This window comes from Python bivittatus, unplaced genomic scaffold (assembly GCF_059951505.1).
Source record: "Python bivittatus isolate LINGU-HERP-01145 unplaced genomic scaffold, Pbiv_v1 ctg000530_np1212, whole genome shotgun sequence".
NCBI lineage: Eukaryota > Metazoa > Chordata > Lepidosauria > Squamata > Pythonidae > Python > Python bivittatus.
The window spans coordinates 8,351,110-8,403,943 of NW_028277085.1; the positions used below are offsets into that span (position 1 = coordinate 8,351,110).

The 52,834-nt window shown below is 41.6% G+C and overlaps 3 protein-coding genes across 9 annotated transcripts; 2 read left to right on the forward strand and 1 right to left on the reverse strand.

The window, feature by feature from the left end:
* Positions 1 to 10,405: 10,405 nt before the first annotated feature.
* SLC24A5 (solute carrier family 24 member 5) lies at positions 10,406 to 23,417 on the forward strand. 3 transcript variants are annotated; one of them, XM_088148559.1, is made up of 9 exons: positions 10,406 to 11,521; positions 13,734 to 13,913; positions 15,524 to 15,607; positions 15,689 to 15,792; positions 16,362 to 16,462; positions 19,937 to 20,214; positions 20,816 to 21,022; positions 22,465 to 22,566; positions 22,985 to 23,417. In XM_088148559.1, exons 1-9 carry the CDS (start codon positions 11,377 to 11,379, stop codon positions 23,305 to 23,307), a joined length of 1,524 nt encoding a protein of 507 aa, XP_088004685.1. In that variant the 5' UTR covers positions 10,406 to 11,376; the 3' UTR covers positions 23,308 to 23,417. The 3 variants fall into 3 exon arrangements, with proteins under 3 accessions (XP_088004685.1, XP_088004688.1, XP_088004686.1); XM_088148562.1 differs by having other exon boundaries at positions 19,937 to 20,154; XM_088148560.1 differs by having other exon boundaries at positions 13,799 to 13,913.
* Positions 23,418 to 23,610: 193 nt separating this feature from the next.
* Positions 23,611 to 38,710, reverse strand: MYEF2 (myelin expression factor 2). Its single transcript, XM_088148563.1, has 17 exons — positions 38,440 to 38,710; positions 35,711 to 35,940; positions 34,473 to 34,525; positions 33,248 to 33,255; positions 33,059 to 33,152; positions 32,030 to 32,221; positions 31,402 to 31,555; positions 29,900 to 29,949; positions 29,760 to 29,823; positions 29,499 to 29,600; positions 29,007 to 29,057; positions 28,858 to 28,929; positions 28,695 to 28,781; positions 28,265 to 28,363; positions 26,171 to 26,391; positions 26,036 to 26,087; positions 23,611 to 24,174 (listed from the first exon to the last, which is right to left on the reverse strand). The coding sequence occupies exons 1-17, from the start codon at positions 38,616 to 38,618 to the stop codon at positions 24,011 to 24,013; spliced, it is 1,872 nt and encodes a 623-aa protein (XP_088004689.1). The 5' UTR covers positions 38,619 to 38,710; the 3' UTR covers positions 23,611 to 24,010.
* A 5,424-nt stretch (positions 38,711 to 44,134) lies between these two features.
* CTXN2 (cortexin 2) lies at positions 44,135 to 50,413 on the forward strand. 5 transcript variants are annotated; one of them, XM_088148566.1, is made up of 5 exons: positions 44,135 to 44,636; positions 45,146 to 45,205; positions 48,364 to 48,414; positions 49,287 to 49,333; positions 49,561 to 50,413. In XM_088148566.1, the coding sequence occupies exon 5, from the start codon at positions 49,603 to 49,605 to the stop codon at positions 49,846 to 49,848; it is 246 nt and encodes an 81-aa protein (XP_088004692.1). In that variant the 5' UTR covers positions 44,135 to 44,636; positions 45,146 to 45,205; positions 48,364 to 48,414; positions 49,287 to 49,333; positions 49,561 to 49,602; the 3' UTR covers positions 49,849 to 50,413. The 5 variants fall into 5 exon arrangements, with proteins under 5 accessions (XP_088004692.1, XP_088004690.1, XP_088004691.1 ...); XM_088148564.1 differs by lacking the exon at positions 49,287 to 49,333 and having other exon boundaries at positions 44,143 to 44,636; positions 49,561 to 50,037; XM_088148568.1 differs by lacking the exons at positions 44,135 to 44,636; positions 45,146 to 45,205 and adding an exon at positions 44,645 to 45,017.
* The last annotated feature ends 2,421 nt before the right edge of the window (positions 50,414 to 52,834 follow it).

A 52,834-nucleotide genomic window follows, 5' to 3' on the forward strand; every position in this document is an offset into this window, starting at 1 on the left:
CCAGGGCATTTCCGTTAGTCACTCCAACAGCCGAACCCACCTCACAGAGTGGTTTTTATGGAGAAAAATAGGAGTGAGCACTAATCATGCTGCCTTGTCAGGATAGAAATCTAACAAATAAATAAATAATAGCAGCCACACCAGAGGGAGAGAAGAAACAAAGAGCTACTTCATCCCCTCCACCTAGAGATCAACTGCCTTTGGTCTTCTCTTAATCAATCCATCAATTAATTAATTACTGGTGCTTATATGCCCTTGGGGGGCAGCTGTGTTCCCCCAATTGTTTTTATCCTAGCTGGTCATGGGAGAAAAACTTGTTTTTCCTTCCTCTTCATCTGTTTTCCCTATGCATCATGGTTTTTTTAGATTATAAAGCTAAGGTCAAGGAGTGTCTTATACAGATATTTATAAGCTCCCCCGGGAGACCTTTTGAGGGAGAGGGGACAAAAATGTGGTAAAATGAATAAATGCATTTATGCAGACAGAATAAATGACTCAGCATCCCATTAAGAGCTAATGCAGTCAGTCGATCATTGTGACCAGTAAACTGTGATTTGGGTTTGAGTATGTTGGGTGACTGCAGCAAATTGGGGTTTATTCAATAAATCTAATTAAGCAAACAATTATTTAGCATGGGCTACACTCCCACCAAAGAGATCCAAGAATTCAAAATGACAGCCACGACCGTGTGATTGAAGCCCCCTCTTTTTTTTACATGCATTGCAGGGCACCTTAAAAAGATGCAGGACTTTGATCATGCAGTTGTACTTGCTACCTTGACCTTCTTTACCCCTACCCACAGATGCCCCTGGTAAAGCAACTGCTGTATTCTAGACCATATCCATTCACACTGGGTAATCATCAAGCTCTCCAAATGCCCAGCCCAGAAGCCGAAGTTGTGTGGCATCTCAGCTAAAAACATTTGATGTTAGTTCTCATGAATGCTGGGGCCAAATCTTGCCCAACAATTTCTTAGCCTCTAGAACAGTGCTGTCCAAACTTGGCCACTTTAAGATGAGTGGACTTCAACTCCCAGAATTCCCCAGCCAGCATGGCTGGCTGGGGAATTCTGGGAGTTGAAGTCCACTCATCTTAAAGTGGCCAGGTTTGGACAACACTGCTCTAGAAGATTCAATCTCCAATCAGGAGACTTGTTAATTTATTCTTAGTGTTGTAGATCTTATTTTGATTAATTGGTTGATGGGTTAGGTGCCATCAAGTCATTGTCACCTCTTAACCATCACATAGATATACCCTTCATGTCTTCCAACAGTGAGTGCCCCCATCACCTCTGTAATTCAATCCATCCATCTTACTGCTGGTCATCCTCTCTTTCTCTTTTCTTCCCAGCATTGTAGACTTCTCCAGAGAGCTAGGTCTTTGCATAATGTGAACAAAACATTTTACCCTGGTCATTCGTCCTCAAGTGAGAACTCTATGTTGATTTGTTTGATGATCCATTGGTTTGCTTTCTTGGCTGTCCACGGTATTCTCAGGAGTCTTCTCCAACTCCAAAGTTCAAAAGCATCAATATTCTTTTTATTTTTATAGAAGACATGACATAAGAATTATTTAATGACTTAAAAGACATCCTGCAATTATAGTCTGGGTACGACATATTTTTTAAAAAATCCTGACTAACGTAAGAATATCAGAAGAGTAGTTTTGCATAGGTAGTTTCCTTTTTCTTATCTGAAAGCTGCAGCTGTGATGGAGGACAACAAAGGGAAAAAGAAAGGCAGCCACAAAAAACGGTGACTGTGATTTGTGTAATACATCAAACGCCAGCTCACTCCTGAAGATTAAAACATAACTAGGCATATGCCTACCTTCGAACAGAATCATACGAGATGTTCAGGTCCCATATGAAAGATAGACCCACCTCTGGAGAATAAGGTGAAAATTATTGCTCAGAACACACACATACTCACACCCTGAGCACACATGAAAATGATCTCCCAACCATCACTTCAAAAATGACAGCTTTTTATATACAAGGGATTGTTTTGTAGTAATTAAAATGTCAATCTGTTACCGCATAAAAAGGGGCAGGGCTTCAATTGTGTGGCTGCAACCATCACTTTGATTTTTTTCTATCCTCCCTGTGGATACCTCTGCGATATAGAGAAAGACATTCCTCTTAGGAATCCAACTTCCAAAACCAGTTTTCAAATGTCTGAAAATCTCCCTCTTACTATATTCTACTTTTCCCCAGATTTTCCTCTCCTAATGTATTGATTTAAAACATTGACATCTGCTTAGTACCTATGAAAATCCCAAAGCAATAATGTAAAAGCAGTGTTAGGAAATCAAACTATCCATTGAAAAGGCTGGCATCTGTGGGAGTTATGGTTGGAAAGGACAACATAGAAGTTTTTTTAAGAGGAGGAGGAGGAGGAGGAGTCATCAACTCATTGTGACTCTTAGAGACCACATAGATTTTTTTTAAGACTGTATCTAAAATAGGTGTGTTGGACTGAGCCACAAAGGAATCCCATTCCACAGGACCATTGACTCCACAAAACTGGAAAGCCATTTCTGTCCTGTCTACTATCTGTGGCCGTTCACTGTCCAAGACATTGATAATGGGCCTCCTCCAAAGTTACTAGAAATCCAGGAGGCTGATCTGACCATCAATGTTTTTTTTAACACAGCATCACAGAAGCAACTGGGGTGCTTAAGGCCCTCAAAAATGGCCTAGCAGAAGCACAAACCAAATCAAAGCGCAGCTGCTCTCTTTGTGGTTTTAAATCATGATATATTAGTGGCAAATCTGTTTGCCGGCCAAGATTCAACCAATGGCCCACAGCCAGAAAAAGAAGGGGGGGGTCCACAGAGTGCTCCATCTGTTGCTAAATTTAGCCCCTGCTTCATGTTTTTGCATCAGCTCTCAGATAGCACTTGCTATAACAAAATCACACTAGTGTTAACCACAAGCATGTTGTCTAAATAAAAGCATCACAGGTCTAATTTCAAGGGGAGGGGGTTGCAAAAGACTGATCTGAGTGGAATACATGAAGAGTGGGTGAATTCAGCCACTGTTCATTTGACAAATGGGAGTGTTCCCAAAAAGTGGTCCTTTAGATCAGCAGGTCTATAAGTGTGGACCACATACCCCTGAGGTCCCCAAGACACTTTCAGGAGGTCCATGAGGTTAAAGCTATTTTCATAATAATTCTAAGACATTATTTGCCTTTTTCACTCTCATTTGCAAATATGACAGTATTTGTTGCCAATGATAACATTCTAGCTTTCAAGCGAAAATTAGAATTTTGGAAAACTTGTATCTGCCACTATGAGCTTGACAGCTTCCTACTATTTAAAGACTTTTCTGATGAAATTGGTGGTGATATCAACTAATGTAATTTTTTTAATATTGTATAATGATATGTGTCTACATTTGGAAAATCTGCATAACTCAATGAATTAATATTTTCCATATCACTAACGCATGATGTTACAAAATCATGCATGGCTAAAAGATCCATTAAAAGTGCAAGATAGAGTAATGGATTTTAACAGAACAGTATGAAAATTTCAGATTCCACATTGCAACTAACTTCTAAGAAACTACCATTTGTTGAATTTTGGTGTAGTATCAAACAAGAATATCCACAATTACCTGAAAAGACTGTAAATATTCCTCCATTTTCCATCTACATCTGTGTGCGACTGAATTTTCTTCATATTTTGTTGTTGTTCAGTTGTTAAGTCGTGTCCGACTCTTCGTGACCCCATGAACCATATTGCACCAGGCCTTCCTGTCCTTCACTGCCTCCCTGACTTTGCTCAGTTTCATGCTCATTGCTTCAGTGATGCTCTCTAACCATCTCGTCCTCTGCCGTCCCCTTCTCCTTTTGCCTTCAATCTTTCCCAGCATCAGGGTCTTTTCCAAAGAGTCCTCTCTTCGCATTAGGTGACCAAAGTATCTGAGCATGAGCTTCATTATCAATCCCTCCAATGAGCAATCAGGGTTGATTTCCTTTAAGATTGATTTCTTCATATACTTTAACCAAAACAACATATCACAACAGACTGAAGGTGATGGGGAGGGACGGAGAGAAGGTTGGGAGATGAACTGTTAGGTGCAGATGGACTGTTATCTGGATCTCAGGAATGTCCAAGGCGGTACCAGCATGAGACCCGGAGAGAGTTGTGGACATGTACAACTGAGAAACAAGACAGAAGTGGGGAGTGAAGGGGAATGAGGTAAAAATAAGTTTTGGCGCACGTGGGATTCAGTTCCAGCTAATTTGCTTTAGAGCTGTGCACTTCTTTCCAATAAATGAACTTTTCTTTGAACTTGCATTGGTTTCAATGGGAGTTGCTTTCATTGGGAACTGAGTACCGCAGTTCTTACATGCAGAAGCAGATATAGAGAATTCAGCAGCCTTCTATTAAGCCAGGCATTAAAGAGATTTGCAAAAATGTAAAACAATGCCACTCTTCTCCCTAATCTTGTTTGTTTTGGAATATATCGTTGGTTTTGGTAAAAAAAAAAAAATCATTTATTATAATGGGTTTATTATTGTTATTTTTAAATGAATTAATAAGTATTTTAAAAATTTCTAATACAGTAAGTATCAGTAGATACAACCCACATAAATAAAAGTTTTTTGGGGTCCTCAATAATGTTTAAGAATGGAAAGGGATCCTGAGGCCAAAATGTTTGAGAGCTCCTGCTTTAGATGAAGGATGACCTGGCCATTTTCTACAAGGTGACAGAGAAGACAATATTCCCCGATTGAACTAGCCCAAAAATTTGTAACATAGTGCCCCCAGGTGCCAGATCCTTTATGAGTCCTTAGATGGAAGGTATACAATGCAGACTTTTGAAAAATAATCATCAAAGTACTGCAATTGTGTCAAACACATGAGATCTCGGGTGTCAAAATCTCATAAGATTTGGGGCAATTCAATTTTGTTTTTAAATTGCCTGAACAGTTACCAACCCCTGAGCATAAGGTTCACAACACCATAATAGCAAGGTCCTGAGACATTATCTTGCCAATCTTTGCATTATTGTGATATTGGAAATGGAGAAGGAAGGAAGGAAGGAAGGAAGGAAGGAAGGAAGGAAGGAAGGAAGGAAGGAAGGAAGGAAGGAAGGAAGGAAGGAAGGAAGGAAGGAAGGGGCTGCATAAAGAGCAGTCTTTCCCAATTTGCTGCCCTCCAGATGTGCTGGAACCATACTTTCCAGAATATCCATCTGAGACATCTGAGGGCTGCAGTCTCAACACTTTAGAAAAATACCAGGATAGGACACATTCCTGATTTTGCTTGTTTTAAGAACAAAAAGAGATCTTCTGCCCTTCCACGCCCCCTTGTGGCTGTGCCCATGGTTGTCAGCCTCTAATAAAACTATTTCGTCTAGAGTCCATCTTCACTTGCTGTTCACAGCAGCGCTTGAATGGACTGGCAATTCCAACGTTATCCTCTGTGCATATGACACCAATCCTACCTTATATCGAACCTCTAATTTAAATGGTCTTATCTCATTGCGCGGTGTTTCTTCCTTAAGTGAAGGGAGGCCCATGGTGTGAAAATCTGATGGGTTGGAAGACATCTAATTTTTAAGCAAGATCTAACTGCCCTCCAGTTGACTCTGGATGGAGGGCAGCTCCATTTCTTTCTTCAGCCCTGCCCACCTTGTGGCCTTCCATACATTCCTCCTCAAGAAGTTTGACCTTGGAAAGTAATCAAAGTGATTACTTGGAAAGTTATGCGGCAGCCCCCGCTCTTTGGAACATTCTGCCCCCGGAGATGCGATTGGCCCCCTCACTCCTGGCCTTCTGTAGGGCTTTGAAGACCTGGTTCTGCCACTTGGCCTGGGATGGGGAGGGAATACTTCAAGCATGGGGATGGCTAGCCCCATAGAGACCTCCTGTCTTCAGCCTCAGATTTTTCATCTTCTTGGACTCTCCCTCCCCTTTTTTAGTAATGCTTTTAACTGATGTTTTATGTATTTATATATATTTATGTTTTTAATGTTTGTTGTGAGTCGCCCAAAGTTCCCCCATCAGGGGGAGATGGGTGGGTGAGAAATTTAATGAATAAATAAATAAATAAATCAGGTGGCGGTGGTGGTGGTGGTGGTGGTGGTGGTGGTCTTCTTCTTCTTCTTCTTCTTCTTCTTCTTCTTCTTCTTCTTCTTCTTCTTCTTCTTCTTCTTCTCCTTCTCCTCCTCCTCCTCCTCCTCCTCCTCCTCCTCTCCCACTGTTTCATCCTGGCTTTTAAAAGCTATTCTCAAATCTTAAAGCTCTACTTCTGGTGGTTGGCAGAAGACAACAGCAACAAAAAATCCCTGCCTTTAACCATCAAGCCAGGACAGCAATAAACATGACAAGGGAAACATTTTAGTTTAGTTAATGTGAACGACCCTCCACTTTCTCTTTCCCATCCAACTGCTTTGCACCTGTCAAAAGAACACAGGCAGAAGGGGGATGGACCGCTAGCTCCATGACTGACTCCTAATGGAGTTTGGTCAGGCCACGATTGAAATAGAAATTCAACTCTTCTTGGCTTTTTTTTTAAAGTCCTTTGTGAATTGATAAGGAGCTGGCACCAACTGATAGCAGTGGCCTAATTTGCATAGAAATAGGCTCACAGCTCCAACAGTTGACAGTAATTTTAGAGAACAGATTCCTGCTGGAAAAAAAAATGGAAACAGGGTTCTTCTTCCTCTCCAAGAGAAAAGGAAATGAAGGCTTTAAACCTACGAATTCAGAAGAGTGAGGCCAAGTCTGAATTCACATTCTAAGACACCTTTGAAGGCAAGCCTCCCTCTCTTCCACTAAGGCAACCTATGCACGTGCATCAAAGTGCAACTTTGCAATAAAACAGGATTGGCCACCACAAGATCCTCAGTGTTGCACCTTTCAGAAATGATATCACAGTCCAGATCTGGGGACTGACAGGCTTCACTAGAAACAAGCTGGAGGTGATGATGATGAATCATGATGGTGGAATCCCAGGGTAGTTATTCCAACAGCCTTGACTGTTCACAGAATCTCCGTTGTCTCAGCAGACTTACAAACAATATATTTTTGAGCAGTCTTCCATCTCTACCTAGTGGATAAAATCGTCAGATCTCCTCCTCTGAGCCTGAAGCCTTCACTCTGTCTCAGAGGGGAAATGTGACAATCTGACAGTCCCACCCCACCCCACCCCACTCCCTGGCATTGCCAAGAACCTGAGAAGCAGACACAGACTGGCTGGGTCAAATATTTCAAGTGCAAATGGCTTCAGTGAGTGGCTAATTCCCAGGGGCTCTATCCATAATTAGTTTAAAATACCAGCTCCATGTGAAAATGGCATAGAACCATCCATCTTGTTTCATTTACATACTAACGGAAGGGCTGGCTTTGACAAGTGATCATGTTCTTGGATATTTAGAGAATGGCAGAATAATATTAGATGTCTTTGTATGCTACCCTATAATTGATGTTCTGCTTTGTTAGCAGTAAAATCCATACAGGTTTTTGAATGGAAGTTTTTTTAATCCAAAAAACATGTAAATTTAAATGGGTAAAACCATCAGGAACAATATACCGAAGAGGCAGAATTGAGGGTGACAACAAACATGTTAAGATTTTTTTAAAAATTGGAATAGATAAAAGCTGACTTAAGGGGGGGGGGGACGTTTAGCTTGCTTTGTTTTTGATAGTCATTCTGGAAGATCCAAATGAAGGATAATCCAAATTATCCTTTAAGGATAATGTTTAGCTTGCTTCCATGTACCTGCCAGCCTAAAGTCCATAACTGGCTCCACCTTAATGTCTTTTGGAAGAAACCACAACTCTCGATTCACAAAAGACCCACACAATGCCTTTGACAATTTCTCTCACTGAACTCCAGAACTAATGCTGGATTTTTCCCACAAGAACTAAGTAGAACTCACATATTACCACCTCTAGGAGAACGAGAACCTGCACGTTCCTCAACCTGATGTCCTCTAGATGATGGCTTCAGTTCCCAGGATCCTAAGGAATGCCTGGTGAGAATTCTGGGATTTCTCTCTCCTTAATCATGGTTTGTAGAATCAATGGCAATCAGCTATGTGCAAACTGCAGCTTACTACCCACAGCAGTGGGGTTCACATGTCACACAAGCATGTAGTTCACATGGCACACATATAGTTTGTTGACACATATGTCAACAATTGGCTTAGTTTGAAGCATGAATCAGGACAGAGAGTTTCACTCAATACATGGCAACCCATGGTTTGTTTTTTCCCATGAAGTCATCATTAATCAAATTCAAAAATCAGTTGATCCTGATTTCCTCCCTCCCCTCCATTCATTAATCATTGTCCTCCACTTCAATGTTAGAGTCAGATTCAATTAACTCCAGTGCTATCTGACTTCAGAGTAGCATGCCACTTGTTGGGAGTCTAAGATGTAGGAAAGGTGTATGTGGGCCAGGAGATGGAGGTTGGGGACACCAGGATGGGGTACAAGGGGATGGTGGGGGAAAACTGGGATGAGATACGAGATGGTGGTGAGAGAGAAAGTGTTGGGAGATAGATGCAGTAGTGAGATTAAAGTGCTTGTATCAGCAGATCCCACAGGCTTGTGGGATCCAGAAAGAGGCAGCAGAAATTGGACACTCAGTAACCAGAAGACATATGGGAGATGTAGCTGGTGCATGAATTTGTGGAGTCCTTCAGTGACAAGAAAGGAGGAGGAGGTGGCGGCCTAAGGGACCCAGTTTCCCTTGGTGGCCACTATCTTCACTATACTGTGGACTGGAGGATATTGCTCAGCAAAGTCCAGATCAGTAGAGCTCTGTGCTCATCTTGGGGTTTTCATTAGATTACCATTATTGATTTTGTCCCCCAACATTTAGGGATGCTGCTGCAGTGTGCATGGCTAAAGCAATCACTCTACCTAAAGACGAAAAGCTGCGCTCACACGCCAAGGCTGGTATTATGGACAAACCTGGATACAGCAATGTTAAAGGGCAACAAGAGAAGCTGATTTGCAGCTCATTTGAATCAAAACCTTCTGGGCTGTGGTGGGAATTTGGAGCTGGCCAACAGAAGGCAGATAGGAGGCCAGCACCCCAAGAGGGGACCTTGTGGCATATCCCAACCAGTTGGGATGTCCTTGGGGAAGCTCCCAAAATTAAAGTACATGAGCCAGCACACAAATGTGTGCAAGACTGACAACAAGAGCCTTTTGCCCATAGAGGCTGGCAGACCAACTGTGATTTTTTCTGCTCTCTGGGGTTAAGTGAAGTCCTGGGAAGACTACTGTAACACACTTTTCTTTGGACTCCTCTTGAAGGCTGTTTGGAGGCTGAAGACAGTACAGAACAGCAAGATTTGCTTCCTTACTAGGAGGATCTTCGAGGTGCATCTAACTTGGGACTTACTTCATCTACACGGGCCACCCCTTTGCTCCTGGACCCCTAAACACGTCAGGGACAGCTGGCCCTCCCTGGTGTCCTCCAGAGGTTTTGGGCCATGATATTTGAGAATGCTGAAAGTCATACTCCTGATGCATGGAGGATGTGAAGTTAGGGTTGGTTAATGTCAGGCATGTATGTCAAAAATCCAGTTCCTGCTTTAGCACTGAGGTGGGGAGAGGTGATGACAAAATTTCTCCATTTCATCCTGCATGGGGAGATCTGGCCTGGAGGATTATTGGGGGGGTGGGAGAGCATGGCCTTCCCATCTGACCCACAGACATAGCACCCAATTGCCAACTTTGTCTGTGGGAGTTGGAATTAAAGAAGCAAATGGTGATTCCCCCACCCAGCTTCTTATTCGGTGCGACTAATACGCCCAGATATCTCCATGCAGATAATAAGCCAGACCTTAATAGACCATTACTTACAATCTCAAAATACAAGTGTGCATAATTGACTTGCAACTATTTATAAAAGCTAGCAAGCTAATTCAATAGAACCGTAACTCAGCTTTTTCCCTTTCAAGAGCCAGTCATTATTCCTAGACAGATAAAGTCTGTGTCCTGAAACAGGCGAGTGTATTAGCATTTAATCCTTAATTACATGCATAGCTGCAGTGTTGAAAAAGGGCATCTGAACAAGCCATCGAGGGAGTAGCTAAGGGTTGCTGCTGTCTACAGGCTGCCAGGTTTTTTTCTTTTTTCTTTAATCATCATTTTATTCCAGTTTACCAATATAAAAGACGAAGACAAGCTAAAGAAAATATAAAAACTAAAGAAAAGAAAAAGGGAAGTGCAACGAGATAGAAAAAAGAGAACAGAGCAAAGATGATTCTCCCTCCCTCTGGAGAAGTATTAATAATGTCAGTAACTTAACACCTTCTCTGGTATTTCAAAAAGAAAAAGAAAAAAGATTTCTTCTTCTCATAATCTCATCTCTTATCAATAATCGAAGCATAAAACCTCACCATTTATTTTATTTATTTATTTATGCATCACATTGATATAGCCGCCCACCTCACACAAAGCCATTAAAATAAAAGAACAAGTGAATAGAAACAAGCATTATAAAAAGATAAAAAGTTACTATTAGAATAAAAACATGATCACACATTTTTAAAAATAGATTTTAGAATATATATAGCATTCTGTCCTAATCAGCAAAAATCCATTAAGAGTTAGCTATTTTTTTTCCCCTTGGGTAACATGAGGCTCCCTTTCCTTCCCTCCTGGCCATCAAAGTAGGAAAAGTAGAGTTTGGGGAGGCAGAGGCCATTCCCTCCCCCCTTTTCAGGGGTGCCGCCATCTTGACTTTTTTGACCATACCCTGCGGACATTTCTGCCTTCCCCTTTGAACCAACCCGATCGCCCTGGAGTTCCAGGCCCTGCACCCCGAGCCTGTCTTCAATTCTCCACGCGGCTTGGGATCTTCTCAACTGCTTTCCCGTTCCTTCCAAGTCCGCGTTCGGACGAGGCAAACGGCAGGGTCGCCGAACGCTAAAACATCTCCAGAGCTCAGGACCGAGAGAACTCGAGGAATCGTTGAGCCGCAAGTCACGATGCAAACCGCGGCCAACGGCGCACGGATGCCAACATGCCCCCCATAGAAGCTCTTGAAGCCAGCCCCGAAAAGGACACAGCGTCGGCACCAGGGGACTCTCCTCCAGCCGCCGAATTTTCCTCTTCCCCGACGAAGAGCGCTGAAGAACCCGACGGCTGGCGGAGTTTGCCGGTGCCGCACTTCTCTGCCGTCCAGCCGGGCGAGAAAAACACCCGCCTAGCCGGCTGATCCGGCGCCGCCGCCAAAGACTTTCTTTCCTCGGCTTTAAGCTGCCTGCCTCCCTCCCTCCCTCCTTCCCTCCCAGGCCCCAGGCCCGACCGGGCCTTCCCAGCAGACTCACATGATGCCCCCGCAGCCCCCAAGCCCGTCTCCGCCCTGCCCAGTGCGCCGCTCCAGCCTTGCAAGATGCAGCCTGCCGAGCATCAGCCGAGAAGCCGCCGGGCGCCCTGCGTGGTCGCGCTGGGGCTGGCGCTGCTCTGGGGGACTGACGGCCTTCCAGGGGGGCTCCCTGCGCCGGGCGCGAGCGCTCAGCACCTCCGCGAGGATCCCGGTAGGGCCGGGCGGGTTCCCCTTCGGCTCTTCAAGCCGCCCCTCCGTGTCCTGCGCGCGCTATCCCGGGAAACGGGGACCTTCTGGAAGTGGGGGGGGGGGGTCCGTCCGCGCGAGTCTTCTGGACTCTCTCCTTGTGAGTAAGTTGTGTTCAATGCAGCCAGGTTACTCTCAGATATGTCCATGCAGGCACACGAAATGAATTGGGATGATGAGGATGAAGAGGATAAGGCATAGATTATGGTTTAAATCAATGGGATCGCCACAACTAGTAGCACTGATACTGAGCATGTTTTAAGGTATAAGATGTTCTACTGTATCCAGATTGTATTCAGAGCTTTCATTCCAGAGCATGATTTGACTGGCTGGTGAGCGTTGGGGATCGTTCCCAGGTTGGGGATCCTCTTGAAATACACGTACTTGGTTTCTGCAGAAGAGGCTCTACCTGGAGAAGTTCAGTCTTGTTGGGGGTGCCACGAAGGGCTTTTAGGCTGCTCCCCACGTTCTGCTAATGGGTGGGAAATAACTAGGAAAAGAACCAGAATTGCTAGGGATGAGGGGGTTACTGACAGAGGTCTGGGCATCCTTTCCTTCCAAGAGCAGAAAAGATTTTGGAGACAGCTGCATGTCAGCCTTGCGAAGTAGTCCAGACAAGAAGCACACCCAGAAGTACTAGCTCTATCTGTATTGTAAGGTTATATTAACAGAATCTTGCAGGTCTGAAAGTACATCTCTTCCCCTCACCTTTACTGTCCAAGAAACTAGAGAGGGACTCTTCTGAGACGTTTGCCATGTCCCCATTCCTTCTGCGGGCTCAGCTACTGCTTATCTGACCATTCCTAGTCTGTGGCTCTTCCTTCTGACTCCCAAGGTCATTCCTACATACCGTTCCGCTGCAAGAATCAAGCCATCCTCTAGATGAGTGTTTCTCAACCTTGGCAACTTGAAGATGCATGGACTTCAACTCCCAGAATTCCCCAGCCAGGTTGAGAAACGCTGATCTAGATGGCAGGAAAGTGCCAACGTCTTTATGCCTTCTTGCTGGCATCTCCTGGTGGTCTGGAGGTTTGCAATGCAGATCTGGCTGCCCTAATTTAGGAGGTGGGTGGGTACTGTAAATGATTGCAAAAGGAGGTGTGAGATTGGTGTTGAGAGAGGCCCCAAGTTGGTCCACCTCCCTCTCTTTCCCTTCACCGCATCCAAAGCAAAGAGTTCAGGGGATGTGAGGTCCTGCCGGACAAGACTTTAGCTGCATCTGGCCATGAAACCTCAGCCTTTGCAATACCACGAGCTTCTTAACAGTAAATGAATATGTGGGTTCCCAAATAAAACTAAATAAGAAATAAATGATAAAGCAGCTGTGATTGGCAGAAAGGTCTGAAACGCCAACCTCACTTTGGGCTAGGATCCCCTGGGGGGTTGGAGTTTGCACTTAAAAACCCTTCCACTAACCCAGTGTTTCTCAACCTTGGCAACTTTAAGATGCGTGGACTTCTTTGCTGGCTGGGGAATGCTGGGCGTTGAAGTCCACGCATCTTAAAGTTGCCAAGGTTGAGAAACACTGCATTAACCCATTCTTAAAGGAACTGCAATTATCTAATTGTCCTAATTGCTGGAGTTCACATACCACACTAATCCCCAAATATGCTGACTGGGGTCCCAGGACGGGGAAACAACCCAGCAGCTTCGAATCACGCACTACAGAGTTGGCCTTTTTTTTTACAATCTTTCTGCTGCATTGATAGAGGGACCCCGCTCTTTCATTTGCAAGCCCCTCCTCTCTGTTGTCAGCTTGCTCTGGCCCCGGGTCCTACTTCTCCTGCCGGAATTAGATGAGAAGACTTCAACTGGGATAAATTGAGTTAGGGTCAGCCAACGCACTTCGTTTTTTGAGGCGAAGAATTGGCTCTTTCTGCCAGAAGGAAGGGAGACCATCCTGGTAACTTCTGCGGGGCCCCCCAGTGTTTCAGAGTAAATCTATGTATAGGGTTTGTTTTTAGTGGATTTTAATGGATTGAGTAGTTAATTATTTATAGGGTATTTTAATTGTTTATAGGGTTTTGATTTTTAATTGTGAGCCGCCCAGAGTCACCCAGTGGGGGAGATGGGTGGCATACAAATGTAATAAATAAATAAATAAATAAATAAAATCTATTAAAGCAGCTGAGATGCGCCCTTTGTGGAATTAGGGCTTCCTGACCCTTGCTTTACAGAGAACGAAACCCGCTGTATTCTCTCTCCGTCGTCGGAATTCCCAGAAGGGTTTTTCACCCCGCAGGAACGAGAAGAAGGTGGCGTTGTGATCTATTTCATCATCATTTTTTACATGTTCCTGGCGGTGTCCATTGTCTGTGATGATTACTTTCTCCCCGCCTTGGAGATGATCAGCCACAGTAAGTCCCCGGTGTGTCTGCATGGGCTGTCGACAATAGGCTCTCTTGTCTCCTTCACAACACCAAATCGCTGTTCGAGATGATTCCGCTCACAATGCGACTGCAGTTTAGAAAAAGTTAGGCAGCGTTTTGGGGCTTATTCTAAGAGAAAGGATCCGAAGCAAGGAGCATTATGGCTAGCAAAGAATTCGAGGATTATCTCTTGTGCACCATCAGAAGTGAACAAATGGCGTTCTTTGTGGAGCCAAAGTGCTGGGAGCGTATTCATCTCCTCTGCAGATAAAAAAGGCTTTGGGAAAGCTGCTGTGAAATATGATCCAGACAGATGTGATCTTTCATTATTTCAATTTATATGGCTGCCCATTTCAACTACATGACTGGACAGCTTACTACACTTGAAAACGATATAAAAGAACCATATAAAACCATGCTTAAATCATGGTTAACTGAGTCCCCCCAACTGACCAGGTTCGCATACACAATGACCGATACATTAATCACATGGCGTCAATTCTCACAATCTGCTAGGCTAAAATATGGTTGACTCTAAGAATTAAAATTCCAGTCTGCTTTTCTTCACTACCCAATGGATTTCTAGGGTAAGTTGCCATTTCTGGCTATGAGAACCGGCCAGCTGTGGAAACTTGGTTTACTCTAAACCATAGTTGGTTTAACCACAACTGATTGAAGACTGAGCTGGATCTGTGCAACATATTCATCCATATGTTTACAGGTCACAGTGAGTGAATTCACACAACACGCTGAGCCAAACCCAAATCAGTGCTATTATGGCTTCCTGCAATGTGTGAACTTGGCCACTTGATTGAGAGGAATACTTTCACTCCCGTTCTGTTGTATGAATATCACAACACTAGTGTGAAACTAAATCAGATTATACATCTTCTCTGGTTTTCAGCAGCAGGTCTCTGAAAGCACAAGCAATGATCTTTCTTACCCATGACCTGACCCTTTCAGCCTCTGCAAAATCCAGGGTTGGCATCAGAGGCCTTCCATACAAAATGTGTGCCCTACCCCAAATGAGAGTCCCATTCTAAACAAATATGAATTCTTTACTGCAGATGGACATCAAATCAAATCTGCATCTATAATCAAGATAATTACATACTATAAAACTACCCTGCTGCTTGAGGTTTGAAACCCATCGCCAATGGCATCTGAGCAAGAGGTCAAAAAAGTCAAGATGGCACCTTCACAGGAAAAGGGCAGGTGCTTTGACTGCACATTGCTATCGTGGCTTTTTTTACACACACTCCACCAAGATCCCTGCCCATCTCCCTTCCTGTTGCTTTATATGACTGAGTCCACTTTGAGCCAAACTATGGTTTTTCAACAATAGTTTATTGACTATGGTTTCCCCTCCCGCCAGTGAAGGGCCTTTAGGCAGAATGAATTATAATTTCATTCATGGCTCTATTTTTAGTCCTATTACACTGATGTCTTGTAAGTTGCTTGGAGTCACTAGAAATGGATAGGATATATGTTGAAGTAATAAAAATAAATAGAGAAATGAAAATATTATACCTAGATTTATACCCATCCCTGATAAATGCATGCATCTTTTCTCCTTTCCCCATTGATCCTTCCTGTAGGCCTTGGCCTCTCTCAGGACGTTGCGGGAGCAACTTTCATGGCAGCTGGTAGTTCTGCTCCTGAATTAGTCACCGCCTTTCTTGGTAAGTCGCACTTTAAACAGAGTTGCTTTCAGTCTTTGCAAGAGCAAAAGTGGGTTCTATCAAGCTCTGCTTCGTTTTTAGGTGTTTTTGTCACAAAGGGAGATATCGGGGTCAGCACCATCCTTGGCTCTGCCATCTACAACCTTCTCGGCATCTGTGCGGCTTGTGGGCTCTTGTCTAGCATGGTACGTGCTCTCAGTTATGATTCTGTTAAACCTTCCACTTACTGCCAAGGCAAATTAATTTGGGACCAATTCAGTGTATTAGCCAGATAGGATGTAATCAACTGGGGGTACCAAAAAACCTTTAGCATCGTAGTTATTGAGATCTTGGTACTTTTAGAAGGTTGACAGCTAGAGAACATAAACTCTAATCCAAGTCGCATCCAGTGGTTTTACTGCAGACGGAAATATGTTAGGCTAAGTAGAATGAAGTTGCTTATTAGGTATATCGACATTTTTAGGGCATTTTCAGACGGAATTTGGGACACGTCAACCAAAGCATGCTTGATGGAAGTCATGGGGATCAATGGCTATTAGTTGTGATGGAATCGTATTTCCTCTAAAAGCCTTCTGTTGGGAAACTGGTGGGCTTCCTTGTGGACTTGGTTGGCCCCTGGGAGACTGCTGCACTAGATGGGCCTGGGGCCCAATCCAGCAGGGCACCTCTGATGTTCTTGAAGCATCATTTGTTATGAACACTTGAAAAAGCTCACAAAATCAGAATGTCTCGTTGTCCAAATTGTATTCTCTAGGTTTCAAATCTCTCTTGCTGGCCATTGTTTAGAGATTGCTTGGCTTACATTATTAGTGCCGGAGCAGTTCTCGCCATGATTGCTGACAACCAAGTTTACTGGTAAGTGTTCCGTGAAAGTACTGCCTTCCTTTATTTTATTCAGATAAAACTGGACAGAAAGCAATGGCTGCTAATATATGCACTGTGGATCATTTAAACCAGGGTTCCTCAACCTTGGCGACTTGAAGATGTGTGGACTGCAAGAAAGTCCATCACTCTGTCCGTCTCTCCATCCATCCATCCATCTGTCCATCCGGCCGGCCAGCTGTCCGTCCGTCACTCTGTCCATCTGTCTGTCTGTCCGTCCGTCACTCTGTCTGTCCGTCCATCTGTCTGTCCATCTCTGTCCGTCCTTCTGTCTGTCCATCCATCTGCCCGTCCGTCTGTCTGTCCATCTGTCCTTCTGTCCGTCCATCTGTCCTTCTGTCCGTCCATCTGTCCATTCCTCTGTCTGTCCGTCACTCCGCCCGTCCATCCGTTTGAGTGTCCATCCATCCCTCTGTCTATCTGTCCTTCCGTCTATTGCCTAAGACAGCAGTCAGACAGACGGATGCTTCTTCCATCATTTTCTCTCCTTGAGTAGCCACCAAGTGTTTTTTTGCCTATGAAGTTTTGGAGTACTGGGAATAGGTCCAAAGATTGAGCTATATGGAATTCCCTGCTTTCAAAGAAAAACAATTATTTGTTTTGGTGTCTGTCAACAAAGAATCAAACAAAGCTTCAGAGCATTTTTTTTCATTCCAGTAGGGAGATCTACTTTATCTCAGAATAAAACAAATGAAGAAACAAAGCAAAGAAACTTAACTTATTAAAAATAGATCCTATTCACCTCTTTAGACAAACAGTGTGAAGTTTGGAGGAGGACAGACCTCCAAACCACTGCCTTGTAACTGATTAAATCCTTAAAACTTTAAGAAAAGTGAAATACATACATCATTTTTACTGAATATTTTAATTACAGTAATAAAAAGATAATACAAACTAAACTCAGAGAAAGGAAAATAGAAAGAGAGAGTAAAAAGTGCAAAGAAAAAAAAAGGAAAAGGAAAAAGGGAAATAAAAAAATATATACGAAGAAGTGACATCTAATCTTCATCACAAGTATAAACAAGTTTGGTAGCTCTTCACCCCCTATAAAGTTACAAACAGATATTCTTCTTCCCATAAACCATCCTTTATCTATAAGCAAATTCATAAGACATCAACCTTTCAATCCTGGTGTCAGCAAAAACTCCATAAAGGAAGGAATATAAAGTTGGTTTATTTGATCAAGGTTAAAATAAGACATTTTTGATGCCGGGGCTAGATTCACAATTAATTTAGTTCATGATTTCTTAAATAGGTCACTGTTCATGCAGCATATTACACCATAAGGAATGCTTTCAAACCACAGTGGTTGGGTTCACATGTTAGGCCAGAATCATATCCAGTATGTTGTGGCTTAGTATGACTAAGTATAACTTATATAACTTAGTATGACTAAGTATAACTAACCAGGTTAATGAAGGAGTCATTAGTCTTAATATTATAAGAAACTAATATTGACCATTTCTAGCAATCTCCAACATAGCTTACAAGAATAAGACTTTAATGAAATCCTTAAATATTTCCCATAATATCATATCAGAACTCCTCTCAAATATTCTAAAGTGTGCCTTTAGGTGTAAGTAACCAATCAATGCACTTATTAAACCAACCATGCACCCTAAAGATAATGTGGAAAAGCAAAAAGATAGCGACAAGTTGTCTAAATCAGGGTTCCTCAACCTTGGCGACTTGAAGATGTGTGGACTTCAACTCCCAGAATTCCCCAGCCAGCAAGACAGACAGATGGACAGACGGACGGGTGGATGGACTGACGGACAGACAGATAGGCCTTTCAAGAAAGAAACTCTATCACTGGAAGAAGGCCAAAAACACCCAGGAAACCAGAAAGGGAAGCAAAAGGGTGCCGTTTTTATCTTTAAAAGGGCAAGTGTGATTATGTATGAAATGGACAATAGTTTGGAAGAAAAAGGGGGTGAGAAATGTCTTTCCATCACTCCTAATAACAGAAGCTGGCCTCATCTATCAAGGCTGTAGGTATAGCTCCTGACACCATGAAGCTTTGGCTTACTATTGTAAAATACAACAGGTCTCATAGGTACTTTGGTCATGATTTTGTATTTCGGGTGACCCCACCGCTGTGTTTTATAATCATACATATCATTTAGTCTGCTGTGTGAGCTTATTGAACTATGGTTTACTCGTGAAACCATGTTTAAGCTAACCATGAAGTTGTGAATCCAGCCCATCCCCATCTTTTTCACCCATCCTTGATCCCAGTTCTTTTCAGCCATGTTTTGAAAGTGTTGTTCTAGAAGGGAGGATTGTAGCAAATTGCATATTCCATACATGTCCATTAATCTCATTGAATAAAATCACCTGTTAAATCATCTGTCACTTCTAGCTCCCATTTGGAAACAAGATAAGAGGAAAAGGGTCTCCTCAATTTCTGCAAGGAATACTTTTCAAGCATTATTTGGCCACCTGTGTTCATTTGGGACACAACAAAAATGCTCCGGTGTGCCAGAATTCTTTGAATGAGTAGTCCAGTATGTGGAATATGATCTCTAGATCATACGGACAGCTAGCTCCCAAGAAGGTAGTGTCCTGGCATACCAAATCATAATGCTACGCAGAGAGGTTGCCAGCTCCTTATTCAGATAGGTATTTTAGCGAGAGAAGATACAGAGTCTTCAGTCTTTCATCCCACTCCTCTGCAGTTGATTGCAGTGGCAGATTGAGGGCCTGAGTCATCTTGAATGGTTTTTGTGTGGGAGGAGCTCATTGCAACAAAGAATAATTCTCCAACCACAGGTGCAACCTGTGTATCTCTTGCATCTGGCTGGTGCTGGTGGACCTTGGGGATGGAGTGAGAACACAGAGCAAATGGTATAGTGAAATGTCCCCATTTTTTATGCAGACTAGATAGAACCTGATATACTTCGACTTCTTCTGGTCAATCACATCTCTTTAGTCCTCATGCACAAAGCCTACAGTCGGAAACAGTTGGAGCTATTATAAAGGCAGACACAGAAAATATTGTTCAATCATAAAGTATGCGTATTGGCATGAAATTCAAACTGTACAATCTGCGGGAACAGCTGGAAAATACATGTGTTCTGAACTCAAGACAACTGCTGAGTGCAGTGGGCAATGTTGAGAAAGATACGTTGACTTGCTTCATACAACAGTTCTGTCAAGGTTTGTTGTTGGATAAGCTGCAACTGGCTAGGTTGGCATACCACATCAAACCAAAATGGAAGGGTTCATACAACCTGCTAAGCCCCAAACCAATTGCTCTTTCTTTTGATGTAACAGTGTATAAACCCTGGTCTCATCGCCAATGGAAAACATCATTCTGGACACTGACTTTCCAAAATCATTTGTTCTGTAGAAAGATACAAAATGCAGTGTCTCAAAAAAAGAAAAAGAAAAAAAAACCCTGTGAACCTTAATGGACGTTGACATGAAGTTTTTACTTTGTCTTAGGTACGAATGTGCTTCACTCCTGTTAATATACGGAGTTTATATTTTAGTACTCTGCTTTGACATCAAAATCAACCAATATTTCATGAACAAGTTTAGTTCGTGCTGCACCTGTTTCTTGGTGACTATGGAAGAGGCTGAAGACCAGCCACTGTCTGGATGGAGAGAGGAGACTGAACCACTTGTTCGGCGACAATCAAGAGCAGACAGCGACATTTTTTGTGAGTCTGATTACACTCAACTTTCAGCAAGCTTACATGGACTTGATACAATTTCTGAAGGTATGTTTACCAAGAGCCCCTTTAGAAAGTGTTGCAAGAGCTGCTAAGATGGATGGATGGATGGATGGATGGATGGATGGGTAGATAGATTTGGAATCATAAACCCCAAATTACAAGGCAAGTAGTATCTCTTTTATTCATCTTTATATGTTTCAAATGCCTGAAATAGTTTAGATGCAAAGGTATCTAAATGTCTGATAACAAATAGGTCAAGACTGCCATGACTAGTATGCAGAGAAAGGTTGTGTTAAGTGTACATTTCCCCCATTCACACATTGGCTCCTGAGATACCTGTGGGGCAAGCCAAGGACAAATACCTACTTTTTGCTTATAGTTACACTGTTGTTTAATTTCCAAGACGCCTTAACTTTACTGTAAGACGTCAGGAATCACTGCAAATTTTCAGATTTTTATATATAGAGAAAAATGTACTGGAATAATGAAGCCCTATAAATTTATAATAGAGATAACTTTGTAAAGAACTAAAATAGCTGCATTATCATCAAAATTCTGTGTCTGTGTGTATACACATATACATACACACACACATACATATGCACATCAGGATCTCATTTCTTAAATGGTTCTTGTCATCTGACAGACCTTCCAAGTGTGTTCACCGTGCCTGAAGCAGATTTGAAGAGAGTTCTGTGGGTAATCGCCCTTCCCATCATTACTGTACTTTATTTGACGACTCCAGACTGCAGAAAACCGTTTTGGAAAAAGTGGTTCATGCTGTCCTTCTTCATGTCAGCAGTGTGGATTTCTGCTTTTACATACATTCTTGTATGGATGGTAACCATAGTGGGTAGGTTTACATCCTAGTTGTATTAGCCTGCCTTCTACAGCCAACACAGCAAAAGCATCTTAAAACACAGGACTTGATTTCAGTGATGCTTTCGCAGAGATCACACTTGAAGTTGCAGATTAGAGGTTAAGAGTTAATGCCCGATATTCACACAGCACTGTTTGAGGGTTGGGTACTTGTCTAGAGCACCCAAGGGTATGTTTCTTAAAAAGAATCACTTGGGTGTCATGGCAGGCCAGTCTGCCCGTTCCAAAGTATATGACTGTTTTGAATCTGGCAGCTCCCCTTAGCTCCTGGGGAAGGTAACCCACACCTCGAGTTTGAAAGGTTTTACTTGAGCATCTGATGCAAACCACTACAGGAACAGACTCTTAAGATAAAAGGTAAAACCATTCTAATGAAGGGATTATGTGAAAGGAAAACAAACCTAGCACCCATGGAGACTGACAAGTAGTATGTTCCATTAAGAGTTAATCTGGATAGGAAATGTTTTAAGCAAGGAAACAAGAAATGGGCTTACACGTGTAAAATAAAAAACACTATGGCTTAGATTGGTGCATGAACTCTGTGTTCCTCCAGCCCAGTATTTGCTATACTGGCAGCCTTCTGCACATCAGATGCCATGCGCCGCTGGGCTATAGTTCTTGGCTCAAAGATTCCACATTTGCCTGCAACTATGTACCTACAAGGAGCCTATCCAAAGTTCAAAGCCACCTTTAGATTGTTTCTCATCTATCATTATGCAAGTGAAATAAACAGGAAACAAGTGATGGAAAATAAATGTAGAGTTTGCCTTAAGTAGTAAGCCACTATTGGCTCTATTTAATTCATTTTTAAGCATAGGAAACACAAGTAAAAACTTGTACCTCACATTAAAATACATTTTACAGCAGTAAAGACTGCATTTCACCACTTTCTACAAACTAAATGTCTACCTTATTTTTCATCTGAATTTAGAGTTTTTAGAGCAAGGATTATCAGCAGATTCCACACCCCTCCTTCTATGGGAATGCAAGTGGGCTTTTTCCCCCGCAAGAGTAGATTATTGAGAGAGGTTAGTGCCTCATATGACTTCAAACAGCTCATGTGATAAAGATGCCAAAGTAACTGAAGGGATTAGGCTGGTTATAGCTACTCCAAAGAAGGGCTGCGATTGTCAAGAATAGCAGGCTTCTTTGGTATTCGAAGGAAAGGTTACATAGCCTTCCATTGTATTCAGTGACCAAGTTTTTCAAAACTAAAAAAGCTTCCTCTGTTCTGTTCATGCAGTTGAGAGGTTGCCTGTTTTCTGAATAAAATTATAGCTTAGTTCATTAGCCACTAGGCCACCATATACTAATCAGGTTATTTTGATCTTGAAATGTGACCCCCTGAAATATCACTGTGATTCCTTCCTAATTCATTCTTGAGGAAATGAGACATTTGCTTTTTTCTGGTTACAGGGGAAACCCTGCACATTCCTGAAACTATAATGGGCCTTACGCTATTAGCAGCTGGAACGAGCATCCCAGATACAATTGCCAGCGTCCTTGTGGCTAAAAGAGGTAAGCCCTTTGTGTCTGTAAAGCCGAAACCACTGCAAAGCTGGTAGCCTATGATGAAATGTGATGTCTTTTCCAGTTTTTGGCATCTAGACACCGCAACTTATGCTGGGTTTAAATTCACTAGATTAACAAGCCAACTACATTCAGAATTGCAAGTCCAATTTTTACCTAAAAATTGCTGGCTCCTGTTCTACTTGGGAAGTGAGTGTTAAGTGACTGTTAAGAGACAAAATACTAATTTCACTCTATTTTGGATGAGTCCAGCAATGTCATTCTTAACATTGATTTGAAGGTATTTTCAAACTTGTTAAGATCACATTATGGTCTTGTGGACAAGGTATAGCAGGTGGCTTTTAAGCATAAAATACTGCAGTAAATTTCTTTAAGACTGACATGTTTAATGTGTTTTATCTTGCAGGGAGAGCAGATATGGCGATGTCGAACATTGTAGGATCCAATGTATTTGATTTGTTGTGTTTGGGATTACCTTGGTTTATAAAAACCGCCTTTGTTGACCCATCAGGTCCCGTCCTAGTGAACAGCAGCGGACTGACTTACACTGCCATTTCTCTCATTTGTTCCATTGCTTTTATTTTTCTGGCTGTTCATCTGAATGGTTGGAAATTAGACAAAAAGCTAGGAGTCATTTGCCTTCTGATGTACTTAGCCTTTGCCACGTTATCAATTCTGTATGAACTTGGAGTCATAGGGAACAATCCTATAAAGAACTGTGGCAAATAGTGGGTTTGGCTTTTGGTTTTGTAAAAAAAATACAATAATGAAAAGGTATATATAAGGAATGAAAGGGTCAGTCTCTTCGTTTAGTCAAGAAATAAAAAATCCAAAATCTCCATGGGCTGTAAAACTTCTTTAGAGAAAAATCCACATCATGACATTAAAAAAATCAAGGTAATGCTGAACACGATCAGGAATTAATAAGGGCAGCAACAACTACAAAAGCTTGTAAAACAAATGGATGGGAAGAGAAATGGAAAACCCGCAGGCTTTACAATTGCAAGACAGGCAAAGCTGACAAAAAACAAATTCCACTATACAGACTTTTATTAAACAGAGAAAATGGCTTGTTTTATTAAAAACAGTAGAACCATTCATTTAAACTGAATGACTAGAAACACTTAGCATGATTTTAAAGAGGCATTAAACAGCCACAGCTTCTGTCTACAAGAGAAGATGAGGCGGTTTAGGCCACTGAACAAGTCAGGAAGTTCTCTTAAAAATCAAAATGTAGTAAGAATTAACAAATTCACACAGTATATTAAACACTATACTGTTAAAGGCTGGGGGGGGGGTCTTTTAAAAGTATTGTTTCTTCAACTCAAGTAAAGCATACAGTGTTACTAAAAATGACTTACTGGGAAAGGGGAGAGAGGAAGGAGCTACAGTAAACTGTCTAAAGGAATGTTCCTCAACATGTACTTATAAATTATGCAATGCGATCCAAACGTACGTCAATTTCTCTGCCACTGATTTTTATGCCGTTCATTATTCTACAGGCTTTTTCTGCTGATTCTGGTGAGTCAAATCTGACCGTTCCACAGCCTTTCGATTTTCCATTCTCCATTTTTATTTCTGCAAACATTACATGACCTGAAAAGTTAAAGTTCAGTTTAGCCAACTACGTGCAGATAGAAATAGAAATCCCATAATCACCATCATTTAAAAAATCAGGTTTACGCGCTCTGGGAAAGCTAGGGTTATCAAACCAAATCATGCAGACAAGATTAAATGATCAAGCAGCTTCTTTTTTGCCATAGCATGTGACAGTGTAGTCACACTGAAGGATGCACCGATTTCTGCATCACCTGAAATGCCACTGTATTCCTGCCTGCTTCACCTTTCATCTCAGCCACATGCCACCTCCTTTAGCTATCCCTTCCCTTTTGATTCACTCCCCCACATTTCCTGCTCTGAAGATCATCTTCCCTACTTCCATCACTTCAAAGCAAGTATTTTTTCCTCAGTTAATTATTATCTAATTAATAATAGATAGATCTTGTTTGTACCCTTGGATTTTTTAAAATTCTCTCCTGACCCCAGAAGTAAAATGGAACTGAAACATTTTAGTTCACTTTGAGGCTCTAATGTTTCATTTGCCCGGGTACTTCCAAGTAATGAAACCTATGGCTTTGCTGAGTAATGTTAAATACTTTTGCATATTAAGAGTCAATACTTAGGCACTGCTTATAAATAGAACAAGACCAAGGTAAGATAAGCCCTCTTGGTGCACTTCTAGTTGAGCTAGGAGCCCCCAGTCTCATTGAGAGAGAAAAACAGAAGCCACTTTAAAAAAAAGCTTAATGCCTAAAATTATATATAAATACCACTATAAGAAGAACAGATACATTAAAAACCTTGCTTTTTGAGGTTTTAGAATAAACACAAGAACATACTTTTCTAGTAAAATGTTACCAAACACTAACACATTTAAAGCTATTCATGTTTATGTACCAAAACAAGTTTTAGCTATGCGTTACGACATATTGAAGATAGCAGGCATGAAAGTGAAGAAATAAATTACATCTTAAATCTTTTGGCAGAAATTGCTAAATTACTTTTCTCTTTGTACAAATTACTCAAACCAAACAAAAAACCCAACCTTTTCAGGAAAGATTAAGAGAGATACCATACTCCCTTTAAAAGTCAATAAAAACAGATTTTTGTTTTGAAGCTGGATTCAATTTGAAATTAAATACATTTAAACTTATTTGTTGACCAGAATGTAAAAAAGGCTATGCCACAAAAAGAATTTTACCACCAGATGTCTATTTTGTAAGAATGTCAAGAGCTAAGTTATTGCACTCTTTAGAGGTACCTAAAAGGAAGATCTTACTTATCAAGTCTCCATTTTTCCATGTCATCCAACAGCTATGTTTACATACATCACCAAGCTAAGAATGTTTTAAACCTAATTTAGGAATATGCCATTAACAGCATAATTTGCACATCACACTAAGCAAAAAAAAAACCAGATTAGAAGTATCCATGAACCAAAGTTACCATTATTTCAAGTACTATAGATTATTGCAATTTAACTAAACCCAATCAGTGTCTGAATCATGGTTTGAAAACCTCAGTCTGGGCAATCACATCTGGATCAACAAACCATAATTTAGGGCACCATACTACCCTATGAAATCACAGTGGTAGTCCAGAACCTGAGAACTGTCAATACATCTGACACATAATTCATGGCCTAGTGAGCGAGTTTGTGCTGAAATGAACTCAAGCTTCTCTGAAGGGGCAGCTCTTCTCAATCGAGCACTGCAAGGGAACACAACATCCCAAGATGCCTGCACATGTGCCCACATCTTCTGCAACATGCGATCAAGGCAGACATAAAGGGGTTCCAGAGAAGAGAAGAGAGGAATGGGTCGGAAAGCCACTGATGCACACATTTGTTGTGGCTGGTTAATTCTGAGAGGCAGCGTTATTTGTGCCTAATACTTACCACACTGGCTGAATTTTTCCTTAAGCTTCTGCCAGGTCAAGTCAAAAGGAAGCTGAAATGAAGATAAGCATATCGTAACCTTAAGGAGGAAAAGCAAGAGAATATGCTGCTAATTGGTTTCATTCATATGCTTACATTTCTAACAAATATCTGGTTGCCTTTGGTGCCTACTCTGTCTCTCACACCACTTCCCATTGGGCCAGGCACAAATCCTCGATCCATATCGATATTTCTGTCCAGGCCAGTTCCCATGGTTGGTCCCATTCGATCAAAACTGGTGCTCATCCGATCCATTCCCATCCCCATTCCCATTCCCATTCCTCCGGTCATGCTGTTCATCCCACTTATTCCACTACCTGCAAATACAGAGAAAAACAGAGAGAGAGAGAGAGTGAGTGTGTGTGTTTTAGGAATCCCAGAAAAAAAATCAAGTGAAATTTCACTTCATATGTAAGCAAGATTGTTTTCACTTCATATATAAACAAGCTTGTTTTATGCAAAGGGAAATGCAGAGGAATTTCAGCAGAGGAGGCTAAGTAGTTCTTGTTAATTATACTGATTAATGAATTGTCCTTCTAGTAACCTCTTAGTAATTTATGGCTGCATCAGTGGGTGGTCCGGTGAACTGGAAGCTGCCAACACTGCAAGGCTGAATTTCAACCCAGTCTATTTTGAGGCCGTTTCTACTAGTCCATAATTAAGGGTAATTTGTGTGGGCAACTGTTGTCAATGCCCTGTGGCTAGTGAAAGCCACTTCTTTGTTGTAAACTCATTAAATCATGCAGTAATCTACTGATTCCAAAAAGAGGCTCGCTCCATGCGATATTATTAGTTCTGTTATAGCAGCCTTCCAAATATTCTAATTATTCTGCAGTTGGAGGCCAGACATCACAGATTCACATAGCATGCTAAGCATGCATACTATATTTAGACCTTTCTGTGTGCTTACTATTTGCTCAATAGAGGGAAGGACTGTTCCTCAGTGAAACTGCACACCCTTCACATGGTAAAGATCTCAGATTCAATTTCTAACATCTGGCTAAATATAAAGCCAGCTTCCTTTGTACTTATTATGAAAAAGCATTAATCAGAAACCTAATTTTCCCAAAATAAGCATAATGGTTCTCATGAGCATGGAACTGTCAATACATAAAACCCTCAAAGAGCAAGAACTGGAATATTTCCAGGATGGGTGAAGCCATACAATCACACTTGCAGCACAAAGCATTAATGCACAGCCATTTCATTTTTCAAACAGCAATGCATGACAACTCAATGAATCTTCCTTTTACAAATTTAAACCCCCTGTGTAAGTTAGAGGCATCTGAAATATCATACAGCTAGAACTGTTCCTACAATTTTACTCAAATCAATTATTTCTATAGTTGCACTAGAAATACATGATTCTAAGGAATAAAACTTATTCACAGAAAGCTTCATTTCTAAAATCCTCTAAAAGCTAAAAGTAGAAGCAGCCACAAGATATATACATCATAGATCTTAATAAACTCCAATTATAACTAAGCTACATACTCTAGGAAATCCTTTTTTTTTTTTTTTTTTTTTGGCTGGGGAGAGGGGAGCAACAGCTGATATTTTCCTAGATCCACCTTAAGTGCCAAGAAGCCTTTCTATAACCTGGATTTATTCTTTGTTGGAACAGATCAACCTACTCATTCCAGATCCTACTGGGCCCATATTAGAAGCTCCCATGCCTCCTGCAAAACCACCAACCATTGCACCACCTAAATGAGGACAGAAAAAAATGAAGTTACATAAATCCATTTCACTTAAAGCTAGGGAGTTCTTCCAAACCTCTGTAGGGTTTTTTTTTAAATTACCCATATACTTCTTCTGAGTGTACTACTCAAATATATCTACATTTTTAAAAATTAAAAAAATACTACAAGAGAAGATTCATTACAATTATTCTGGCATATAAATTAAGTGAAATAGTCAGTAATGCTGTTAAGTAGCAAAAGCACCTCCTAAGATTAAAACGTTCATGTTTCTGCCTTAGTATTATTGTCTCAAAAATATAGTACAAATAAGATCCTGCATCGTTTCACTCTCTGGAGTGAAGGCACAATATTTTTTTAGAAAACCGTACTGAGAAGAGAGATAAAAGAAAGACATTGAGTATGAAGTGGCATAATGCTCATTGGTGAAAATGACTTGCTTGCTCCATGCTGGATATTAGATTCTGGGGGAATTTGCCCAGGGCCATACCCATTCTTCCAAAGGAGTCTCCAAATCCACGGTTCAAAGCCATATCGCTTCGACCAAAGTCTCTATCAATAGTTCCTCCCATTCCACCACGGAACATTTCTGCAAGGAAAACACAGCATACGGATCTTTGATACCTGGGCTGTGTATGAATCGTTATTCAGATGTTCAGATAGTACAAATCACTCTTCAGAAGTGGTAACTTGGAGAATGAAAAACTAATTGTGAATGAGAAGCCTCTCAAAGATTAGGCAGCACTGTAAAAGGATTGCTGAAGCTTACTTTTCACAAAAGATTTTTTTTAATTAAACAAAAGGCAGTCCCCTTCTACATCATTTATTATAACCTCCTAAGCCACAATAGCCCAATTAAAAAATTTACTTTGCAGAATGGGCTAGCCTGATTACCACATGTAAAATAAAGCTAAGCTTACCTCCCATACCAGCAGCCATGCCCGTTCCAATGCCACCACTCATTCCACTGCCAATGTTCCCTCTGAAATCATCTACGCTTCCCATTCCTAGAAGAATTTTATTTTTAACAATATTGCCAGATAGCTTAATGTTTTGTATTTTAATGAATAAACATTTGCCTACCTCCCAATCGGTTGACTCCGCCAAATCCTCCCATATTTGCCATGCCTTTCATGCCACCGAATCCACCAACACCTGAACCATGAGTGAAGAGCTTTTTATGAATGCCATAACATTTGCATAGAAATAAAGTAAGAGGTGAACATACTTACCTCCACTCATTCTATTCATTCCTCCAAAGCCTGGTCCATCCACTCCCATTCCTTAAAACATATGAAAGGAACCAATGCAGAATTACAGCTTTTTTTTTTTTTATTTTGCATAGTTCTATAGAAATCTATAATACAGCAAACAAATTACTGATATATACTCACTCATCCACCCCATCTTTCTCTCTCTTTCTCTTCCCCCCGCAAATAAATATAAACACACACACACACACACACACCAGCAATAAAGTAGCTGTTAAACTACACTGATATTGAATTTTAAAAGCTGGATGTCCAAAAAAAGAATAGAATTGGGAAGGCTATTTTAGGGAGAAAGAGTACCATAAAAAGTGCCAGCATCTACTTTTTTTTCCTTTACCTTGCTCTAAGTTCAGAGGCCTAACACATGTCAGGCTACATTTAGAACCTTCTATAAAAGTGCAGATACTGTAGTTTCTCCCTTGTCCCAAGATCAAGAAGAGAAAGTATACTAACCTCCTGGAGCCACACTCCCCATTCCACTACCCATGCTCAGCTGGGTTGCGCTTATTGGCTGTCCACCAGGGCCAAGTCCCATTCCGATCCCTCCAAGTCCACCTTCAAAAGCAAAAATCTCTACATAAATTTAAAGGGCTATGGTTGCTCCAGAATGGTACTGCAGCCATAAAGAGTTGAAGACAGAGGCCCTTTCTGAAAAGTCTTTGCTTGGTATCCAAATCCATATTAATAAACAGCAAAGAAAAGGGTCATACTCACGGGGCAACTGTGGTGTTTTGCTATCTGCTGCACGGAAATCATCATGAGGAATTGATTTGTCATCCTAAGACCAAACAAAGGTTTTTAGAGTGATGTCACAATTGGAGCCCCCATGGAAGAAGCAGAAAGGCACAACTCACCATTTTCACATGCATGGGTCTGTCAAAGAGGAACTGTCCATTGAACATTGCTGAGCGCACAGTCAAGGAACCTTGTTCTTTTGCGAGAGAGAGATGCTCAACTGAAAACCATCTTTCTCTCACGCATACGCTACATATACTCAAGCTATCACTCAATCAATAGTATCAGTTAATCAATATCAATTTGCACTATAGGAGCTACACTCCAAAACGGAGGTGGGCAGAGCAAGGGAAAAAACTAGATTTGATCTCATTAACATGAGTTGATAAATGCTTACATATTATTTATAAGCATACTATGTGATTCAATAAAGCCACCTTTTTAACATATTGATTCAAATCAGGCAGTGCAGTACTTGTACAATTTCCCCAACTGCAGGAAAGCACTGAATTTCAACCCCAGTGTTTGGATTATATCTCTTGTTTTTAAAAAGCTACGGGGGGAGTGGGGGAAGGTCAGGAATTCTGAATTTCACTATCAGCTTTCCTACATTTCATAATGCAAGTAGCATTGCACCCCTACTCACTATGAACACTTCTAACAGAAAATAGTTATCTGAAAACTAATTATCAGAACAAAGCAATTTGTTTGCCAACTATGTCACTGATTTTGTCTTCATCAACAATGGTTTAACAGCTGTATTACCAGACCACTATTCTTACATAAAGCTGTGACAAACTGAAACAATGGTCTGTGAACATCACAAATTGTATTTATTTTCCATATCATCTACCTAGTTTTGCCAACTATTCTGTTAGTTTTTCAGGAAAGTGGCAATTGCTACCATCCTAGCATAGCAAAAGTTTTAATTAAATCACCGATAAACAGCTTCTACAGATGGATTAGCAAAGTAGTTGCCATGAGGAATTAATACTCTGGCTCCTTTTTTTCCTCAGAAGATGAAGTTTTTCCCAAGCCAAACCTATTCTCCCCACTTGCCATTGCTTGGAAAAAGACGTATCAGATAGTAATTCAGGGTGTATACCAATTCTGATTAAGCTGGAAATCTAATTATCTGCTCAGATCCAGTACCAGAATCTCCCTCGAAAAAAGTGATCCATTCCAATAGTGCAGGAGTTTGGAAATTCAAGATGGTATTGAACCAGGACCCCCAGCAGCTCCAGACAGCATGGCCAACAGTGAGGGTTGCTGGAGCATTGCAGGTTCCCATCTTTACAATTCTAGAGGAGAAATACATTAAGTTTCTAAGCCTCTGCAGAGCACTGCAATCCCTAAACAGCTGCCAATCTACCCCAACACCAATGCCACCACCAACAGATACCCTCCAAAATATAGGATCAGTACTGTAACATCAACTACTGTATAAAAGCATGCACTCTGTCAAATATACTACAAACAGATAAATTGCTTGCAGGATTTATACACAATCAGACACTCCGAAGTCAAATATAATAAAAACAAACAAGCAATCTTTTTAACATGCTTACACAGACTAAATCTGACAACATAGTTCTTTGAGCAGATTCACTTGTCAGGATACATATTGCCTGAACAGCTTCAATTGGTTGCTCAAAAGTCACTGTTCCCATTCCCCGACTTTTGCCATCTTTGTCTTCTTTAATATCTGCACGTTTTACAGTTCCAGCAATGCTGAACACCTCCTTTAATTTCTTCCAGCCAACTTTAAAGTCAAGCTTAAAAAAACAAAGCTTCCATATGATAAACGAACATAAAGAGAATGGTTCTTAACTCTGTTCATGCTCTCAATGTAATTACATCTGTTATTTCATTTTTCAGTATGTTTATGTACATGGGTCTTATAAAAGAAGCAACAACCCACATTTCCTAATTAAAAATTATTAAAAAGGCAATTAACAAAAAGTATTAAAACATTATTCGTTTCCTGTTGATTACAATGTCCAAATGAGCAGTTTGTGAAACTTGAAAGTAGATTACAAAAACACTGAGATAAAAATCCTTTAAAAAATAAATAAATCCTAGAACTTGGAGAACATTAGACATACAAAACCAACATCAAATGATATCTACCAATGTTTAACATCCCATGCAAATAAGCATTGCTCCTCTCACCTATCAGAATTCTCATTTAATGATGATGTTATACTATAACAATTGCCCAGGAATCTCCACTGCTTTTCTATACTTACATTCGCCACAAAAATGGTGGATCCCAGCCTGCCAGCTTGTAGATTGCTGATAATCTCAGGAGGAATGTTTGGGTTATTAAGTATAGAAGGTGGCAAATTCATCAAGCCTGGTGCTATATCTGGACCATGTCCTCCTGTAAATGGTCCACTCCCACGCTGCAGTGCCCTGCGGGCATGTTCACCATCCAGATCCTGAAAAATATTTAACAGAGAGAATATGCTTCAGTTGATCCTGAATCAGTAGTAATAAATATTAAGACAATTTTAAATTCCACAAAAGCCCCAAAAAGCAGTTAGCATCCTTAGCAGTGGGTGCAGAAGGAACAAATATTTCATGTCAATAGAGACCTAGCTCCCTCACTTCTGTAAATGGCCTTGAAAGCAACAGCACACATTGCCACTTCTTACTGTGTTACCTAGCCCAAAACCCACCCAAAGTAGATATGTCAACCTAACATGTTTCTTCCAGACACCAAATTCAATGACCTTAGCATTATCTGTTAATATCATCTGTAGAAGACGTAATATTCCACGAAGGCAGGGTTTATGCACCGGAAATGCTGACGCCATATTCATTTCCACCCACTTTTTGGCTCACTGGTACATAACCAAGAGACACAGATACAAAACAATCATATAGTGTTTAAGGTCATCATTCACCCAACTCTAGATTTAAATCTTTCAAGTATGTAGATATATTTCAAGTCTTACAGAAAATCTGTGGGGCTTGACAAAGCACTCTTACTTGCAAGTTCCATTGTTTGAGGGCCCCAGAATTTTCTTATAAAATCTTAATGAGGCTGGAACATATTTCATTACCATTTTTACAAACAGCGTTGAAATGAGAACAGGAATTACATATACTCACAATTTTAAAAGAAAATTTGTACTTTTTGATATCTATTGCTTATTTGCAGAAATATAGAAAGGTTATTATTTTGTAAAATATATGTAAATCTATTCCAGTTCTTTTATTTTAAAAGAAAGTCAGTATGTTCTTAGCATTCTGCAGGAAAAATACAAATATACCTCTTTTATGTTAAGTGGTCTTCCATTAAGATCGTATTTATTCATAGTCTCCAATGCTTTCTTTACAAATTCTTCATCTTTGAATTCAACCACACTGGATGAAAAAAGAATTAAACATTGATTTATTTATTTTTAAGTGTTCTCCAAAATCATAAGTATTAAGAAAAAACATAAATAAAACATACTTACCCACAACCCTACATCCACGTGAAGGTTTGTCAATGTGGGAGAAGAACAAAAATAAATGAAAAATAAATCAGTAAATATAATTGTTATAGTAAGGTACTTTAAGATTTTTAGACAAACTGAAGAATAGATAGTCTGAATAAAGAACAGAAGTTTTGGAGTGGGAAGACCAGTTTTAACTAGAATTTATCCTACCACCTTTTACTCAAAAAGTTTTAAGTTAATTTGAAAGGCAAAGAAGGTGGTCGTTTAATTTGTTTTATTTCAGATTCTTTCCACTAGGTTTCTCTTGAGCCAAATCATATGCAGAATGTGGAAATGGCAAACACACAGCTTTATCAATGAAAAAGCTGAGGATATCCAATAATATCCCTGGACTGTTATCTTGAGGAACAATATTCAAATTTTCCATAACATGATGGCGATTATTAACAATTGCTGGTGTTCTTGCCTTATTTAAAATGGAACACTTGATTTTAAAAAGTTACTCTTTAACCAGCTTTGGTTTATTTTTTTTTAATAAAAATTCCAAAGGGTCAAATGAAAATTGCAGTTAAATAAAAATCTTAAGGGGAAAAAATCAAACACCGAACAGGTTTTTACTGATTACATTTGAGTCAAACCTGCATTTCTCATGTTCACAGAGCAGGCTCAGATTTACTACAGTTTGAACGTTTGACCCTTTTAAGAAGAAAGACACAAAGCAGCTTTAAACATTATTTGCACAAAATTGTCTCCCTTGTTGCAGGTATCTCCTACCTAACAGCCAACTTCTTCCATTCCATTTTTTTAAAACCTAGACAAGTTTTTTAAAAACCTAGACAAGTTCAATGATCCAAAGTAGTCCTGCACTCTTTAGGCTCATCAAAGTTTATACTCAGCCTCTAGTTAGAATGCTACACTTAATTTATCATTTCAGTTATTTTTTTTCCAGTCCTCAGCTTAAACACATCTGAACACAACAGAAATCCTAAAGTGAGCTGCTGTTTTAAATTAATTAGGTAAATGCCATTTATTTAAAACGCATATTAAAAGGGCTTTTCCCTTGCATCCAGCTACACTAATTTAAATAAAAGTTGACAAACTGTATCTGATACAGAAACCTCTGTCTGTAATATCAATATTAAAAAATGAAACTTACTTTCCAGTTACTGGTACAAGTATTATACAAAAGTAAAACTGCTGAGGAACTTTAAACCTCTAGCAGATGTTTGCCCACGGCACTTACCCTTGATTTTCCTTCTGCATCCTTAAACAGCTCCACGTATGTAACCTCACCAACTACATAAGACATACAAAGGGAAAATACCAAGAGACAATGCATTTAAACACCAGTGTCTTTCTTTGCTGTGTCCCTGTGCACAACTCTACAGAGAAACACCTATTATTCACCAACAATCAAAACCAGACCAACATACCTCCTGTCAAGGGCTATATAATTTAGCTAATTTTCAGGAATATGCAACAGCCACATTCTCAAAAGCTAGAAAAACAACTATGTTTAACCTAATTCATACTATAGATCATATTTTGGCCAGTATGATATGGTTGGTGAACAGGTTCAGATATACAAATAGTCCCTTCACCTATCAATTAGAACATCAACAATAAACACTTTTCAGTGACATTTGTCATCCTGCTAACAACAACTGTTTTAAGGTGACTTTCTCCCTGAATAGCTTCAAATAGTAAAGAGGTTGCCTTCAATAGAATAACCAATTTACAAGAGTCAAAAAATTTCACAGCAAGCCACACACTTTCTAAAATAAAGTTTCATTGCATAAAACCAATCATATAGTCACGTCACCTTACAACAGATACACCTAGCACAATTAAAGGTTTGTTTTGATTAAAATACCTAGAAACCAAATATTCTTTGAATGATTTTGAAGCAATCATATTTTCCCAAATTAATACAAAACTAGCTTTTGACAGTTCATGAATTGGGATTTCACCTGTCCCAGACCTGCCCGTGGCAAGAAGTTTGAGAAATTCAAATAGTTCTGTCAAACTACAGCAGTAGTCACACACTTGATAGAGAGCTCCAGACAGACAAGTCATGGCAGAAGTGACAAGGCAGACAGAAATAATTCCACAGCCAGATTCCACCAAGGAAAAATACTGAAAAATCTTTTCAGAGGTATCCTTTGTCTTTCATGCTTAGGAACACACTAAGTAGTGCTTATATTCAGAACTATAGCTAGACATAACACACTCCCTTTAAAAGTTCATGAGAACATGCATGTTCACTACACTGTCTGTTGTCATACTAGTATAGGAGACTGGATATTTCATTCATTTACCAGACTGTCCTGCAATGCAAATGTCTCCAGTGAAAGAAAAGGGGGAAATAGACATATGAAGCAAAAGTTGGAAAGGACAAACCAAATTCGTATGATTTATAATATTCCAGATATTTATGATTGTCCCATTTTTTTGTGAAGAAGGCGGTAGGAAGCAAGTTACCTTTCTCTCTCATAAGATCTTTAATGGACTGCCACTTCATGTCATACGGGATGTTGCTAATGAATACTCTGTTACGATTAACAGTCTTCTTCTCCCCAGTCCCTGCACTCTTTTCCTTTGTGTATGGATGAAATCTATTCCGGTGTCCCAGAGATGGGATTGCCTTTGGTTTTGAAATATATTTTGCTTTCACTGGTAGTGTCTCATCTTTTCCTGTTTCATCATTTTCCCTGCAATTGGAAACAACAAAAAGTTATGTTTGTTTTGAAATGTATGATTATGCTAGCTTTTAACCAAAAAACCACCTAGCATGAGCAAAATTCGCAGAACAACTGGGAGACCCTGCTATATCAAGGTATTTGATCCTTCAGAGTTCTGGTTATATTGCACCAAGCAGTCATATAAGTCCTCTTGGGATCTTCTCACTCAACACAGCAAAGGCTTAAATTATGAATGTACACGAGGATGCTGCGACAGGGCCAGCAGGTGCAATCTTCCTTTTTTCATGTGAATACAGTATCTCTTAAGGCTGGATACCTGAAATTCTGTTAAATGTGTTGGCATCTGCACTGTGTTATGTTTTTGTGAAGAGCTGCCATAGTGTTGAATCCAGATTGCAACTGCAGCATGAATGGAATGAGGTTACCTATTTGTTGTTCATGCAAACAGCATCTTCCAAGAACACCTGCTTGGAAGGATACTCAAAAGCATTGCAAAAGTCTTCCAAAGCTGGCCATCAATGTTTCAGTGTGTGAGACCAATTCAACTGCACATTTATAATGTAGTATTTGTTTTATTTATTCTTTGCAAGGATAGTGAATCCTACACCAAAGAAAACTTGGAGGCAAAATGCAATTGAAAATCTTTCTGAATTCAACTGGAACTAGTGAAGTTCCAGGTTTTTATAAAACATACAGGAATTACTGAACAAAGTACAAATCATTTAGGACCTAGAAATTGTATTTGACCCATAATTATTAGTTTCCTTATCTATCATTTGTGATTTTCAAACATCCAAAAATATCCCCAATATATGGAAAAAAAAAAAGGAAGCAAAACCAAGTACTTGCCTAAATATCAGAGGCTGCCATGCTTAGAAGCATCCTTACTTGTTTGAAAAAACCAAGTGAGCAGTACTCAAAGCAAAGAAAGCTAAATTCTCTTCTATGAAGCCATCACTCTAAGAGCAAGCTGAGGGTCAAAGTTACCGCTATTAAGAAGCAGATTCCCCCATGAACAATGCAGATAACTGCTTTGCTTTTCAGTAGACTGAACAGCTGACTTGACTAAAGGACAAACATTCCTTTGCAGCAGCAAATGTAGAGACTAATTAGTGTAGTAAGACTCCTACTGTATCATACAAATGGTCCAGAGCTGCATTTCTGACAGCAGCTTACAAGAAGTACCTGAAGTACAAATCCTCCTCCACAACATCTAGTATGCAATTATGTACTATAATTGCATCAGAAGTTTTATATAGCTATCACAACCAATATCTTGCAATTCAAATGGCTACCTGCATCTTATAATATTGAATACCACCTAATTATTTGTGAATAAAATGCCACTTGTTTGCTCTGAATGTAACGCTGATCAGTTTCACTACACAAAATTAACTTGAAATTATACAAGTGGGAAGGAAGACAAAACCCTTTACTATTCATGATTATCCAAGGAATGGGAAGGTCAAAACCACACAGACATTCACATTCTATTTAATTATAACAATCCTGCACCAGTTGGATGTACAAGTTCCTTCAGACCCTTCTAAGGTCAGGATGGCTCAGGAAGGTTTTGCACGTTACCAGTGGAATCCATCCAGAATAAGGCTGAAAAACAATTACAGGAGGTTAAAGCTTCTGCCAAAATAAAACCTATCCTTCACCAGACTGAAAAAAAATAGGTAAGTAAATCGTTTGCTTTAGTATTTGCAACCTTCTAGGCATCTCTATTTAAGACTGGTCAGCCAACAGCAAGCATTGCACTGGCAGGCTGGATCAACTGCTGCCATCACGGATGATCACGGTGCTTCCTTGACAGGACATGCCCAGGGCTGTATAGCAAAGGCCACAACGCATGCATTTCTTCCATGTCATTTACAATCTACTTGAACCTGCAACCAATAGCAGGATCACAACGGGGGCGGGAGGGGGGCCTGCGGTCCGCAAGAACTTCTGCTCCAAAAAAACCCCTGCTTTAAGATGCCACGGAAGACACTCTTTGTTCTGCTGCCTGTTTACCGACTCGGGACCAAGCCCCCGTCTGCTTAATGAGCTTGACTCGCCTGTCAAGCGTGCGAAGGGCTGCCCCGTAACACGTCTGAATCCGGACAGTCCCATCTTCCTCCCTTTAGAGCAGCCCCCTTCTGACCGCGAACCCCCTCAAAAGCCTTCCTAACCACGAACGCCCTCTTTTCTACGGCGTACAGAGCTCCCGAGCAGCCTGCCTGCCTTCGCCCACCGCCTCTCCATGGCTGCCCAGCGAGGACCCCCACAAGGCGAGAGGGGAAGAAGAGAGGAGCGTGCCCTCAGTCTCCTCCAGGGCGGAAGGGAAAGGTAGACCTGCGCTCCTCCAACCCCTCGCCGCGCGGCCTGTGCGGCCCGCCGCATCCCCGTCCTCAAGTAGCGGCCTCGGCCCCGGCGCCACGCCCCCTTCCCGGCCAAGACACGCGGGGCGCGCGCGCAGGCGTGAACCTCCCCCCCCCCGCAGCTACGCGGGCGCGCGCGTACATTTTCACCCCGTTCGTGCTCCCGCCGCCGCCGCCGCCGCCGCTCTCAGCCAGGGCCGCTCCGCCCGTTTCTTCCTCCTGCTGCCGGTCGTGGTCGTTGACGGCGGCCGCTGCCTCCTCGGCCTCTCCCAACGGCGGCGGCGCAGCCGGCGCGGCCTCGTACTTGTCATCCTCCGCCATTTCCTCAGCCGTATTTGAAAGGGGGAAGCGGGGAGAAAAGACCTCCCTCAGCCACTCGCTCGCTCCGCAGCGGCTGCGCCGAGCTCTCGCGAGAACTGAAACATCGCGGGAACGGCAGAGGAGCCCGTCTGCCTGGGCCCGAGGAAGGCCGGCCCCGTTACTATGGCGACAAGGACTCTTTCACCCACCTCTTTCCCCTCCCACCTCGAGGATGCGAGCGGGCCGCGCGCCTTGCGGCGTCGGTTGCATCAGCTGTTCGGTCACCGCCTCGTCGCCATCCCCACAACAGCCCTGTGAAGCAGGGAGGGGATTATTATGTCCCCCACTGAGGCTTCCTGAGGGTTATCTTATTTATCAAATGTATATGTCTGCCCATCTCACACAAGGTGACTCTGGGTGGGCTATTATTTCCTTGGCTTCCTCCTCCCAGAGTCTTTTTTAATATGTATAAATGTGTGTGTGTGTATACCCACACACACACCCAGCCAGTTAAGAGATGATTAGGGCGTGGATCACACCTTCCCAGTCCAGGCCAACTGAGCGCAATCCTCTGCAAATTATTCTCTCGTATGTAGAGATTTCAGCTTTTTTTCCTTAAAGGTCCCCCATAGCCCAGAAATAACAATGATGAATAAAATGATGGGAGGCGGGATCATCACTCGATCTCAGTGTTTTTCAGCTTTGGCCATATCCTAAGATATGTGGACTTCAACTCCCAAAATTCCCCAGTGTGGACTTCAACTCCCAGAATTCCCCAGACAGCTTAAAAGGTCCACACATCTTAAGATTCGCCAAGGTTGAAAAACAGTGCTCTATCTGAATTGCTTTATCTGGCTCTCTTATAATGGATGCACAGAGCGAATGATGCAGAAGAATTCTTCCATCCGATCCATCAGAAAAAACGGGCAAGTTCTCTGACCCTATTCGGATATATTACCTTTCTCCCCTGTGATATGTACTTCAGATATTTTGGGCTTCAGCTCCCAAAATTCCCAGATAAAATATCAGTGCAATCTAGCAATTCTAGAAGCAATATCCGCAATATTTGGAAGGCACCAGCTTGGTACATACTTTGCCCCTCTTGGAAATACTCTTATGGATCTCATGAGTATAGGGTTGGCACTACTCCTCGACATTTGCCAATGCCAGTACTACAACTATGGCAACACTACTTATAATCTGGAGCGACCATAACTTTAAATTGGTAGTGTTATTTTTACTGTGGCTGCAAATATAGAGTGGTGTATTTCATTGTTCTTACATAATTTTAATGGTTGTTTATTTATTTATTAATTTTTAATTGTGGTTGGACCACACTTAGGTCAGGGATGCATTATTAAAAAAAAAAGTTGTTTGTACATAGTGGATCATTCATACACTGTGAATCATTTGTGACAGTTGCATTTCAATATGCCAAGATGGAGAACTGTGTTCTTTCTGAAAACTCTCCCTTTATAGCATTGTCTATATAGAAGAAATGATTGTTTGAGTCAGAATTTTTCCTCCTTTTATTGATGAGTTATTTTTTAAGAATCAGAGAGCATTACAAATGTTCATCATCAAGCAGGAACCACACTATTTGCCAGCTTTCTTAATTTCAGAAAGATCTGTGTCATTTTATAAAAAAGAAAAATTGAGATTTTTATTGTTCAGAAAATCCTAATACATCAGCAAATGGGTAAATTTGCTGGCTTATTTATTGGCAGACCCTTTCCAAAATCAGCACCAAAGCTGTCTAACAAACCCTGAACTGAAATTGCTGCAGATTGCTTCAAGCTATTTCCTATTATTTCAGCACTTTTTTAGTGTATCCTTTTCCAGAAACAAAATAGAAATCATAAAACATTGTGAATTGCATTCTCTATTTATTTACTTACTTACTTACTTATTTATTTTTTTATTTATTTAAATTGTGTTTATTAAAAATTTTAAACTGCCCAATAGCCAAAACTCTCTGGGTGGTTTACAATAAACCAGACTAATTTGAATAAAAACATATACAATAAAATTGAAAAAAAAAGCAATATAAAACACACCATACAAAACTAGGCAGCAGCAAGGAGGCCATTCAAAATCAAAAACAATATAAATTAAAATATAATTAAAGCCCAATTCAAAAGCCTGGGAAGTAAAATTTTATGAAAAGCATAAGTATTCATGATTAATTAATAACATTTGTTAGTTGGAAAAGGTGCTACCATCAACTAACATGGCTTTCCTCCAACAATTTTTCCTGACAGTACGGTGCGCAACTTCTGAAGAAGCAAACTGAAGCAGTCAGTCAGTTAAGAACTTCAAAAAATTTACTTGATCCAAAAGCAGAAACAAATGAAAAAAACAGTTCCAGAGTCTTCTGATAAGGTACATCAGAACAGATCCAAATAGGGTTGACTGCATAATGTGGAAGTAGCCTATAAGCAGACAATACACAATACAGTACACCGTGTTAACAACCTACAGTAGGTCTTTTTATATATTCAAAAAACCCCGAATACAAACATTCTTAACTCCTCTCAGTTGCTCATTCAGGCGATAGAAGATTTTATATAATTGCATACACATATATTTCATATTTAGTATTGAAACATTTAGGCTTTCGTTGAGGATTTTTGAATCCTGTTTCCTTCTTCAAGTTTGTAAGCTCGGAGGCCTTTTTCACTAACCTTGATAGATAAGAAGCTGTGCTCGTAGAGAGAAGATAAGGTGTACATTCCAAGGATAGTTTTTCCTAGGGAAAAGGTGTTTAGTTAACTGTCAAAGGGCCTGGGAAGGAAGGAAGGAAGGAACTTCCTAATATGGAATGATATTGAGGTGGGAAATGGGTGACTGAGTAAGGGGTGGTATTCTAAAGGAGGAGCTGAATGAAATGTATATATTGTGCCAAAAGGAGGGGGTCAAGTGCAGCCACCCACCTAACAGCTCGCTGTTGCTCTTGGGTGAAGAATAAAGAATAATTTCACGCAACTGCCCGTGGTCTCTTTGATCCCGGCTCAGAAACAAACTGGTAAGATATAATTCTAACACAGGTAACTGAAGCAGCAGAGGGTCAGCAAACATTTCAGGACTCCCCAAAGTCCTCATTTCATTTCGATATTTAGTTACAAATACAAACTTAGAGAAGGAAATGCTCTAAATGTACTTGTTTGTTCTTGGACTAAGTCCACTACAGACTCAGGCCACATCGTTTGCTCAGAATAAGCACATCAGATGATTGGCAATTGTTTCTAATTAGTAAATCCTGCTGGTTTTCTGCGTGCACACACCCCTCCATGTTTGCCATCCCTCGAAGACCCTAATTCCTTAAAACTGTCCCACTTCTGTCATGTTTTAAAAGATGTAGTAGGGTGCAACAGATTACTCCAATGTGCATTCCCATATTGGCCCCACTGAAAGAAAGTGCAGCACACCTAATTCTGGCACATGTTGTGCTACGCGCTGCATCTGGATTATCAATATTAAGCTATCCACGTTATTCGGAGTGCCTATTCTTCTGCCTGGATCTGCTTGGTTTATATTCCACATGCACCAAACTTAGAAACAAAGTCATAAAAGCCATTTTGTCTAGCACGGCCAAACTCTGCTCAGTGCAAGAATCCAAATTCAAGCATCCCCAACAGGCGTCTATCTAGTTTGAACACATCCAGCAACAAAGATCTCTCTCTTTCAAAACCACCAGAAAAGTAGAGCCCTTCCTGTTGCTAATACCCCAGGCCAGCTCTAAACATTTTGGCACCGCGGGCAAAGTCATATTCTGGCACTCCCATGGTTTGGCTCATCTGATTTTGTTAGGAAGTTCAAAAAGGCGCCTTCTTGTTTCTTTTTTTCTTCAAGATTTTGAGCTTTACACTTTTCAGCCCTGGACATTTTTTTTTCTTTTTCTCAGACGTTTTCACCCTATTTACATTGCAAAATTCTATTTAACCCTTAAGTGGGTGCACTGGCTTACAGAATGCACTGTTACTGCTTTCTGCTTTTTTATTGTGTTTTTCTTAAGTCTTTTCAATTTTCCCCTAACATTTGATGCCCCTAGCCACCCCTTGGCACCAAAGACTAAATCTGTTCAATCTTTCCCCTAAAATTTGGTGCCCCTAGGCCAGTGCCTACTCAGCCTTAGCCTAGAGCTGGCCCTGCTAATGCCTTAAAATATTGATACTGTTCTCATTGTCAGTGAGTCTGCACCTCTGGCAGATAAACATACACCCGTATCTGCTAGAGTACTGTTATTCTAGATAACGTGTATGGGGAGCGTCCTTCTTCCAACATGATGCTCTCCAAATGTGTTACCATGCAACTCAGGGCTGGTATGTCATATGTTCTCTGAGTTTGGATCTGGGCTGCAAATATTTCATGATCACAGTAAATAACATATCTCCTGCCTTGATGTTACCTAGTGTGGTCATGAAATCTTTGCAACCCCAAAACTTAGCTCAAAGAACTCTGAGCTAACAACACAGCTCCCATCATTCCCAAGGCTCAGGGTTATGGGCATTGAAAGCCCAAAGAATGAGTGTACCAGGGTAGGGAAGAGCCTGAGTACAGGTAGTCCTCGTTTAGCAACAATTGGGACCTGCAACTCTGTCATTCAGCAAAGTGGTCACTAAGTGAAACCGTGAATGTGCTTATGATCTTATTTCAGCTTTCCTTTGCTTTACAGACCTGCGAAGGTCATAAATGCGAGGATTGGTCACATTTTTCATCACTATCATAACTGTAAACAGTTGCTAAACGAGGACTACCTGTATTGAATAAATAAAGCCCTGGCAGATATTTCCCATTCCCATTTCAAAGAAATCATAGAGAACTGAGCCAAACCTTATCTAGAGTCCCCCACTCTCACTCCACTTCTAATGCTATAACATAACATAACTCTGGAGAGGCTGCTCTTCACTCCTCCTCCTTCAACATATATTGATAATGGTTTCATTTCTAGCACTGCTAATAGCAAGTTAATGGAAACGTCTACAAGGATTGGAAATTTCCCTTTTTATCACCCTTCCCAGTTTGAGCACTCAGCCACAGCAAATGGCTGATGCAGAATGAACAGCAGGTTAAGTATGAAGTCTGGCTCTGTAATTTCATCCAGCACTTTAGCACCACCCCAAGTGATTCCCCAAGAGGTGGCTTAACCACTAGGCCATTGTGGAAATTGGATGGGGGTTTCAAGCCAGACCTGGGGGTTATCCTAGTTAATATGTAGATTGACTTAATAAAGTCTAACTTGCTCTTTGTTTAACTGCCCATATTGATACACTGGAGAGTGCAACATCAAAATAAGAGGATATATCGTGTATATCACCGAACGTTGTTTCTTCTGGGGAACAGCTGCAGCAGGCACGGAAGCTGGAAACCCAACTATTATTCTCCTAAATTCCTGGAAGGAAGCCCGCCTGCAAGGGAAAGAATTGAGGCAGGAAAACAACATCCAATGAAGCCGGGGTTGGGTTGGGGTGGGTTGGGGTGGGGTGGGAGATTTGCTCCGGCACCTTGGGCACCCACCGCCTGCACCTCTGCCCCGATTCAGTACAACACAGCTAGACTGCATCATGGATCAGACCGTCAGAATCCAACCGAAAGGGTCCCGACCGGCTTCACGTGCATTCCCGGCCGTTCCCAGCACGGGGGACGGGGGGGTTGAGCCAAATCCATCCGACCACCCCTAGCCTCGCGCTCTTGCGCCGGGCCCGGGGGAGCGCTCTGCCAGAGCCCCTCCCGCGCCTTCTCGGCTGGGCAGCCCAATGAAAAGGAGGCGCCCCCCTCGCCGGTTCCAAAAAAAGAGAAGGAGGGAGGTTAAAAAGGGAAAAGCCCGGCCGAGGCGGGCAGCTGCGTTTCCCTCCGCGCGGCCCCGAGGGAAGCAGGCAGGAAGCCGCTTCCCCGGGGTTGGGCTGGCGTCGATCTCAGAACAACAAGCTTCGCGAGGAAAGGCGCGGGAGACGCCGGCCGGGCCAGCCGCCGCCGCCGCAGAGGATTTGGGAATGCCTCGCACGTAGCCCCGGGCAGGGAGCTGCCACGCGCCTCCAGGTTAACCCGAGCAGCCGGGAGGGAGGCTCGGCCGCCCGACGCCGGGCTGGGGTCGTACCTGGGCCTCGCACCCCCCTCCCCGCTCCCCCGACCCAGACTGGGGCTCGGGGGCTGCCCCTGGCGGAGGGCACGCGAGAGCCGCCGCGCAGCCCTGCCTCTACCCCGGCGGAGGGCACGCCCAGCGCCGAGGGAGCCCATCCTCCCGGGAGAGGGATGCCTCGCCGAGGATGAGCCCCGGAGGTGGTCCCGCGGCTGGGCGGGGGTGAGCGGAGGGCTGGCGGGCGGCCGCATCCCCTCTGAGACCTTGACGCTTCGGCAGGTGGCCGGCGCGGGGCCGGGAGGCGCGGGCTGGCGCGCTCAGGATGCCCGGCCGGAGCGGGGGTGAGTGGGCTGGAGAGCCGGATGGCCGGGCGGAGGACGGGGGCCGGCTCGGGGCGGCGGGGCGGAGAGCCGCTCCGCGCAACAGGATGCGCTGACCTTGGTTCGCGGGGCTGTGTTGGTTTTCCTAGGCAGCTATCCCAGAATCATGGTGGTTGGCATGTTTTCTGCCTCTGTCTGGTTATGACCAGGTAAGATCTAACAGCAGTGCTGGGAGAGGGAGGGGGCGAGGCCGGGTCCAGGGAGCAGAGCGCTCGGCTCTCGGTAGCGCATCTCATACATGCGGTTTACCAGGACCGGTGCTGGGGCTGATCCGGAGAGATTTAACCCCCCTCTCCTCACCAGGGTGACTTGAAAATAAACCCTGGGGGCTTCCACGAGGCTTCCCCATGTGGGTGCATGGACAGCTGCAGCATTTGGGAGAGTCGTGTCCCAAGGGGAATCAACAATTGGTTTGTTTTTTCCTGCCTGGCAGGCTGCTGAGATATTATGCTCACCGCTATATGAATAAGCAGCCTGTGCAGGCTGAAGTTCAGGTTCAGTCTAGTGATGTGGTTTTAGGGCACGGCCATCTCCAAGAACACTAGGCAAAATAATTCATTAAACAAAAGTTCAGGGATTGCTCCCTGTCAATAAGAGGCAAATGCATTCTATGGTTAGGCAGAATAGGGTTTGTATGGCCCATGTTTGGTGATGGGTGAATCTAGCCAACAATTGGCATCAGGCTGACCTTGCCTTGGCTCAGAAGCTAAGCAAGATCAGGCTTGGTTGGTACTTGGAAGGGAGACCTCCAAGGAATTGTAGGGTCGTAGGCTCGACTGAAAAGTTGAGGAACGTCCCAGAAGGTGGCAATGTCAAACCTTTTTTGGTCATGGTGCCATGAAAACTGCATGGATGACTCCATGTTGTCACCAGGAGGTGATCTGGACTGAAAGGAGACTTCCATTGCTTGGAACCTTTAGCCCAGTACAAGGGCAGAACCAAGCTATCGCATGGTGGGCTTCTTGGAAGGCCAAATCTTCACAGTGGCTGTTCACAGCCTAACAACAGGAAGCACCACAGAGAAGTTAGTCAGTGTTGGATCTTACATCTTCTCCAGAGAAGCAGTGCTGATTCTTGGGACCATTCCACAGTGAATTATTTCTTGCAATAGGTGGAGAATTGTTACTCATTTCTTGCCGGAAAGCAAAGCATCATTCCTGTTTGAGCATCTGGGTTGTGGCAAATACTGCATATCCCCAACATTCAAAGCACCGTGTCTGCTGTTGGGAATACATGATTTCCTCACCAGGAAATGTCTTGCTTGCACGGTCCAGAATTGTGGTTAAGAATCGTAACTGCCTGATTGAGTGTAATTGGACTGTGTCCATGCTCGTACATTACAATTTTGTGCATGTTTCCTCAGAAGTAATTCCCACTGCATTCAGTGGGGTTCATGCCCAAGTAACCTTGCCTAGCCTTTGGATCTTGAAGATATGACTGTGTACATTTCAGGAGCATAGCGCAGGAACCAGTCCTGTATATTTAAATTTAAATTTAAATTTAAGGAGACTAACTTCTAGGCCTGCCTTAGGCATGAAAGCCGATCACACTCTCTCAGCCCAACCCACCTCACAGGGTTGTTGTGGTAGGGGAAATAGGAGGAGGAAGGAGAATTAAGTATGTTCCTCACCTTGAGATAGATAGATAGGTAGATAGGTAGATGATAGATTAAAAGATGGGATAAAAATATAATAATAGTAAAAGTAAAAGTAATAGTAATAGTAATAATAATAATAATAATAATAATGGTGTTTTAAAAATCAATAGGACTAATCTGTTAACTATCCCATCCAACTTACAAATCAGGGCTAGAATAAACAATAGAATAATCCATACAGCATTTCTTCCCCATGTGTTTAAAGCATTTCATTGATGAACAACTGAAATCTCTACAAAACCTGGCGAGGAGGCTATATTCCAGGTTGTAATTACATGTCATAGGGTAATAGTAAGGCTGAAGAACCGTAATCCATGACTTCATGGCTGAACTGCAATTTTCATCTATTTTCTGCCTCTGCCAAGGAAAAAAAGCACGTGCATAATAATATATAATAATATAATATATAATATATAATAATATAATAATAATAATAGTTTTGCCTCTCAAAATGCCCATAGTTTTTTTTTTTTAATCATGCCATAATACACCAATGAACTGGAGCAAGAAGCACAGTGGCAGCTTTTGACCTTCATGGTCCCATAATTTCATTTCTAAACCACTCTTCCAAACTCAAATAACGATGAAACATGAGACAAGTCAGGATGAAATATTTCTGTATCTTTTAAACACTCCTTCTTTTCCAGGAAAAGCAGTTGTAGGATTAGTGTATCATAGGGGAGAGTCCGTGACTGGATACTTACATGTTTTTTGTAAAGGAAATCTGACTATTAAGTGATAAACTGAGAGAGATGATTGTGGAACAGCAGCTTAAACTCTGAACAAGAGTAACAATCTCTGGGCAAAAGTGATGAAGAGCTTCTAAAAATTCTCCTCCAAACCTAGTATTCTCTGCGTGTGTCAGAAACAGACACAATCCGGGGCCTTTGGCCACGTGGAAAAGAGCAGCGTCCACTCTAAGAAACATTCAGTACAGTATAGCTTCTCTGAACGTCTTATTCTAACGTCTCAGGACAAACTTTAACACAGATGACCGTCACCTCATTGACAAAGGGACGTAGCGGTCACAGATCAGAATGTTTATGCTTGCTTAAGATTTTTCACAGGCACGTGGAAGCAGCATCTCAATTTCTGGACTTTTTAATTTAAATTCCAATTAAAGAATCTTGAGAGAAAGGAGTACAGCTGAAAAGCAAAATTCTGGACTAACCAAGGCAGGCAAAAGCCACGGGGGTTCTGATAAGGCCCATCTGCAGATGGGCTGTGAAAAATGTTCAGCAGATGGCACCTGGAAATCTGCCAAGCATATTCTGCCATCTCAGGATTGACAGATTGCTGGATCCCTCTGGGTCACATGAGCTGAGCCACCATGGGTCTGAAGCTACAGAACTTGAAGGGCACAAGGAAGAACTTCAGAAAAACGTGTCAACTACAAGGTTTAGATGAACATGTATGCGAGACTGGTTAGAAGTAGAGTTTCCAAAAAAAAAAAAAAAAGACCCAGGTATATGGGTTGAATATAATACCAAAGTCATAAACGGTTGATTGAAAGAGACAGTATGTATCATCTCTTTACATCATTTTCTTTGCTCTCATTTTGTACACTGAATCATTTTGAATCCAGCTCAACACTTACATAAGGTTGTTATAACCCAAAGGTCTCACAGTTTCTTTTCTCTCTCTCTACAGCTGTTCAAACTTCAGGAAACTCTGGAATTGTGCCTTACATGAATGCATCAGGTAGCATTTATTGTATCAACATTTAGAGTTGCTTTGATAATTGCATTTAACTGTGAATCCTGGCTCATCAGCTACAAGCAAACACAACATTCCTTTCAATTCTTAAAGAAAGAATTTTTAAGAAACAGCGAAGGAGGAGGAGGAGGGGGAAGAGAAGGATTTTTTGATATGAATCAGCAGGATTGATCAGCAGTTTGGGATGAAATGAAAAATAAAGCAGGACTACAAGGAACAGCAGAAAGTAGGAATGCAGAGCAAACCTAGAATCTTCTTGAGGAAGATCCAGTAGAGAGTCTAGATTGGGCAAATTGTTGCAGGAATGAAATTGCTGTAGGGATGAAGGGAGCTTATAATAAGCTGCCACTGATAGATCAAATTTACTGTGATGGCAGGTCCCAACTGGTGCTTAACTGCCAAATTCCATCACTGGGACCGTCATAGATTAGTCATGTGTTATGCCAAATTTTCTGCATTAGCATTTATATGCAACTATGATATAGAAAGGGAACAGGCTAGTTGACAAGATAGAGCCTCCGTTGCCACACAAGTAGGATCCAATATATCTGGGAGGCACCAGTTTGAGGAAGGCTGCCTAAGGGAGGATAAAATTAAGAGGAGACATGTCAGCTTCCTTCAGAAGTTGGAGTGCAGGATTTGAACATGCGGGTGGAAATTGCAGAGATGCTGCAACAAAGGGAAGGCAAAATGGTGCTTGGAGGCACTAATGTGTCCTCGGACACCTTCCTTGGTGTGTACCAGACTTCCTGCCCCATCTGGCTTGTTAAAAAGTTATTTCAATTTAAAAAAAAAAAAAGGAAGCTGGTATTCTGCAAAATAAAGCACCAGTGTCTACCTTCATATTTATTTCCCAGAATGCCATACAAAGAACTCACAAGGGACAAGAGAAGGCATCCTGGAGGTATTGCTGTGTCTGATCGATGTTGATGTGCCTGATCATAGCCACCGTGGCAGCCATTTTGTGAATCCATCCACGTCACACTCTCACAAGTCCAACCTGGACTGTATCTCCAGTCCCCTCAAAAGTCCCTACCATCCTTACATTCCGGAGGGGGCTAGACTAGGTGACATCTGCGATCCCTTCCTCAGATCCAAAACAGTCTCTGTTCTCTTGGGTTTTTTGTACAGATGAAGTGCGAATCCTGAATCAGCAGAATGTGAAGCCCAGAGATGAGCAGTAACTACTGCAACAACGCGTCAGTGAGCATGAGTGTCAATGAGGTGTCCAGTTTTCCACTGACCCTGGAGCAAAAAACCGGTTTTGCCTTTGTCGGGATCCTGTGTGTCTTTCTGGGACTTTTGATCATCCGATGCTTCAAGATCTTATTGGACCCCTATAGCAGTATGCCCTCTTCCACATGGGAGGATGAGGTTGAAGGGCTCGATAAAGGAACATTTGAATATGCTCTTGCATGAAACAAAATCCCCAAAGAGTATCCTGCCTTAATTCTGATTTTTTCCCCCCTGAAGCGGTAGAATTCGAAACAGGCGGCCTTTGTAATTGACACCCATGTTTTGAAGCTATGGTGGCAGCATTTTTTGGTTAAATAAAGCTTTGTGGCAGACTCATGAAACCCTTTACATCATTAGATGCCGTTTTTGATTGTGAGATGTTGTGGGGGTATTACCTGGAGAAAATGAAAATGAAGAAGGGATGGAGAGAAACAATTTACAAATTCCTTATGAATAGGAAAACAGAATGCTTTAATTCCAGCATGGAGCAGCTTCTTCAGGAATCAGACACTTCCAAGCTTGTTGCTCAGGAAGGAACACAGGTCTTACAACTGATTCTATCATACGTTCTTGGGTAAAATCCAGCTTCCCATTTAGCTGAAGAAAATGGCAAGGAAGTTTCCTGCTTTTTCCTAGCCACCAGAAAGGTTTCTGTAACACCTCCAGCTTACTTATTTTTCTAGACAGGGGGTGCTTGTTCCCAATTAAAGGGCTGATTTCAGCCACCCACTCTTCTTTGGGGCCCAGAGATATTCTGGAAAATAAAAATGGAGCATCACATTAGAGTTGTGTGGTGAGACTGCTAGCAAATGCAGTGGTGACTGTCTATGACAGTGTTTCTCAGCCTTGGCAGCTTAAAGATGTGTGGACTTCAACTCCCAGAATTCCCCAGCCAGCCTTGCTGGCTGGGGAATTCTGGGAATTGAAGTCCATCCATCTTCAAGCTGCCAAGGTTGAGAAACACTGGTCTATGGCATGGTCATCAGTTGGCCAGGGACCCCCAGTGAGTTTACATATTTGAAACCATCCTCTACTTAAAGGACCATCCAGTCCAAGGTCAGTTTCCATATACATCCAAGAAACCACACAAACCACCTGTTTTCAGTCTCTTCCTACTATGAGATTTGTAGCAATTGCCATCACACCTATAAATGATTGCCTGCATACTTTGTGCAAATCCATGCACCTTAGTAAGAGTTTAGGCTCCTGATATTTGGTCCACTTTCACTGACCCTTAATTAAGGTTAGAAGCAATTCAAGTTCTCCAGCCTTTCAAGCGTATGTGAAGTCATTTCAGTTCTTTTTTCTTCCACCTCTGGACAGAAAGATCATTATTGTAAGGACCCAAGCAAGAAAGAGTATGTGGGAGATGGTAAGATAGAATAAGAAAACAAGAAACTTTCAGAAATACTTTCAAAATGTCAGTCAAATCATCTGAAATCCATATTCCTCCCTTCCCTACCCCACTAGCCAGTACTTAAATTTTTATAAATGCAAAAAGCGTTTATAATGCCAATGCTGTGGTCCCTTGAGGTTAAACTGAAGAATAAACAACTACTCATCACAAAAGTGGAGAAAACACAGCAGCATTGAGAGGTCCAACAGTTAATTGCCAGGTTCTGCTTAGTTGAGAGGTACAGCTCCCCCAAACCCTGGCTTCACCCTTTGGAATCCCTCCAAAATTTGCTGCTGAACTCTTATCTTTGGGACAACAGAAAGGGGAATGATTAAATACACAAATTGTCATATTAACTGGAATCAGTTTGGTTTAAGTTTGATTTTAACTTAATTTAATTTAGCCCTTCCCACTTCTTCTTGGCCATACTTAGTGGAACGCAACCCATCACCCAAACTAAAGGCCCATTGTGACCCTCCACCTGAAAAGGATTGTAGACTCTTTGCTTATACACACCACAACAAAAGCACACAAATCCTTTCAAAGAAATCCTGTGGAACACACAGAAGCATATGATATATAAGCAGCTCTTCTGGAATCGTTAAGACAGGCACAACTTTTTCCAGGTCCATGCATCCGGCAGTGTGCACATGTGTATACACAGCCCTTCACTGTGTAACTAGCCCTAGAAATTGACTGGAGCTAAACTAGAGACATCATTACTTGTAAAGAGAAACTAGATTTACTTTGGCACATTGAAGTATATATGGAAACTTCCAGGAAGGCCCAGACAGTAGCACATCCTAATTCAAGGTCACCTCTTTGCTCATAGAGGAGGAGGAGCAGAAATGACAATACATGACAGCCCTTCTATTCCATTTTCAGCATGGTTGGAACCAACGTTTCATTTTAACATGGCTCCTTTCATTAAAGTGTGCTCTGAGAACCACTGAGATAAGGCCAAGCAGCCAGACACATTGTTCCTCGTCTCTATAATTTAATATTGTGCCATTTGCTTTATAATCTGGACAGATGACAACTAGGGGAATTGTGATTCTGTCAGCTAAATGAAATGCCACTCAAATTGCACTAGAATTTAAAAGAAAAGCAAAGAACATATAGTACCAAAAATAGGGTCAGATGCTGCCAGAAACAGGGATCCAATGCAGCACAGGACTGTATACAGTTAACACACAAATTGCGTATCCATTTTTGTGCCCATTCTTACAAATACTTATATTTCTGAATGGAATTTGTAGTAATACCTGGGGGAGATGGATGGCATATAAATGTATTAATAACTTAAAATAAAATAAAATAAAACTATATGCATTTTGCAAGCAACTTCTGCTTTGTCCGCTATTTCACAAATATTGTCGACCACCTAGAATTTAAGGAGGAGGAGACACGCCTCTTTTGTGAATAACTGAATACCACCAATCCTTTCTCCCACCTGTAAACAGTTCACACATTATAATGCAAAACAAAATTCTTTTACACGGAGATGTCGGAAGACAATTAAGCAACATCAGATGTGAGAATAACCTGTACATGAAACTTTGGAGCAACAGGAAATCCTTCGTCACTACCTATTTTCCAGATCTAATATAAGAATAATAAAGTTATAATCCTTTGTGCACCTGCTAAGTAAAGCCACTGAACTAACTGTAGTTTACTTATGAGTGGACTTGCATAGGATTGGATTTGACCTTATGTTTGCATAAAACTAAAAAGAATCTACAAATCTCCAACATTTGTCACAATGGCCATTGA

Excerpts from the sequence above, each read along its gene's own strand:
- SLC24A5 (XM_088148559.1), top strand. The coding sequence starts at position 11,377 with ATGCAGCCTGCCGAGCATCAGCCGAGAAGCCGCCGGGCGCCCTGCGTG. Across the intron at positions 13,914-15,523 it reads CTTGGAGATGATCAGCCACA|GCCTTGGCCTCTCTCAGGAC; the intron begins GTAAGTCCCCGG and ends TCCTTCCTGTAG. Across the intron at positions 21,023-22,464 it reads ATGGATGGTAACCATAGTGG|GGGAAACCCTGCACATTCCT; the intron begins GTAGGTTTACAT and ends TTCTGGTTACAG.
- MYEF2 (XM_088148563.1), bottom strand. The coding sequence starts at position 38,618 with ATGGCGGAGGATGACAAGTACGAGGCCGCGCCGGCTGCGCCGCCGCCG. Across the intron at positions 34,526-35,710 it reads AGATCTTATGAGAGAGAAAG|TTGGTGAGGTTACATACGTG; the intron begins GTAACTTGCTTC and ends TGTCTTATGTAG. Across the intron at positions 28,782-28,857 it reads CGGAGTCAACCGATTGGGAG|GAATGGGAAGCGTAGATGAT; the intron begins GTAGGCAAATGT and ends AAATTCTTCTAG.
- CTXN2 (XM_088148566.1), top strand. The coding sequence starts at position 49,603 with ATGAGCAGTAACTACTGCAACAACGCGTCAGTGAGCATGAGTGTCAAT.